The sequence below is a fragment of the Dreissena polymorpha genome, chromosome 10 (assembly GCF_020536995.1).
Source record: "Dreissena polymorpha isolate Duluth1 chromosome 10, UMN_Dpol_1.0, whole genome shotgun sequence".
NCBI classification, from domain to species: Eukaryota; Metazoa; Mollusca; class Bivalvia; order Myida; family Dreissenidae; genus Dreissena; species Dreissena polymorpha.
In genome coordinates, this window is record NC_068364.1 from 71,239,470 (window position 1) to 71,310,737 (window position 71,268).

The 71,268-nt window shown below is 36.7% G+C and overlaps 1 protein-coding gene and 1 long non-coding RNA gene across 2 annotated transcripts; both read left to right on the plus strand.

Annotated features, from left to right (window-relative positions):
- Positions 1-27,820: 27,820 nt before the first annotated feature.
- On the plus strand, positions 27,821-31,782 carry LOC127848799 (uncharacterized). Its single transcript, XR_008034778.1, has 4 exons — positions 27,821-27,971; positions 28,446-28,597; positions 30,157-30,244; positions 31,059-31,782. It is a non-coding gene; the product is annotated as an uncharacterized LOC127848799 (long non-coding RNA).
- Positions 31,783-43,241: 11,459 nt separating this feature from the next.
- Positions 43,242-60,743, plus strand: LOC127849220 (uncharacterized). The gene is made up of 11 exons (XM_052381939.1): positions 43,242-43,850; positions 45,720-45,867; positions 47,404-47,555; positions 48,194-48,759; positions 49,311-49,538; positions 50,271-50,376; positions 52,790-52,837; positions 55,177-55,304; positions 58,015-58,124; positions 58,584-58,726; positions 60,627-60,743. Exons 1-11 carry the CDS (start codon positions 43,242-43,244, stop codon positions 60,741-60,743), a joined length of 2,355 nt encoding a protein of 784 aa, XP_052237899.1.
- Positions 60,744-71,268: the final 10,525 nt, after the last annotated feature.

The following is a 71,268-nucleotide window of genomic DNA, read 5'->3' on the forward strand; positions in this document are numbered from 1 at the left end:
GATCGCTTGCGGTCTGCCCCGCAGCAGAGCATAGATTCCAAGCCATGTTTCAGTGATTCTGACGTTTTAGCCAATCCTGAAGGTGTTGATTTTATGAAGAGCTGGCTAGGAGAGAATGTTATACCTTTTACGGCTGAAATACATGCTCATAATTCAAATCTCACAAACACGCAAGTAGTTTTGTCAAGTAATTCATTTGAAGCATCTTCATTAAATGATAAACAAAAGATGGCTCATGACATTGTTGTTGATTATGTTAAAATTAGATTAAATTGGGAAAAAATAAACAAGCACCTCCCCCAAACCCCTTGCGTCTCATTCTAATGGGCAATCCAGGTACTGGAAAAAGCTGGACACTAAAATGCATTATAAGCAGTGTAATAAGCCTCTAACAATCTAACCCTGATTCAGATGCACAGGTAAGCACTTGGACAGACAGAATCAAACTTGCAGCTCCCACGGGAGCTGCATCAAGTCAGATGTACTTCAAGTCAGAGACTTTGCATCGACTTTTTTGTATACCTGTCCATCTAAATGAAAAAGATTTGCGTCTGGAAGAAACATTTGCCACATATTCCAGACTTATGCTCAATTTTGACCCCAAAAAATTCTTTCTCCTCATTGTTGATGAGTTTTCCATGCTGTCACGAGAGATGTTTGCCTTTGTAACTGAACGACTGATTCGGTGCAACATTGATCTCGACAATATTGGCATTGTTCTTATTGGGGACCCAGCACAGATTCTTCCGATTGCAGCTGAACCTCTCTGGAGCGCTCGTTCGTACACGCATGAAAACAAAAAATGCAGTTCCCTTTCTATTAATGGTTTGATAAGGTTTAGACAGGTCTTCAAATTTCCACCGTTACAAACAATACTAAACTATGACAAATGGCAATCCTTAACATCGCCTAAAGATCGTCTTTTATCAGATGATATAACTGCTTGTCGGAAAGATCTGATGCTGGGCCAATTTGATGCTGTGTTTTTGACTGAAGTCAAAAGAACAGATGTTGATCCCATTAGTCAATGTTTCACTGGAAAAGTGCTTGTCAATATGAGGTATGGTAAAAAATGCAGGGAAAAAGAAATGCTTTTCCTTAGAAAAAACTGTGCAACAGAACGTGATATGAAGATGGACGGGAAGTGGAACAGTGCACATATCATCCATGGGTATCATTTTCATTCAAAAAACCATGACAATAGGTCAACTGTTGAGTCTGAAAATGCAAAAGCTCTTCTCAGACATCACAAAATAACAGGCAATCCGATAATGCGAATAGACTCAATACATCGTCCAGCAGCGAAAGAAAAGAAGCTGAGAGCAATGTCTGCAAAAGAATTTGAAGGTGCCCCACCCAGCTGGCATGCATGCAGGGGAATGAGAGTCATGCTCTTACGTAACATTGCTCCAAGTATAGGTCTCTACAATGGATCATTACATACTTTGGTGGGACCAATATATAACAGGGACAGCATTGTTGCTTCTTTAACTAGTGCAGATTTGAAAACAGGAGAATTACAGGACTGCATTACTACAAAACCAATTGATACATGTGGAAAAGTACAGCAGATTCCCCCAAAGAGTGTTTTGCTTTCTGTTGATGATGTTCCTTATTGTAAGGATACTGTTGTTGAGTTTCCTTCAGGCGTACACATGACCTGTAAATTTCAGGGTCCTAGTAACCCACCAGAAATGCCTGATTTTATGGTAATAGAAGCTTCCAATTACTCGGGCCCAAATATTTTAAGAATACCAGGATGCGAAAATTATGTCCCAATTCCTCCTGTTGAAAGTTACAAACAAAAAGCTGGGAAGACAAAGTCAAACATACCCATGACTAGAATCGCCTTGCCACTCGAAGGAGGAGATGCAGCAACAAGTTTTAAAGGACAAGGAGCTAATTTCCCATTGGCTGAAGTTGATCTGGATGGCTGGTTTCATGTGCCTGGCATATTCCTGGTTGCCATTTCTAGGGTTAGAAGTCCCGCCCATCTTCATATACGTTCTTTTCCAAATTACATGGACCTAAAAGTACAAAGGCTTAAGGAAAATGTTCTTGATGCACAAGCATTTGAAGAAGCCGTAAAAGTTAAGTCTGAACGCATGTAACGACATAAAAACTGTGGTGACCCATTTTGGACTACTCATTATAATGATTTGGCAGACAGTATCATTGATCAAGCTTTTGCAAAAAGGCTAAGTATCAAAAAGGACAAAGAGGAACTGATTCGCATCGTGCAACTTATGTTTATAGACACCGATACAAATGTTATTATGAGAGTGCTTGAAAAGTTGATCGAAACCCAGGAATATCTGGTAGCTGAAGCAGCGACACACATAAGTCAAGAGGATTATGAGACCTTGACTAATTACCAAAAGAACAAATCTGTTAAACCAAAGGTTTTAAAAAGACAATTTGACGATAAGTTATCTCTCGCAGGCCCATCATGTGACATTAAAAAAAGGAAATTACCAACCCCAAAACAAAAATTGTCACCTCTTGATCCCATACCTAATGAAAATTTGCTGTCCCTAAAAACTCGACCTGATATTTCCAGACAAACATTTAAAGGTTTGCAAAACAGTGGAAATAATGTGTGCTTTTTGAATGCCCCAATTATAGCTCTTTGCCATACCAGAAGTTTTGATGCCTTCTTAAGGGAGCGTCAATACTTGCACCAGCAATGCTCTGGTTACCACCTTCAAAATGAAATTTGTCCTCTTTGTGCACTGAATGAGGTTGTAAATCGTGCCTATCGGCATCACAATTTACCCCTAAGGGATCTCCCTAAAATGCCAATTATAAAACTAACAGAGTCCCTGCTCCCTGGTTGGCGCCTAGGAATAGAACACGATGCGGATGAGTTCCTTGTTAAACTTTTTGACCGTCTTGATCAAACATACGATTGCCAAATCCACAAGGGAACTGTCAAAACTACAAAAACATGTCAAAGTTGCAGTTCCTCAAAAATCAAAGAACAATTCCGATCCCAAAGAATCTTAATCAATCTTGTAGATCTAGCAGAAGCACAAATACGTATACAACAGGGCATCAACAAATGGCTAATGGAACAGAAATTGCTTAATTGTGAACATTGTGGTGAAAAGTTACATGATGTCAAACGTGAATTGGTCAGACCGCCCAGTCTCCTGATAATAAATATTCATCGTAGTGCACAAAAGAGAATCTCTCTTGATAATAACATTTTTATTAACAACGAGACCTATGAGTTCAAAGCGTCTGTCAATCATAACCACCAACACTACACTACTGTTGGGTGTGTTGATAATAATCACTATATTTTTTACAGTGATGAGCGTGTTCAATTGTGCCACGGAAATTTAGAGGAAACAGAACAACAAAATTTTTCCATAAATACAGTGAGAACACCACTTGAAGAATGCGCCATTGTTTTAATCTATGAACGACAATTGCATTTATAACTTAAAATTACATCTGGGAAATAAAAGCCATGTCTCTAATGGAAAAAATTATATTCAGAAAACATGAGTACATGCATGTATGTAGGCACCTAACATACAACTGCTAGGCACAAATAATCAATTTTGTTTACATAAATCTGATATTACAGACAAAATCATGTTCACCATCATATCAGAGATTTACGTATTAAATGTAAAGAGAGCCTGCGACGCAATGGATGAATCATCTTCGTCAAATCTATTTAACAAATAAACAAAAAACAAAATATCTACAAACATGTCAAACAAATATAATCCCAATAAATAGGTTGTCGGAATAAACATAGGAAATTTGTATCAAAACATAAATAGACTACTTATAACCTGTATCTTGTCGGCCCACTCTGACCCATCAACAATAGCCACGAGAGGTGTCGCCGAGCAGGGCATAGATGACAGGTCCCTCGGCATGCGTCATCGGCTTCTTGTCTATTCGCCCTGCTCTGGCTGCATCTGTTGAAAGGCACATAAAATCGACAATTTTTACATAAATCTGAAATTACCATCGTCAAATCTATTTAACAAATAAACAAAAAACAAAATATCTACAAACATGTCAAGCATAAAAAATATAATCCCAATAAATAGGTTGTCGGAATAAACATAGGAAATTTGTATCAAAACATAAATAGACTACTAATAACCTGTATCTTGTCGGCCCACTCCGACCCATCAACAATAGCCACGAGAGGTGTCGCCGAGCAGGGCATAGATGACAGGTCCCGCGGCATGCGTCATCGGCTTATTTGTCTATTCGCCCTGCTCTGGCTGCATCTGTTGAAAGGCACATAAAATCAACAATTTGTACATAAATCTGATATTACCATCGTCAAATCTATTTAACAAATAAACAAAAAACAAAATATCTACAAACATGTCAAGCAATAACAATCCCAATAAATAGGTTGTCGGAATAAACATAGGAAATTTGTATCAAAACATAAATAGACTACTTATAACCTGTATCTTGTCGGCCCACTCTGACCCATCAACAATAGCCACGAGAGGTGTCGCCGAGCAGGGCATAGATGACAGGTCCCTCGGCATGCGTCATCGGCTTCTTGTCTATTCGCCCTGCTCTGGCTGCATCTGTTGAAAGGCACATAAAATCGACAATTTTTACATAAATCTGAAATTACCATCGTCAAATCTATTTAACAAATAAACAAAAAACAAAATATCTACAAACATGTCAAGCATAAAAAATATAATCCCAATAAATAGGTTGTCGGAATAAACATAGGAAATTTGTATCAAAACATAAATAGACTACTAATAACCTGTATCTTGTCGGCCCACTCCGACCCATCAACAATAGCCACGAGAGGTGTCGCCGAGCAGGGCATAGATGACAGGTCCCACGGCATGCGTCATCGGCTTATTTGTCTATTCGCCCTGCTCTGGCTGCATCTGTTGAAAGGCACATAAAATCAACAATTTTTACATAAATCTGATATTACCATCGTCAAATCTATTTAACAAATAAACAAAAAACAAAATATCTACAAACATGTCAAGCAATAACAATCCCAATAAATAGGTTGTCGGAATAAACATAGGAAATTTGTATCAAAACATAAATAGACTACTTATAACCTGTATCTTGTCGGCCCACTCTGACCCATCAACAATAGCCACGAGAGGTGTCGCCGAGCAGGGCATAGATGACAGGTCCCTCGGCATGCGTCATCGGCTTCTTGTCTATTCGCCCTGCTCTGGCTGCATCTGTTGAAAGGCACATAAAATCGACAATTTTTACATAAATCTGAAATTACCATCGTCAAATCTATTTAACAAATAAACAAAAAACAAAATATCTACAAACATGTCAAGCATAAAAAATATAATCCAAATAAATAGGTTGTCGGAATAAACATAGGAAATTTGTATCAAAACATAAATAGACTACTAATAACCTGTATCTTGTCGGCCCACTCCGACCCATCAACAATAGCCACGAGAGGTGTCGCCGAGCAGGGCATAGATGACAGGTCCCACGGCATGCGTCATCGGCTTATTTGTCTATTCGCCCTGCTCTGGCTGCATCTGTTGAAAGGCACATAAAATCAACAACTTTTACATAAATCTGATATTACCATCGTCAAATCTATTTAACAAATAAACAAAAACAAAATATCTACAAACATGTCAACAATAACAATCCCAATAAATAGGTTGTCGGAATAAACATAGGAAATTTGTATCAAAACATAAATAGACTACTTATAACCTGTATCTTGTCGGCCCACTCCGACCCATGAACTCAATCTTACTTTATACTGTATGCATTCACTCTCAATATATGCTGGAAAATGCTGGATAACGGAAAAGCATCTTCATGGGATTGAAGGGTGATGAGTTACATGAAAGTTTATGTTGTGTGTTATGTAAATATATACATGTTTCATTGGGTTTTTGTGCATGTAAATACTGTAAAATTAATGTTGTTTGTTATGTAAATATACATGATGTTTGATTAGGTTTGTGTTAGCATTGGATATTAATTATTAATATATTATTGCATGTAAAATTGTAAATACTGTTAGATGAATGTTGTTGTGTTTTGTAAATATAATGTTCTCTAGTAATTAGTTTTTATGCTCTCCGAAATAAAATTTTGGCGGAGCATATAGTTGCCAGTTTGTCCTTCCTTCTGTCACACTTTTGTTACATTTTCTCATAGCACCTTTAAAACTTAACCAATCTCTTTCTTATATTTCCAATATTTCTATGAAAGTTAATAACAAATAATTGTTTTCATCGTCAGTATATGTTAATCTAGCGAAACACGAATATATTTATTTATTTTTTATTATTAATACTTGTAAAACAAATCTTTATTATGTACAACTTCTTTATTAAATTCATGTATGTATGAATATAAAACTGTATTATGTGAATTTGGAATAAGACATCAAACTGCGAATGGACATCATTTTGGTGATTTTCACAATCAAAACTATTCATTTCATGATCTACATATATTTTGTAATACATTATCTATAATTTAAGCTTAATAAGAAATTTTTCATGACTTTTTCATTAACAGTGATTGAATTTGTATCATTTAAAGTGTATTTTGAAACCGTGTGCATGCGCGGCATAGACACAGTATCATTTCACGAGTTTTTTTTTGTTATTAATAAGAAATCCAGTTTTGAAGTATAATCAATTTGAATGATGCTATTATATATGCAAGTATATGTATTAAGTATAATTTGTAAAACTAAAAAAATGCAACAAATAAAACTGCATATTATGCACTTTTGATAATTTATTCCCAAATTGATGTCTTATTCCCAATTCACATAATACAGTGTTATATGATCTTTCCGCGATCAATATGATATTTAAATATTCTTATTTGTTCTCACATTGACTTAATGCTTTGTATAACTATTTTGTAAATGACAAAAAACTGTAAAGTTTACGTCAATAAAACAATCTGTGTGTCTGTCTTATTTGGCATGTAGGTACCTTGCATGGACCTCTACCTTATGATGAGGTTTGAGGTCAATGGGGTCAATGTCACTGAGGCTAATAATAGATTCTAATGTCTCACTTTTTTTACAGTTTGTCATAGCACCTTCAATACCTAACCGATCTCATTCATATTTGGCACGTATGTACCTTGCATGGACCTCTACCCTTTGATTAGGTTTGAAGTTACTGGGGTCAAGGTCACTGATGCTAATAATAGATTTTTCTGTCACTCATTTGTTACAGTTTCTTAACAGATCTCTTTCATATTTGGCATGAAGGTACATTGCATGGACCTCTACCTTATGATGAGGTTTGAGGTCATTTGGGTCAAGGTCATTGAGGCTAATAATAGATTCTTCTGTCACACTTTTGTAACAGTTTCTCATAGCACCTTCAATTCTTTACTGATCTCTTTCATATTTGGCATGTAGGTACCTTGCATGGACCTCTACCTTTTGATGAGGTCACTGGGGTCAAGGTCACCAAGGCTTATAATAGTTTTTTTAGGTGGTTATTAACACATAGATTGACAAAGCCCGTCATCGGGGAGCATCCATCAGTTTCACTGATATTCTTGTTTTTAAGGCTTTTGTCAGTTGATTTTCTTAATTTTAAGTAAAATAGCATTTGCAAGCAATATCAGAAATGGAATAATTCTTTTACCGTGAAATAAAATTGTATAACTGAGCAATTGTTAAATTGCTAATAACATTTACAGGGTGCAGCATCAACGGGGTTCAAAATAATGTTGTGGTTACGGTTCCCCAACGGGGCCTTTTATTTTGCTGCGACCCTACATCATTATATTCAAAATTAAAAGCCAAAATAAAAAAAATCGCGATAAAATTAAAACTGTACCGGAGGAACGTTTTTTAGCCACGTCAACGTTTTTAACGGAGTGCGATTTTTATGCACGCACCGTTAGCATCATCGGCGAGGTACTTTATGTATCAAATGCATAGAGCGTCTGTGTTGCAATGGAGAAATCATCTTCTTTGTCAATGTTATTTAATGTTTTACGTAAATAGTAGTGCTGTGCCTCCGAACACAAGTGACACTCGGATTTTTTGTAGTGCTGTGCCTCCGAACACACGTGACACTCGGATTTTTTTAAAGTGCTGTGCCTCCGAACACATGTGACACTCGGATTTTTTTTAAGTGCTGTGCGTCCGAACACATGTGACACTCGGAATTTTTTTAAAGTGCTGTGCCTCCGAACACAAGTGACACTCGGATTTTTAAACTACAAATGGGAGAAGAAGCCCGATAAGGTGATATAAGCCGAGCCTAGGAACATTGAATCGGATGGCGCCCGTTGATACCCCTGCCACTGAGCAGCTAATACGAGTTATGACTATAATTAAATGCGTCGATTCGATTACGATGCCAATCCTACTAAATTCGATTTAATTCTTTAATATATAGCCATAGATAGTAGAGTGCCCTGTACTCTGACTATTTGATACAGAAAGGTCAATGTTTTATCTTTACATGAAATAACGACGCGCGATTTGGTTAATTATTACTTTGGTCATCCAATCAATAAGCGCGTAACAGTCTCCTTTCGGACAAAGAGTAAAAATGGCTGAAAAAGTTGTGGCCGAAAAATTATAATTATCAGATGCGCCTATGAAGCTAAAATAAAAAGTGTGGCAGTATTTTGGGTTTCGGGATGGTAGCCCTCCCTATAAAATTACATATAAACTTTGCTTCACGGACCTGATTTACTCTATTTTTAGCTTACCTGTCACAAAGTTACATGGTGAGCTCACAGTACAGGCAATGTGTACTTTGACAAAAACGCGTGTCCGAGGTGTTCAATTGACCCAATGGGTGACATTTTTTTTGGGGGGGTGGGGGGGGCGGACACACTACTGATCGCAGTGTTCGGCGAACACCTGAAATTGCCGCGATTGCACGCTATCGTAAACAGGAACACCCGTGATCACCGCGATGCTGCGCAGCCACCGTAAACACCTGTCTGTGAGGGTCATTCACACGTTTTAAATGTACATGTACAAAATAAAATCATATACTTTATGTACATGTTGATATTATGTGCACATTTTTTATGTGTACTTAAACTCGGGCAGTACGTTAAGTCGGAAACTGAATCTAAGCGTTTAGATGATCAATACTATTAACTTTTATGGTGTTAATCAATGCAATTGCCCTTTTTGTTTTCACAAAATTGGGTTTCATTTTTCCCGATTTCCAGAAAATGACTTGTACATGTTGCATGAAATCTAAATATAGCGTGTTACAGCGTGTTTGATTTTTATTTTATTCAGATGAAATGTCAATTCCAAATAATTCGCGAGCTACCCCGGTACTTGAGAAGAAATTCACTACGAAACTTTAAATCGAAATTAAAAGATCCCAATGTTGTCTGCGCTACGAAGATTTTGTGTCAAAAATAAATACACCCACACCAATTTTGCGCGCTTTTTATGGTTCAGAACAAAGAAAATGAAAATATCATGGGCATATATACATGTATTTATTTGTGGCTACAATTTGTAACAGAACATGAACTCTTCACAACGCGCACACTAGGCGTCAGGTGATTTACGAATGTTGCAATACACCTATTCTGATTGGGCGCTTATTTCATCAAATCTTTAAATAGAAACATGCAGAAATTCATTTGAAAGTTTAGAGATATGGCGAATGTTGTGATTTTTGCGTTTCTATCACACTTTTATCTGTTAAAGCGAACACCGTAAAATGAACACCGCAACGAGTGGCGTTTGTCAAAGTACACGTTGCCTGTACTGTATGTGATTGTGTGTTGCCTGGCGTCCGTGCGTGCGTCTCTCAACAGTTTGTGTGAACAGTAGAGGTCACAGTTTTAATCCAGTCTTTATAAAATTTGGTCAAAATGTTTATCTTGATGAAATCTGGATTGTGATTGTTTAGGGTTGTCTGGTAAAAAACTAGGTCACTAGGTCAAAAACTAGGTAACTAGGTCAAATGATAGAACAACCTTGTATAAAAAATAGAGGTCACAGACAGACAAACAGACAGACAGACAGACAGACTTTTTTATTCAAGACTTGAACATTGTACATCGTCTAAACACATATATTTACAACTAATATGTCAACATGTTTTCATCAAATATGTATGAAATTAAGTCAGAATGTTATCTTGATGAAATCTGGGTTGGATTGTATTTGGGTCATTTGGGGTAAAAAACTAGGTCACTAGGTGAAATAATAGAAAAACGTTGTGTAGGCAATAGAGGTCACAGTTTTCATATATAATTCGATGAGAATGTTTATTTTGATGAAATCTGGGTTGGGATTGTATTTGGGTCATCTGGGGTCAAAAACTAGGTCACTAGGTCAAATGATAGAAAAACCTTGTGTAGACAATACAGGTCACAGTTTTCATCCAATCTTTATGAAATTTAACCGGAATGTTTATCTTGATGATATCTGGATTGGTGTTTTATTTAGTTCAAAAAGGGTTAAAAACTAGGTCAAATCAACAACGACGGGTAAGACACCCCCGAACTCAGAGTTTCGGTTCGAGGGTGGGGAGGTGCCGATGTGTCACTCCTTAATGTGGCTTCCTGTGAACGCTTTGTTCTCAGGGAACGGTCCAAAGCCCGTGTAAACACAGATGGGGGAGAACACAATTTATGTGAGTAGGAATATAAACATACTAATGAAACATTCCCAATCGATGTTTACATTTAGCATTTGTTATGCGTTATTTTGCCATTTACAGGCGACTTTTCACCCAAGAAAAACTACATCGCAGTCAGCGCACCAGGTAAAAGGCCTGGTAAATGGCCCAAATATCAGCCTCAGCGTAGTTTCTTTTCCTGTTCTTCTTAACTTTAATTTTATTTGATATTGAAATATATGTATTATATATAATATGTTTTTTACACATTTTATATAAATTCATAAATATTTAACAAAATCGTATAATCTCGCTTTAAAATTCTTGTTGTTAGTTTAAAAGTTATTTAGCAGTTTTAAAGTTGTTCTGTTGACTCAAGTTGATGGTGTTTCTCCAACTGATGAGTCCCGAAAACACGGTACGAGTCGACAAAACATTAACAGTAAGTAAAGTTTGTAACTTCTGGTCATAAGCATTATTTCAATATGACCTACTGTAAGAGAAAGACGTATTGGAACCTTTTTATGCCCTCAAAGGGTGGCATATAGCTTTTGAACTGTCTGTCTGTCTCTCTGTCAGTCTATCTGTCCGTCCGAAAACTTTAACATTGGTCAATATTTTTGCAAATTTGAAGATAGCAACTTGATATATGGCATGCATGTCTATCTCATGGACCTGCAAATTTTGACAGATGAAATGTCAAGGTCATTCTTCAAGGTCAAAGGTCAAATATATGGCTTCAAAGTGGTGCAGAAGGGGGCATTGTGTTTCTTACTAACACATCTTTTCTTATACCCTACTTAAAAGCAATTATTAATTAATGTAATTTTTGTGCTTGATCCAGAAGTTCACAAGTTTACTTTCTGTAATATTGGGCAGTCTGCAAAATTAACCCAAAGCCTGATTGCCAATGCGATGAAATCTCGGCTCTAGCGATAGAAAAATTGAATATATATTGCCTGAATTGCAATGAAAAAAATTCAGAGCAAATAAACCAATTACATGTTATAATCAATTACGCATTCCAGGTGTAAATTCTTACAGTGACAACGCTTAATTACTTCCCTTAGTTTTCTATCATTAGTCATCTCCCTTAGATATTATAGAGAGTGTAAAGTCTGGCTCGCCTATTTAAAAGTAATACTTTTGGTAAACTGAACTTGCATTCTACGCCGATAAATAAAATAATAGTGCGAGGGGTTTTATACATTAAGTAAAACGTTTAAATGTCTTTATTACAATAGCTTTGAAATAACGAAATAACCGTAACAGTGTTTATCATTCATATAATAAATAATGAAAATAATATTTCAAAGTATTGTAAAAATCTCTCAGTGTCAGATGTGATGGAATACAAGTTTGAAACCTGGGATACTGATAAGTATGCAATCTTACCCCCCAATTGCAATTGATATATAACGACTGTTGATATTACTTTCATAATAATGTCACTGTAAATTATTTTTTCTGGACATGAAACTCTTCTGGCTATGACATTTTCAAAGATTCATAACCACATTGGCTATGAAGACAAAAAACTTAGTTTTGCAGACTGATATTGGGACGAAACACACCAGACGTTCGGGTCCATAATTTTCAAAATCCTCAAATATGAAATAGTTAATACGCAAATTTACTTAAGGTTTTCAAAAATTTAGCAATTATAAATGTTTAATCATGAATTTGGTAAGTGTCTGGGGTGTCTTGGAGAGTACTTTTTTGTCAATAAGATAATAGAGCCAATGTTTGCACTATTGGTTTTATTTTCCCTAAGTATACACTGATGAAATGGAACACTTATCATAACTTATGGTTATAATAATAATATATTGTGTAGGTTGTTTTAAAAAAAGATATATACAGTCTAATAATCATAATAAGTCATAAGACATGTATTTCTTAAAAAAGAATGACATTATGTATGTTCGCTGTAAAAATATTTTACAGAAAAAATCGACTTAAGCTCAATGTCACCCGAGTTGTTAAATAGAGAATAATAGGTTAGTGTTGATTATAGATCAGGTTTATCATGCGAGGCTTAGAAAACAAAAAGCACGAGCCTTGGCGAGTGCTTTTTCGTTTTCGTGCCGAGCATAATAAACCTGATCTATAATCAACACTAACCTATTATTATATTTATCCCACTTTTTATTCAGTAAACTTTTTTTATTTAAACAAAATAAGTTTTCATGAGTGTTTGTCGTACTTTGATAATGACTGTAGTGTAACCAAGGTAAGTGTATTACTCCGCGTTCCAAAAATAACCGCTGATCAAATAATCATTTTTTTTAAATCAGAATATCGTTCTGTAACAAATTGTCGAGCGTTATTAATTACAATTTTAATCATATTGAATTTATGCTACCAATATGACATTAAGTTGTTATATACAAGGGACTACATTTGTTTACAACGTAGCCTAACACCACACACAATTCACTTTCGATATCAAACTATCGAGTCGATCACGAGGTGCACAATATTTGCTTCTTTGTTATAATATGTGGTTATTTCGTGACGAATTAACAAAGATTACTTGGATTTAAGCTAATTATAAACATTAACATTTTGAATGTTGAAAGTAGCACCAAAGAATTGTGAGGCAAAGTTGTTCGAACTAGAGAAAGACATTTGCTGGTGAAGTGACTGGGTGGGGCGAACATCAAGATCAACTTGTTCGACGGTAGACAGTGGTTGTCTAGGCTGCATTTCGGCCATAGTTTCGGTGCATGAAGGTGAACAAGAGGAATCTGTTGGATTGTAACATTTACTGGACTGAGCAAGAATGATCACTTTTGCTGCTGTTCAACAGATATGTTGGAATAATTGGTTATGGACTGGACATTTTTGTGCCCTGTTATGGCCATGGTTTCAGTGGGTGGAATGTTTGCATTTCGAAGTTTTTGGACCAGTAATTTGCGAACTGAGTGGTTCGTTATTCTCTTGTGCTTGAGAAAGCTGGCGTCTTTTGCCATGGCCTTCAGCATCTGACCTAGCTTGTTGGCACCCAATTGTTGACGCAAGAACCACTGGGATGCAGTGTCATTTGTGCGTATTGCCAGGTTGGAAAGATGCTTTGAAGAAAAATCAGATGGACACATATCCGAGTACAGCTTGTAAATTAACACAGGATTTCTTGGTCCAGACGATTGTTTTCTACGGTCAAAGGGGAGCAACTCGAACTGACTTAGAACTTCAAAGGGGAGCTACAACAACAGAACCTATTTGCATAGTGTTAAATTTATCTAATACTAGAGGTTTTAATAAAAATAAATGACAAAAAAAACACGTTTTTTTGCTACTTTTCTTTGTTTTAAGGTCATTAAGATTGACAAACTTTTGAGTGTTTTTATTATTGATGCACTTGGCAAATACAGGTGACGAGGTGCGTGGGAAAAAGTAGTCCCGGTTCGGCAGTTGATGACGTCATTTCGTGCCATTGATTATAGCCTTGCCGTTGATTATAGATGAAATTTAATCAACGGGGCTTTAATCAACCGATTTCGCTGTAAAAGTGGGATAAAGTGCATTTTGACGGTATTGCCCTTGACTTTTGCCCATTTTGTAACAATGCCCTATTTTGAGAGGCCATTCTGAATTAAGTTCATGTCAAAGGGAAAAGTTATGCCTTAATAAATGAATATTACGAAACTAAACATTGTTACACTGTCGCTAATTTTTATGACACTTGATTGTTTATGGCTTTAAAAAGCTAGTGGTCCGGCCAAAATAACAACATCTGTAATTAAGTGGCCTAGGCTTAAATATAAACAATCTCTGCAAGAAGTACTGTATATATAGTTGCAATCATCATTTGCACAGAAAAAAATCTCAAATGTATTTGAACTCCACACTCATTCCATCACGCGAAACCCTTAAGGTGTCGCAATACTGGTAAGAGAAAAAACAATAATCAAAAGATTTTTTTTATATGTTCATACACATGGGCATGTGAAATCACACCCGTAAACAATTATCATTAACTTAGGAAAGGAAACAACGAAACATAAAGTTTGGTATGATATACTTGTGAAATTAAAGAACATGGTGAAATTAAAGAGCATGTCAAGTTTTGAATATATCTGCTGAAAAGTAATGTTATAACCCACAAATGTTTTACTGTTACTGAACGTTTTTTAAGATAAGTGGTACAGAAAATACACGTCGAATATATTTTTAAAGATATTTCTTGTTATATTTGATCAAAAATGTAACCCGCCTCACACCAGATTCGCTGAATGTGTCAAGTTTCCCACGGGTACTACTTCCCCATACCCCCAAATGTTTTTTCGTACCCAATTTTATTTTCCTACCCAAATTTATTTTCCTACCCGATTTTTTTCCAACCCATTTTTTTTTGGTAACCAATTTTTTGTTCGTACCCAATTTTTTTTGGCATAATTTTTGTACCCAAAATTTTCGTACACATTTTTTTTCTTACCCATAATGTTCGTACCCACATACACAATTGTGGTGATGTAGATAAACTTAAATTTATGCTTTTATATCCATCCTTTTCAAAAGCATCGTCACACCAGTACTGTCAGTACTTTGATAAAATATCACACCAAAATAAAGCTTTTAATGCCCCCGGATCGAAAGATCGGGGGTCAATTGTTTTTGGCCTGTATGTCTGTCTGTCTGCCATTCATTCATTTATTCATTCATTAATTCATTGTTTATGTACCTAAACTTTAACCTTGGTTAAAGTTTGATAACTTTTGCATTATTGAAGATAGCAACTTCATATTTGGCATGCATATGTATCTCACGGAGCTGAACATTTTGAGTTGTGAAAAGTCAAGGTCAAAGTCATCCTTCAAGCTCAAAGGTCAACTATCATTTTATTTTTCTTTCCTAAAACTTTAGCCTTCGTTAAAGTTTGGTCATAACTTTTTTAATATTAAGGATAGCAACTTGATATTTGACATGCATGTGTATCTCATGGAGCTGCATGTTTTGAGTGGTGAAAGGTCAAGGTCATCCTTCAAGGTCAAAGCTCAAATTTATGGCTTCAAAGCGGCGCAATAGGGGGCATTGTGTTTCTGACAAACACATCTCTTGTTTTTTTTATATATTCAAAGCTGACATTGATATTGTGTTATATCTTATTGAACATATTGGGAACGAGTCAGTTATATGGTGTGGTGATTTTAATTTAGTGTTAAATGCAAATCTTGACTATTTTTTATTACAATTCAAATAATAATAATGTAAAAACAACCAACACGTTAATAAACTTTATCACTGATACAAAATTACTTGATCCGTACAGAGAAATATATGGGAAACGAAAGAAATTCTATTGGCGTAGAGCGAATCATTTACAACAGGCAATGCTTAATTTCTCTTGGTCACGTATTACTTCTAACCCCATATCGAGATTGTAAAATCGGCATTAGCTATCGTTCTGACCATTTGGTTATCAATTAAACTTTGAAAATATACCACATGGTTAAGGGCTTTGGAAATTTAGCAACTATCTCCTTTAGAGAAAGACTATATTACTTACATAAATAATAAAAACAGAACAATTACAATACAATATGCTCTACCAGTGTAAAAATTCGAAAATATTTCATTTGTCTGAAATGCTAATAGAGATTGTCAAATTAACGACCAGTCCCCTGTTCTTAGAAACTCTTTTGGTGGAAATTAGAGGCTCTTAAATTTAATATCGACCTTATAAAAAGAAATGCCAAATTAATTGAAAACATGAGTCTATACAAAAATGAAGTTATTGAGAATAATTTGAATTAGGATAATGAAATGTAATTGATCAATCTCCGAAATGAATAACAATAAATAAGAGACGAACAAAATAAAGGAATATAATTCGTTGATAAACTGAATGGATAGAAAATGGAGTAAAACCAACACATTTCTTATGCAATTAAGAAAAGTACAATTACACTAACAAAACAATACCTTTCTTAGAAACGCTTGATGGGAATGTTATATATGAGCAATCAAAATTTTTAAAAGAAGCAGAATTATTTTATAACAACTTAAACAAACACTTATTCACCTGAAATAAAATATATTGACACTGAAAGCATTTTAGAGAATGCTAATACTAATAAATCAGGCCCGGAAAAATCTTTATCATTGGGAGGTACATTTTGTACGCGACACCTTTTTGTCATTGTGAATTACAATGGCTTAAGTTTTATAAAAATGGTAGTGCACATTTAGGAGTTCTGTGACGAAAAAAATCGTTGGCCCTTAACGCTAAATTGTTACATTGACCTAAAGACATTAACTAAATAGCATAGGAAATGTACGCAACTCGTCGCCTGATTATGCATTAACGTGTGAAGTTCTTACAAAACCTAGTTAGGCATTTAAACGTTGCAGAGTATAAAACAACTAACACATTTTGCTTTTTTAACTTAAAAGTGTTACGTCGACCTGGCTGAATTGCAGCTGTATACGACACGCCGTTTTATAATGGTAAATACATATTTGAACTTACTTTAAATTGCATCCAGGCAGTTATGCAGCGGTAAAGAAATGCAGACGGACGCATCCAACCATAGGCGAAGGATATACCCTGCGCGAAGGATATATCCTGCGTGAAGGATATACCCTGCGTGAAGGATAAACCCTGCTTCCCTTATCTTGGAACAGTTGAAGCGATTTAAAATTTACTAGTTTGCACAAGCCGTGCTTCAACAGGGGGAACAGTTCTGTTGACAAGTTATATTGTATGATAATGGGCGACAAAACATCAACCAAATATAATCATAAAGACATACACAATACCAGTATCACAGTATTTTTGTGTAATGCATCTAAATTGTAACGCCAGTACCAACGCAATTTATTGCATCCATCTAAATGATAACACCGGTAGCACTACGTGTTTATTATATGCATCTAAGTTATCACACCTGTTGCAACATTTTTTATCACAGACATCAAAACGATCACAGCTTTTGCAACATAGTGTTATATAATGTATCCAAATTATATTTCCAGAACCAAATTATTTTATTAAATGCATCAAAATGATAACACCAAATAATAATAATTATTATTTTTTCATTGATGGTCTATTTGAATTTCATTGCGTGAGTAAATATAACTGAATGAGTCAATCAGGAAAAGTCAGCGACACGTAAATCTAGTGAGGGGTACACTGATCTAGTCTGCGACACGTATACCTATTCAGGGGTACACTGATGTAGTCTGCGACACGTAAACCTAGTGAGGGGTACACTGATGTAGTCTGCGACATATAAATCTAGTGAGGGGTACACTGATCGAGTTTGCGACATGCAGACCTAGTCAGGGGTACACTGATGTAGTCTGCGACGCGTAAACCTAATGAGAGATACACTGATGTAGTCTGCGACACTTAAACTACACTGATGTAGTTTTCGACACGTAAACTAAGTGAGGGTTGCACTTATGTAGTCTGCGACACATAAACATAGTGAGGGGTACACTGATGTAGTCTACAACACGTTAACCTAGTGAGGAGCACACTGATGTAGTCTGCGACACGTAAACCTAGTAAGGGGTACACTGATGAAGTCTGCGATACGTAAACCTTGTGAGGGGCACACTGATGTAGTCTGCGAAACATAAACCTAGTAAGGGGTACACTGATGTAGTCTGCGACACGTAATCCTAGTGAGGGTACACTGATGTAGTCTGCGACACGTAAACCTAGTAAGGGGTACACTGATGTAGTCTGCGACACGTAAACCTTGTGAGGAGTACACTATTTAGTCTGCGACACGTAAAACCAAGTGAGGGGTACACTGATGTAGTCTGCGACACGTTAATCTAGTCACGGGTACACTGATGTAGTCTGCGACACGTTAAACTGGTGTGGTGGTACACTGATGTAGTCTGCGACACGTAAACCTAGTAAGTGGTACACTGATGTAGTCTGCGATACGTAAACCTAGTGTGGGGTACACTGATGTAGTGTGCGACACGTACACCTTGTGAGGGGTACACTGATAAAGTCTGCGACACGTAAACCTAGTGATGGGTACACTGATGTAGTATGCGACGCGTTAACCTAGTGAGGGGTACACTGATGCAGTCTGCGACACGTAAACCTAGTGAGGGGTACATGGATGTAGTCTGCGACACGTAAACCTAGTCAGGAGTACGCTTATGTAGTCTGCGACACGTAAATCTTGTGAGGGGTACACTGTTGTAGTCTGCGACACGAAATCCTAGTAAGGGGTACACTGATGTAGTCTGCGACACGTAAACCTAGGGAGGGGTACACTGATGTAGTCAGCGACACGAAAACCTAGTCAGGAGTACGCTTACGTAGTCTGCGAAACGTAAACCTAGTGAGAGGTACACTGATGTAGTCTGCGACACGTAAACCAAGTCAGGGGTAAATTGATGTAGTCTGCGATACGTGAACCTAGTGAGGGGTACACTGATGTAGTCTGCGACACGTAAACCTATGGAGGGGTACACTGATGTAATCTGCGACACGTAAACCTAATCAGGGGTACACTGATGTAGTCTGCGACATGTAAACCTAGTCAGGGGTACAATGATGTAGTCTGCGACATGTAAACCTAGTTAGGGGTACACTGATATAGTCTGCGACACGAAAACCTAGGGAGGGTTACACTGATGTAGTCTTCGGCACGTAAACCTTATGAGGGGTACACTGATGTAGTCCGTTACACGTAAACATAGTGAGGAGTACACTGATGTAGTCTGCAACACGTAAACCTAGTAAGGGGTACAGTGATGTAGTTTTCAAAACGTAAACCTAGAGAGCGGTACACTGATGTAGTCTGCGACACGGAAATTAAAACAAAACAATTCGCGAAATCACTTGAATAAAGAAATAAACGAATACAGTTACGAGAGCTGTAAAGCTTGATGCCCGCGTCGCTAATGCTCTAATGTAGTCGCCGATGTCACGGGTCGCTGATGCTCTAATATAGTCGCCGAAGTCACGGGTTGCTGATGTTCTAATGTAGTCGCCGATGTCACTGGTCGCTGATGCTCTAATGTAGTCGCCGATGTCACGGGTCGCTGATGCTCTAATGTAGTCGCCGATGTCACGGGTCGCTGATGCTCTAATGTAGTCGCCGATGTCACGGGTCGTTGATGCTCTAATGTAGTCGCCGATGTCAGTGGAGTTGATGACGTGGACACCTAGCACGAAAAAGCAGACAATATTGATATGATGCTGTTTGTTTATGTGTGTTATAACGCGTAGCAATTAATATATCAAAATGTAACACATATAATTTGAGCAATTTATACAGTATTATGTACCAGACCTATGTAACTTGCAACACTTTAAACGTTTTTCACGTACATGTGTATGTGACAGTGACCTTTCAGCAAGCTACACAGTTAATGCATACAAAATGACTTCTTGAAAATCGGGAAAAATTGGCCAAATAAATAGAACTTCCGTCTACTATCACAATTTGCATATAAGTAGTGTATAAGTAGTGTACACCAACTTCAGGTGTCCACTGTGACCTTGACCTTGATGCGACTTTAAGTCGAAATAACTTTGTATATAACAGATACCAAAGTTACATAGACTATTGAAATATACAAGAATTATTATCAAAATTTAAAGTGTCTACCTTGACCTTGACCCGAAAAGAAAGGGACATGGTTGTCGCACACGACCAGTTGCCTTGAATGATTATAATTACTTCCAATATATACATAATCTTATCATGCATAACGAATTATGGAGATGACACGAACATATACTTTCACTATATGAATGTTACAAATATGCAAAAACTTCATAGTGCCCACTGTGACCTTGATCTTGAAGCGTACGAAATGGTTGATGCACACAACACGTCATATTTATATTGATTGTTTGTACTGTTTCATTCGAAATCCCTTAGGAATATTGAACAAACTTTCAGTGTACATTCTAAAAACAAAGGCAAATAACAACAAGAATCCACATGCAAACAAATAACAATTTGCAACTTACCTTTTGAACGCAGATCAGCGGTGACGTTTTTAACGTTACTCTCGAAGACGGGACGTGTAGCGTCGAGAATAAAAAACGTGTCGTTACCTGAAACAGCGGGTCATTATTAACACAAATTTCTAAACGGTAAAATAATAATAATTATTATTTTTTCATTGATGGTCTATTTGAATTTCATTGCGTGAGTAAATATAACTGAATAAGTCAATCAGGAAAAGTCAGCGACACGTAAATCTAGTGAGGGGTACACTGATCTAGTCTGCGACACGTATACCTATTCAAGGGTACACTGATGTAGTCTGCGACACGTAAACCAAGTCAGGGGTAAATTGATGTAGTCTGCGATACGTGAACCTAGTGAGGGGTACACTGATGTAGTCTGCGACACGTAAACCTATGGAGGGGTACACTGATGTAATCTGCGACACGTAAACCTAATCAGGGGTACACTGATGTAGTCTGCGACATGTAAACCTAGTCAGGGGTACAATGATGTAGTCTGCGACACGTAAACCTAGTTAGGGGTACACTGATATAGTCTGCGACACGTAAACCTAGGGAGGGTTACACTGATGTAGTCTTCGGCACGTAAACCTAATGAGGGGTACACTGATGTAGTCCGTTACACGTAAACATAGTGAGGAGTACACTGATGTAGTCTGCAACACGTAAACCTAGTGAGGGGTACAGTGATGTAGTTTGCAAAACGTAAACCTAGAGAGCGGTACACTGATGTAGTCTGCGACACGTAAACCTAGTGTAGGGTACACTGATGTAGTCTGCGATACGTAAACCTAGTGACGGAAACACTGATGTAGTCTTCAACACGGAAACCTAGTGAGAAGTACACTGATGTAGTCTGCGACACGTTAACCTAGTGAGAGGTAAACTGATGAAGTCTGCGACGCGTAAACCTGGTGAGGAGTACACTGATGTAGTCTGCGACACGTAAACCTAGTGAGAGGTACACTGATGTAGTCTGCGAAACGTAAACCTAGTGAGGGGTACACTAATGTAGTCTGCGACACGTTAACCTAGTCATGGGTACACTGATGTAGTATGCGACACGTAAACCTAGTAAGGGGTACAATTATGTAGTCTGTGACACGTAAACCAAGTGAGGGATACACTGATGTAGTCTGCGACACGTAAACATAGTGAGAGGTACATTGATGTAGTCTGCGAAACGTAAACCTAGTAAGGGGTACATTCATGTAGACTGCGACACGTAAGCCTAGTGAGGGGTACACTGATGTAGTCTTCAACACGTAAACCAAGTGAGGGGTACACTGATACAGTCTGCGACACGTAAACCTAGGGAGGGCTACACTGATATAGTCTGCGAAACGTAAACCTAGTGAGGGGTGCATTGATGTAGTTTGCGACACGTAAACCTAGTGAGGGGTACACTGATGTAGTCTGCGACATGTAAACCAAGTAAGGGGTACACTTATGTAGTCTGCGACTCGTAAACCTAGTCAGGGGTAAACTGATGTAGTCTGTGACACGTTAACTACACTGATGTAGTTTGCGACACAAAAATCTAGTGAGGGGTACACTGATGTAGTCTGCGACACGTAAACCTAGTGAGGGGTACACAGATGTAGTCTGCGACACGAAAATCTAGTGAGGGGTACACTGATGTAGTCTGCGACATGTAGACCTAGTGAGGGGTACGCTGATGTAGTATGCGATACGTAAACCTAGTGAAGGGTACACAGATGTAGTCTGCGACATGTAGACCTAGTGAGGGGTACGCTGATGTAGTCTGCGACACGTAAACCTAGTGTGGGTATACTGATGTAGTCTGCGAAACGTAAACCTAGTGAGGGGTATACTGATGAATTTTGCGGCAGGAAAATATAGGGAGGGGTACACTGATGTAGTCGCTTCTGTAAAAACTTTGCTTGCTCTAAATAATCTATTAACTAGGTGTTACGTTGATCCACCTATTAAATGCTTCCCACTAATTATTTTGGAAAACAATAACCTGAACAACAGTTGCATGAATATCAGTAACCTGAACAACATGGTTCCAAGGAAACAATAAAATGCAGTGTTGTCAGATGAAAGACTGAAAATTATTGGTCTACCTTTAAATTGTAAATACTCTTTCATCCGATTGTTTCACCGGGTTGTTGTTGTGCTTGTCTTGTCTTGTTCGTTTTTTTCGAGGGTGTGTGTGTGATTGCCTTATATGTTTAAGTGAGTGACTGAGAAAATAACACCTGACATAGTGTGTGAAAAGAAAAAGTGTGACTGTAGGAGTAAGCGAACAGCTATTGATTGAGAGGATCAAGCAGTGTGTGCGTTATGGGTGCATAAAAGATAATTTTTGGTTAAAAATAATGAGAGCACAAGAAAGTTGTCTATGGCAACGATGTCAATAGAGACTGAATTACCCAGCTTTTTGGCGTCCTTTGAAGTGTTATACACGCAGAAGTCGAGCTAGTCCGGTAACGAGCACATGTGTAATCCCGTTCTTCTTCAGAACGTCGTTCATTTGTGTGTGCGAAAAACCGCCATTGTCGTAGAATCCTGAGTACGAATCAACCTGCAAGTACAAGAGAACAGTGAAAACTTTATTCACCTTATAATTCGAAGTTCTTTCGAGAAAAAACTCATGTTTCACATGATCGCAGTCGAAGGCATCCACACTGTATGAAATTATCTTAAGTAAATGCTTAATTCAATACAGTAAAGCCATAGCCATATTGTTTACTATGTCTGAAAAAGTTGATAATATATTATGCTTATTACAAATGTACAATTGTGTCTGTTCATATCGGTAAGCGTCTGATATTACGTATACACTCGCTAAAATTAGAAGATATTTAAATCTTTTATCAATTAACAACATTGCAGAATTCGTTTATTTTCGACCATAGCTCACGAAGATCATCTTTGCCGCTAACAGAAGGCAATTCTGCGCCAAGTGTGCAATTATCATTTTCTGCGCATCAAAACAAGCGCACAGAACAAACGCTAATTGTTCATACTTCCGATGGCATATTTAATATACGCAAACCTGGCAGTGGTATCCTTTATGAACAATGACGTCACCCTGTTGTATGATCATGTTCACACTGATCTTCGCATCTGTCGTGTTGATGACGCAATGGTCCGGCCAAAGCGTCTGAGAGATATTGTACTTGACGACACATGTTGGGTCGTGTGACGTACACAATTCGCCTGAAATAGAAAGTGGTTATTCCAATTGTTAGTTTATTGAGACATATGACCGATCTCCGGGCTCTTGACCATAAACAAATCGTTAACATCTTTATAAAAAATCTGCAACAGAAAATCACAACGAACAACAAACATTTGAACGTTTCGACTGGCTATGAGCATAGCTCAAAAGAACACATGGAGAACGGGTCCGTTACACCTGCATGTCACGAATTATTGAGAACAAGGTCATTATCTACGATTAAAAAAATGTGATAAGCCTAAATAAACCACACATAATTTCCGTGAGACAGACGTTAGACACAACATGATGCTAAATAGCTCTAGAGTGCAACGCTCGTGAGGTCAATCCGGATTCCGTATATAAAAGCTGTAGGGAGCACCTTTGTCGTTGTAGGTCACATTGATGACGTCGTAATCTTTTTTGCCGCTATACTGGGACGCAAATGACACGTGATTCTAACAGTGCCAGTCCTGAGTGAACACCGTCAGTGCGATCAGCTTATCGTTATGAGACCGGATGTTGTTTATAACAGCTATGACTTCATTGCCATGGCCGACAGCAAGCGACCCACCAGATAGAAAACAATTCTGAAAAAGCATTTTATATATCAAAACAATATGAAACGATTTTTCTTATTTTCATTGTTTGGTCTATCGGCTAAATATGAGGTCCATGATTGTCTAAAGAGCAAATTTGATTACAAGAAACAATGACAGCGACCAGTTAGTGCCATGGCCTACAAAACTGCCCCTTATCAGACTGATTATTGCTGTAGCTTTCAATTAATTACTGTGATATGATGATGGTCTGATCAATATTGAATTCAACCGAGACGTTATGGTGACACACTTCTTTTTTGTTGGGTCAAGATTATAAAAAAAGGAAATATGTATCTTTCGGTATTTTGCCACTGTGTTCATTATTTCCTGGCAAACAAAGGCCAATATCTCTAGTGTTTTTACAGCGTTCTTGGACTTTTTATGGCTGTTGCACATCCACATGATGTGCTTGTTTGGTTAGGATCGGATGAAAAAAATAAGCTTGAATATTCCAAAGAGTCTAACTTCCGTGCTTTTCTCAAAGTGACAATATCTCTGGATATCATGTTTGGATTTAGTCCATTATCAAAGCAAGTTTAAGGTAAGAATGCGTAAACAATCAAGTATCTTTTTAGTCCGCCTTTTTGACGGACAGATCGGCGGCATATGGCGGTAGACGGACGACAAAGTAGAGGTATCCAATACCAATAGCTTACCAAGCACTTCGTGTTCAGGTGAGATACGAATAACGGTTTTGAGGTCTGATACACGCGGAACTGTAACAAGTAGGACTTCCCATATACGAAACAACCCACAATAAACAAATCCACATTTTTCTGAAATATTATTGGCATCACTTCGTTTGAGAAAATCGGTGTGATCAAGAACAACAATTTGGTAAAGAAATATAGCGAAACTTTTGGGTTATGTTTACCTGAACATCGATTTCAATTAGCGCCGTCTTTGCCTCATAAGAACGGACGAAACCGAAGACGCAAAAGAACACCACGACACTGAATGAATTTTAGTAAGCATTCAATGTACCATTGCATGCTTTAATGAATATTAATGTTGCTTCTACTATTACTGCTGCTACTGCTGCTGCTGCTGCTGCTCCTACTACTACTACTACTACTACTACTACTACTACTTCTACTACTACTATAAAAATCGTTTTTCATTCAATTGAGTATAATTTCGCACTCTAAATTACTTCGTACTTTGGAATAAATTAGGACGCAGTCTCTATTGAATTATTATATTAATTACTGGAAACCTGTACGCAACAAACCGTTTGTATAAACAGGTAAAGAACATTACAAATAATTGCAATATATATGTGAGATCAATATTGTTGAATATTGAATCTTCGGACTGACTATAATTCAAAAGGTTTTATGCTGCAAACGACTAATGGTTGAATCAACATGTATTCCACTTTTCTTTCCCAATAAATATTGAGACATATTGAGACAAATGGTGCTAAATACTTAAATATTTTGTTTTATTGTTGTTAACGTGAATATTGAAAATATATTTTATAGACATGATATTATTATTTTCTCACACGGGTAACTGTGCGTTCTCTGTGTATATTTTCGTATTTTTCCAATAAAAATACATTTATGTTATTATTATTATCATATCATTATTATTATTATTATAAGTAGTAGTAGTAGTAGAAGTAGTAGTAGTAGTAGTAGTAGTGGTGGTGGTGGTGGTGGTGGTGGTGGTGGTGGTGGTGGTGGTGGTGGTGGTGGTGGTGGTGGTGGTGGTGGTGGTGGTGGTGGTGGTAGTTGTAGTAGTAGTAGTAGTAGTAGAAGAAGAAGAAGCAGCAGCAGCAGTAGCAGCAGTAGCAGCAGTAGCAGCAGTAGTAGTAGCAGCAACATTAATATTCATTAAAGCATTCAATGGTACATTGAATGCTTACTAAAATTCATTTCAGTGTCGTGGTGTTCTTTTGCGTCTTCGGTTTCGTCCGTTCTTATGAGGCCAAGACGGCGCTAATTGAAATCGATGTTCAGGTAAACATAACCCAAAAATTTCGCTATATTTCTTTACCAAATTGTTGTTCTTGATCACACCGATTTTCTCAAACGAAGTGATGCCAATAATATTTCAGAAAAATGTGGATTTGTTTATTGTGGGTTGTTTCGTATATGGGAAGTCCTACTTGTTACAGTCCCGCGTGTATCAGACCTCAAAACCGTTATTCGTATCTCACCTGAACACGAAGTGCTTGGTAAGCTATTGGTATTGGATACCTCTACTTTGTCGTCCGTCTACCGCCATATGCCGCCGATCTGTCCGTCAAAAAGGCGGACTAAAAAGAGACTTGATAGTTTACGCATTCTTACCTTAAACTTGCTTTGATAATGGACTAAATCAAAACATGATATCCAGAGATATTGTCACTTTGAGAAAAGCACGGAAGTTAGACTCTTTGGAATATCCAAGCTTATTTTTTTCATCCGATCCTTACCAAACAAGCACATCATGTGGATGTGCAACAGCCATGAAAAGTCCAAGAACGCTGTTAAAACACTAGAGATATTGGCCTTTGTTTGCCAGGAAATAATGAACACAGTGGCAAAATACCGAAAGATACATATTTCCTTTTTTATAATCTTGACCCAACAAAAAAGAAGTGTGTCACCATAACGTCTCGGTTGAATTCAATATTGATCAGACCATCATCATATCACAGTAATTAATTGAAAGCTACAGCAGTAATCAGTCTGATAAGGGGCAGTTTTGTAGGCCATGGCACTAAGCTGTCGAAACTGGTCGCTTTCATTGTTTCTTGTAATCAAATTTGCTCTTTAGACAATCATTGACCTCATATTTAGCCGATAGACCAAACAATGAAAATAAGAAAAATCGTTTCATATTGTTTTGATATTTAAAATGCTTTTTCAGAATTGTTTTCTATCTGGTGGGTCGCTTGCTGTCGGCCATGGCAATGAAGTCATAGCCGTTATAAACAACATCCGGTCTCATAACGATAAGCTGATCGCACTGACGGTGTTCACTCAGGACTGGCACTGTTAGAATCACGTGTCATTTGCGCCCCAGTATAGCGGCAAAAAAGAGTACGACGTCATCAATCTGACCTACAACGACAAAGGTGCTCCCTACAGCTTTTATATACGGAATCCGGATTGACCTCACGAGCGTTGCACTCTAGAGCTATTTAGCATCATGTTGTGTCTAACGTCTGTCTCACGGAAATTATGTGTGGTTTATTTAGGCTTATCACATTTTTTTAATCGTAGATAATGACCTTGTTCTCAATAATTCGTGACATGCAGGTGTAACGGACCCGTTCTCAATGTGTTCATTTGAGCTATGCTCATAGCCAGTCGAAACGTTCAAATGTTTGTTGTTCGTTGTGATTTTCTGTTGCAGATTTTTTATAAAGATGTTATCGATTTGTTTATGGTCAAGAGCCCGGAGATCGGTCATATGTCTCAATAAACTAACAATTTGAATAACCACTTTCTATTTCAGGCGAATTGTGTACGTCACACGACTCAACATGTGTCGTCAAGTACAATATCTCTCAGACGCTTTGGCCGGACCATTGCGTCATCAACACGACAGATGCGAAGATCAGTGTAAACATGAACATACAACAGGGTGACGTCATTGTTCAGAAAGGATACCACTGCCAGGTTAGCGTATATTAAATATGCCATCGGAAGTATGAACAATTAGCGTTTGTTCTGTGCGCTTGTTTTGATGCGCAGAAAATGATAATTGCACACTTGGCGCAGAATTGCCTTCTGTTAGCGGCAAAGATGATCTTCGTGGGCTATGGTCGAAAATAAACGAATTCTGCAATGTTGTTAATTGATAAAAGATTTAAATATCTTCTAATTTTAGCGAGTGTATACGTAATATCAGACGCTTACCGATATGAACAGACACAATTGTACATTTGTAATAAGCATAATGTATTATCAACTTTTTCAGACATAGTAAACAATATGGCTATGGCTTTACTGTATTTAATTTAGCATTTACTTAAGATAATTTCATACAGTGTGGATGCCTTCGACTGCGATCATGTGAAACATGAGTTTTTTCTCGAAAGAACTTCGAATTATAAGGTGAATAAAGTTTTCACTGTTCTCTTGTACTTGCAGGTTGATTCGTACTCAGGATTCTACGACAATGGCGGTTTTTCGCACACACAAATGAACGACGTTCTGAAGAAGAACGGGATTACACATGTGCTCGTTACCGGACTAGTTCGACTTCTGCGTGTATAACACTTCAAAGGACGCCAAAAAGCTGGGTAATTCAGTCTCTATTGACATCGTTGCCATAGACAACTTTCTTGTGCGCTCATTATTTTTAACCAAACATTATCTTTTATGCACCCATAACGCACACACTGCTTGATCCTCTCAATCAATAGCTGTTCGCTTACTCCTACAGTCACACTTTTTCTTTTCACACACTGTGTCAGATGTTATTTTCTCAGTCACTCACTTAAACAAATAAGGCACTCACACACACACCCTCGAAAAAAACGAACAAAACAAGACAAGCACAACAAAAACCCGGTGAAACAATCGGATGAAAGAGTGTTTACAATTTAAAGGTAGACCAATAATTTTCAGTCTTTCATCTGACAACACTGCATTTTATTGTTTCCTTGGCATCATGTTGTTCAGGTTACTGATATTCATGCAACTGTTGTTCAGGTTATTGTTTTCCAAAATAATTTGTGGGAAGCATTTAATAGGTGGATCAACGTAACACCTAGTTATTAGATTATTTAGAGCAAGCACAGTTTTTACAGAAGCGACTACATCAGTGTACCCCTCCCTATATTTTCCTGTCACAGAATTCATCAGTGTACCCCTCTCTAGGTGTACGTGTTGCAGACTACATCAGTATACCCCTCACTAGGTTTACGTTTCTACATCAGTATACCCACACTAGTGTACTTCAGTATACATGTAGAGACAAGACTACATCCTAGGTTTTTCGCAGACTACATCAGTGACTAGAGCAACTAGATCAGTGTACCCCTACCCCTATATTTTACATGTCACAGAATTCATCACACTGTACCCCTCTCTAGGTTTACGTGTTGCAGACTACACGTGTCAGTATATCAGTGTACCCTCACTAGGTTTACGTTTCGCAGACTACATCAGTACGTGTACCCACACTAGGTTTACGTGTCGCAGACTACATCAGTGTACCTCCTTACTAGGGTTACTACATCAGTGTCGCAGACTACATCAGTGTAGGTTTACAGACCCTACACTAGGTTTACGTGTCGCAGACTACATCAGTGTACTCCTAGGTTTACGCAGACTTCATCACTAGGTTAACGTGTCGCAGACTACATCAGTGTACTTCTCACGCGTGTTGAAGACTACATCAGTGTACCCATCTGACTTAGTGTGTTACGTGTCGCCCTCTCCAGAATAAATCATTGTTACCCCTGACTAGGTTTACATGTCGCAGACTACAATCAGTGTACCCCTGATTAGGTTTACGTGTCGCAGATTACATCAGTGTACCCCTCCATAGGTTTACGTGTCGCAGACTACATCAGTGTACCCTCACTAGGTTCACGTATCGCAGACTACATCAATTTACCCCTGACTTGGTTTACGTGTCGCAGACTACATCAGTGTACCCTTGCATAGGTATACGTGTCGCAGACTAGATCAGTGTACCCCTCACTAGATTTACGTGTCGCTGACTTTTCATGATTGACTTATTCAGTTATATTTACTCACGCAATGAAATTCAAATAGACCATCAATGAAAAAATAATAATTATTATTATTTTACCGTTTAGAAATTTGTGTTAATAATGACCCGCTGTTTCAGGTAACGACACGTTTTTTTATTCTCGACGCTACACGTCCCGTCTTCGAGAGTAACGTTAAAAACGTCACCGCTGATCTGCGTTCAAAAGGTAAGTTGCAAATTGTTATTTGTTTGCATGTGGATTCTTGTGTTATTTTGCCTTTGTTTTTAGAATGTACACTGAAAGTTTGTTCAATATTCCTAAGGGATTTCGAATGAAACAGTACAAACAATCAATATAAATATGACGTGTTGTGTGCATCAACCATTTCGTACGCTTCAAGATCAAGGTCACAGTGGGCACTATGAAGTTTTTGCATATTTGTAACATTCATATAGTGAAAGTATATGTTCGTGTCATCTCCATAATTCGTTATGCATGATAAGATTATGTATATATTGGAAGTAATTATAATCATTCAAGGCAACTGGTCGTGTGCGACAACCATGTCCCTTTCTTTTCGGGTCAAGGTCAAGGTAGACACTTTAAATTTTGATAATAATTCTTGTATATTTCAATAGTCTATGTAACTTTGGTATCTGTTATATACAAAGTTATTTCGACTTAAAGTCGCATCAAGGTCAAGGTCACAGTGGACACCTGAAGTTGGTGTACACTACTTATACACTACTTATATGCAAATTGTGATAGTAGACGGAAGTTCTATTTATTTGGCCAATTTTTCCCGATTTTCAAGAAGTCATTTTGTATGCATTAACTGTGTAGCTTGCTGAAAGGTCACTGTCACATACACATGTACGTGAAAAACGTTTAAAGTGTTGCAAGTTACATAGGTCTGGTACATAATACTGTATAAATTGCTCAAATTATATGTGTTACATTTTGATATATTAATTGCTACGCGTTATAACACACATAAACAAACAGCATCATATCAATATTGTCTGCTTTTTCGTGCTAGGTGTCCACGTCATCAACTCCACTGACATCGGCGACTACATTAGAGCATCAACGACCCGTGACATCGGCGACTACATTAGAGCATCAGCGACCCGTGACATCGGCGACTACATTAGAGCATCAGCGACCCGTGACATCGGCGACTACATTAGAGCATCAGCGACCAGTGACATCGGCGACTACATTAGAACATCAGCAACCCGTGACTTCGGCGACTATATTAGAGCATCAGCGACCCGTGACATCGGCGACTACATTAGAGCATTAGCGACGCGGGCATCAAGCTTTACAGCTCTCGTAACTGTATTCGTTTATTTCTTTATTCAAGTGATTTCGCGAATTGTTTTGTTTTAATTTCATTCCGAATGAATATTGAAAAACAGTGATGTCCTTTAACAAACCATTATTTAGATGCATTAAATAGATAATATGTTGCAACTGATGGTATTATTTAAATGCATTTTATTAAAAATGAATTGTTATTTGGTGTTATCATTTAGATGCATTTAATAAAATAATTTGGTTCTGGAAATATAATTTGAATACATTATATAACACTATCTTGCAAAAGCTGTGATCGTTTTGATGTCTGTGATAAAAAATGTTGCAACAGGTGTGATAACTTAGATGCATATAATAAACACGTAGTGCTACCGGTGTTATCATTTAGATGGATGCAATAAATTGCGTTGGTACTGGCGTTACAATTTAGATGCATTACACAAAAATACTGTGATACTGGTATTGTGCATGTCTTTATGATTATATTTGGTTGATGTTTTGTCGCCCATTTATCTACAAAACAGCAAAGTAGCGTTCACTTTACATCATTTTGATGATGTTATTTTGTAAATACTTTTTCGCGTTCTTTTCGAACCTTTATTGGCAGCCGTTTTGATTGTTAGTTGTATACTTCCAAAATTATGTGTTTTAATGACTCTCATTAAACCGAAAGTAGGATTTGTAGACGTATACGTCTATTTCGACAAACGCAATTATTTTTAAGTTTTAAAGCGAAAAAAAAAACGGAATTCTACCTTGTAATCACCAGATATATTCTAAATGGCAAAGATAAAAATATGTTTCTTATTTATACTTAAATTTACTATGTCATGCAGTTAATTTTAAGGTGTGTGGCTTTAAGTCATTTACAAAGTTGAGCAAATATAATCATTTTTCTAAAAATAAATCATCCTCTGAAGCCCCCACTGAGATTCAAACTCAGACCTCTTTCCTCTGTGAAGGAAAGTATTCTATCTTGAAATACAAGGGCATGTAAGAGGAAATTTAGCTATTTTAAATCTATCAACAAATAGATTTGAACAATATTTATATGATACCGGTATTAAAATATGCAAATATCCCGTAAGTTTATTTTTAACATGACCTTCGAAACAGAACAGACATCTCTGAATCTGCAATACATTACATTCTTAAGTGTTAACAAGGTAAATGTTGACGACGAACAACAGACGACAGACAAAAGGCCATCACAAATTCCAGAGTTTAAAAGAATTTACGATACACAAGATACGTATTTCATACTTTACAAGAGCGAAGGAGTCATACAAAAACTAAATTTATTATTAACAACACGCTTACCTCAATTTTAACTTAAATCCAATGCTTTAAACAATAAAGTTACAATGATATGAACTTCCATTTTCTGTTCTTCCTTCCCTTTCTCAAAATATATTTAAAACCAAACTATTTTTTAATAAAAAAAATGTTGACCATTCTGACCTAAAACACAATATAGGAAATCGTACATCCAGCTTGTCGTCATTAAAGTCCAGAGTTTACATGAAATTATGTTCCACGAGATATGTATTTCATACTATACAGAAGCGAAGGAGTCATAAAAAAACTAAATTTAGAATTAACGACACGCTTACATGTACATCAATTTTAACTTTAATCCTTTGCTTTAAACAATTAAGTTACAAACATATGAACCTCCAATTCTTGACATATTTCTATTTCTCAAAATTTATTAAAAACCACACTATTTTTTTAAAAACTTGTGTATCAAATGCTAACCATTCTTACCTAAAACATGATTCAGGAAACCGAAATCTTGACGCAGCGAGTTATTTTATTCTTATGGAAGATTAAATTATGCATGACAAAAATACAATCGGAAATATCTTTTACAATCTTTTGATGCTTTAAAAAATATTTTACTGTTAAATAAAATAACATGTCTGACTTGTCGTCATTAAAATCCAGAGTTTGAATGAAATTACGTTACACGAGATACGCATTTCATACCATATAAGAGCAAAGGAGACATAAAGAACTTAATTTAGTATAAGCGACACGCTTACCTAAATTTAAACTTTAATCCAATTCTTAAAACAATAAAGTTGCAAGATACAGTAACATGCACGCACTTCCATTTTCTGTGGGTTTTTTTGTGTTCCATTTCTCAAAATTTATTTACAACCACACTTGAGAAGTTAATGATTTATAATCATCGAGGGGGGTATTCCAGACGTAAAACATTGCATCATTACATGGAAAACAGCTGCACAACTGTATGCGAAAAGGTAAAACAGTATATTCTATCGAGAACTAACTTGAATAGCAACGTCCGAAATGTGCAAACTCCGACATCTATTTCGATATTTATAAATTCAAGATATAACGTTAACTGAACTGTTGTACAGAAATCAAACTATAAAACTTGTGTTTTGATAGAAAAAAAGCAAAGCAAACCAAAAATACTTACCCTTTTAACGGCAAAACAATTAATTTATCCAATATTCAACACATGTATTTCCATTCAAATTATGCCCTTGAACTTTAACGGTTGATTGTCGTTTCGTGCCAATACAAGTTCGTGCCACTAATATTTGTGTTGTTTATTTTTCAAGGTAAGTTTCGTGAGAAATAAATGTGTTTGAAAACTTTCTCGCATGGTAATGGTATGTAAAATTCAACTCATCGGACAAATACAAGAACACAATGACACTTACCCAAGTTTTCTGAACAACCGTACACAGCGCAAAATGCGGGAGCCGCGTGATGTCTATTTCCATATCCACGGGTGTGTTTATGTCAAATGCTAGTGTTTTTCAATACATCGTATACTTATGTAAAAAACGGCGAAGTAGCGTTCACTTTAATCATTTTTGATGATGTTATTTTGTAAATACTTTCTCGCGTTCTTTTCGAACGTTCATTGGCAGCCATTTTGATTGTTGGTTGTATACTTCCGATATTATGTGTTTTAATGACTCTCAAAAATGTTTTTAGTGCAGAATTTGTAATTTTAAGTATCGATTTCTCGGTTTTATTTTTATATTTTGTTAACTTATTTGCGTTTAAATTTGATTGTTTGTTGTTTACTTGCGAACTATTTTTCATGTGTACGCTAGTGGATATGTAATCAGGTTACCATATCTACATCAATGAATTTTAACTGTTGTTTGTTTTTGTTTGTTTTGTTAATATTTTCTAAACGGGTTCAGCTTCGTATGTTAAACGCAATATGAATTTATTTATTTATTTGGGAATACAATCGCAATATGTATTAATTAAAATCAAATTTGAAGTGTCTATCGCGTGAATTGTCTCCTTGGGGTGAATTGTGTTTGGGTTGCTATTAACGCTATTAACGCTTCCGGCGAGAACTCATTTTATAGCGATTGCGCAATAAAAAACACCACTTTTTCGTAATTTTATCAAAAACTGGACTTTTCCCAGATATGACGAATACGCCATCGTGTAGATCGAGTAATTGTCCATATACATGTCAAATTTCAGCACAAGTGTTGGGCCAGTTTCCAAGAGACCCAAATCGCTGCTATACGCTGGAGCTTAATGAATTTTAGTCGCCATTATCATTCGTTCAATTGAACGTCATCAATGATGACGTCCAATACATCACTCATTCCATAAAGACAATTTCAATGATACAATCATCGGAAGTATACATCACATTTTTTCAAAAAGCGAATCGAACTCTCACTTTTACTTTTATTATCAGTGACCTGTGACCGATGTATATCTATTTCCGGTATTTTTGCGCATTTGTTGTTTTTTATCCTGGGACACTCACACCCGTTTTTGGAGACGAATCCAGCTAATGTTACATTTTAAACAAGAAATATCTTTTAAAATAGGTATACGGCGTTGATTGTGGTTGGAGTTTACGAAAGGTAAAGAGTTCAATGAATGAGATCAAAGATAGCGAATGTCTTTTTTCTGTACAGTTCTTAGCTGCATCACACGCAGTACTGGATGTTACGCGGCTTATTTTACATTATTACATATTGCTGGTCATAAACCTATAGATACAAAACAGAAAAACAAACGAATAATGGAAGTGAAATTAAAACGTGAGTCAACCGTCCACAAGCGAAGTATCCGTGCATATTTTAAATATGTATACGCGCGTTCTTCGAACAAACCTGTTTTAGTGGTTTGTCGGGCATTGCTATTTGATTCGAGTATTAACAGTATCGAGAATCATCGCGCCCATGCTTTACACAATAGTTAATATGGTGGAATAATTCTTGTTAATTTAATTAAAAATAATAGTTATCATGGTATTGTTGAAAACACATTAAGAATCTATTATTGACATACCATAATTATATCGCTGGATATCTTCATTTAATATCTTTCTGGTCTAAAGAAAATTCTAGTTCACCTAGTTCACGCTTTAGCGTCTTAGCGATGACCTGTATATAAACTCTGACATTCACACACACTAACCGCGAACTGACGAAGGTGTAGAATCTACGCACAAATTGTATTCATGAGAAGAGTTGAGTGTAAAACTGTTCTATCTATCATGCCTTTCCATACGAGATAAACTTGTTTCATGCTGAACACGCAGTAAAACAGTGTTAGAAAGACGCGGCCATGTTTCCAATGTTCTGGTGATATTCTCAAATCAGCCAATGCACGAAATGAAGTGTATTCATTCGTGGGTAGCCGCGGGCATTTTTATGAATGTAACCTAAAGGTCACCTAAGGTCAAAAGTGACGTTAAACAGCTACGCCGAAAAATGTAAAATATGTAGACTTAATTTTCACATGAAGTAAAGGAATTATGAAATATGTTATGTTTCCTGTGCTTGTAATTTTAGAGTTAGTATTCCACTAAGAACGCTATGTTTTCGATGATTATTTGCGTCGCGTTCTGAGAATACTGGGCTAAATGCATGTGCGTAAAGTGTCGTCCCAGATTAGCTTGTACAGTCCGCACAGGCTAATCAGGGACGACACTTTCCGCTTTAATTGTATTTTAAGTTTTAATGAAGTCCCTCCTTACCGAAAATCATGTTTAGGCGGAAAGTGTCGTCCCTGATAAGCCTGTGCGGACTGCACCGGCTAATCTGGGACTCACTTTACGCACATGTATTAAGCCCAGTTTTTTCAAAACATGGCTTATTTGCTTCCATCTTTTAAAACAAAAACATTTCATCGGAACTTGTTTTCCAACCGTCATTAAGGGACATAACCTTTTCGAACTATACATTCCACGGGCCATTTCATATCCAATAAAGGTCACACATAAGAATTTCAAATGTTGTATCATAATCTGAGATGTTTTCTATGATATAATAAAAAAAACAGTCAACAAAATTAGTCAAGAAAATATGTATTTATTGTTAACATATGCGCCGGAAATAAATATAAACAAATACGTCGTGAGGACACTGCAACAGAACTAGGTTAAATAAATGAAGCTTGTTTTTGTTTCAAGTAAGAAAGATGAAAATATTAACCAGAATATATTAATTGTTGTGAAAAAAAGTATAAACTTTAAAAATTACAACAATAACCCACACGATTTCACCTGTATACTAAGCCATTATTTCGCTTTTTCATTTTTATAGTTTAAAATATATCAATTTATTAAGCGTTTGTACCACTTCAAATCGGTATTTGGTAGATAAAAACACGAGCACTATATATCAAAATGTGAACTCGATTATGCAAAAGTTTCATGCGAAGTAATAGATTATGTTTGTTGTACCTACGGTCGCCAGTCGTACGCATCTTCACCGCGTATTTGTTGTACCGGTAACCAGTCTACAGATTTCTTCTGCATCGATAACTGTGAAGATTCCATAGTAACGGACCGTTCTTATTACCGGAGGCCATGATAAACAGCTGGTGCCACTCGTACGATTTTTAGCATAGGTGCAACGCACCTATGCTTAAGGTATATACGACATTTCGAAAACCCACATCGATCGGTTGACCATTATGAAGCCTTACCTGATCAAAAATCAGACGAAATATCTATTTAATTTAGTATATGGTAATTCTTACAATTTTTTTTTGGGAAACGTTTTTCTAACGTTTTCTTTCAAGAATATTGCTGACACCGTTTTGAGTGAATTTTTCTAAGACCGTTTTACGTGCAAAAAACCTTCTAAGAAACTAAAACAAATTTCGTTCGTAAAACAATTCTGTTCTTGTTGATAGTGACCTCACACCTAATTTCTATTTCCTTTGTTTACTGTTCTGTGAGAGGTCAAATGTTTACATAACTGAATTCATAAGGCCCTGGTTTAAGGATATGTAACATTTCATCGGTTAATTATAAACAGAAATTAAAACATATTCTCAGCAGGAAGTGGGGCATAAAGCACTTTTATTCTTTGAACATGTGTAAAAAATGGCGGAGTACGATGAATGTTTTCTGATTTATGACATGGATTCTGACCTTCCTTTCTATGGATTTGATGAAGTAGAGTTTGAAAGTAATAGAGATGTGTTAATTGAAGTTAAAATGATTTACTTTGAGCCAGAAATTAACGTTACGAGTAGAGCTAACAGTTTAAATGTGGCATCGGATTTAATGAATTCGCGCAAATTCTGGACGACTGCTCCAGCAGCTGGAGTTTCACTTCTTTATATTGTGTCTGTAAAATATTAAATGGAAAGCTGTACATGTATCAAGTCGGAAAAGAAAACGGATGGTTGCATAATGGTATGCGTGAAATAATGTAGTTCTACGTATTTATTTTCATAGTTATGTCATTTTGTAACCATTCACATTCGTCACTATTTGGAATTCCCGTTTCTAAAAATAGAACAATTTGGTAACAAGGGGGGCGACTCGTGATGTCAGCAATCGTTAAGGTTACAATATACTAAATAATCGAGTCATGAAGGGCTGGTACTCTCTAAACAAATCATCATATTTTCCTCGAAGGCGTTTTATACACTTTAGACTGTTGTTCTGGTTTTATCGTTTGGAGATATTAATAGGGTAAGCATAGGTGTTCACTACTAAATCCCTGAAATAGGATAAAGTTGGAGATTAAAGTAAAAATGGCACTGCAAAAGGTAACACTCCACTAGAAAACGGCCGAAAAAAGGCGCAAAAACAGTCGATTTTGATTAGAGTCGAATTCTTTTTTGGTTTGAACATGACATATCTTTTGTATTGCTTAAATCGATTCAGCTAAGAATGCCCGTCAAGAAAAGGTATGGTTATGGGGGTCTCAATATGCAAAATGTTGTGTTTATTTTCGCTCAAAGTTGTCGCTTTTACATCGAAACATATAAGGAAACTATTTAGTATATTTTGACCTAAACATTTACTTCAGCAGCAACTTCCCTGTATCTTGCAACTATGCTTTCAGCGCCATCGGCGCTCTCGTTAAAATATAGGCGTATAAACTGTTTTAAACGTTTACTATTATAAACTACTACTGCTGCTGCCGCTCCTATAGTACAACTATTAATTACTACTACTACTATTACTACTACTACTACTACTACTACTACTACTACTACTACTACTACTACTACTACTACTACTACTACTACTACCACCACTACTACTACTATTACTACTTCTACTACTACTACTACTACTACTACTACTACTACTACTACTACTACTACTACTACTACTACTACTACTACTACTACTTCTACTACTACTACTACTACTACTATTACTACTTCTACTTCTACTACTACTACTACTACTACTACTACCACTACTACTACTACTACTACTACTACTACTACTACTACTACTACTGCTGCTGCTGCTACTGCTGCTGCTGCTGCTGCTGCTGCTGCTTCTACTACTACTACTACTACTACTACTACTACTACTACTACTACTACTACTACTACTACTACTACTACTACTACTACTTCTACTACTACTACTACTACTACTACTACTACTACTACTACTACTACTACTTCTACTACTACTACTACTACTACTACTACTATTACTACTATTATACTTATTTTTATTATTATTATTTTATTATTATTATTATTATTATTATTATTATTATTATTATTATTATTATCATAACACGCGATTGCAACGTAAATACATGTCAGCATCCATCTAATAGTATTATTATTTCAGAATCGTAGATAATGTTGTGATACGTCTCTGATTATTTGTAGAATTATTATCAGTACTTTTTTTAGAATTTACTTTCGTTGTTATCATTATCATAAATATGCATTATATACATATTTTCAAAAAAATGCTTACGATAAATGTAAGAAGCAGAGAAAAAATAGGAATGAAACAGTTATACATATATTGACGGAGATAATGTAGCTGAATAATATACTGTATTCGTCATTTCTGCCACCACCGGCACCACAATAACAGTCACTAAAATCAAAATATGTGTTCCTGAATCATAAGAAGACTAACCCCTACATGACGTTACGTAACAAAAGATGATTATGCGTTTCGAGATTGCAGTAACCACGTTTTGGCCAGATGTGCACCCTTGCGGCGCCTCTAACCTTCACAGCCTGAAATGCTTATCAGTTCAGCTCTCTAGCAAACGCGTGCTTGCCCGTGGTAACTCGCAAGATTTACCTGGAGTCTGTACACTAAATTTTAACCGACATTTGTAGTACGATATGCGATTGGAATATACGCATTATACTGATTTTAGATCGGGAGCTCTATTAGCTGAAAGAAATTATTATCATTTGATAAGCTGTGAATATTTGAAAAGTGTTCTATTAGTATAAGCATTTCGGACGGAACGTTTGTCAATTAAATGAACTACTCATAATAATCCGGATTGAACATTTCTGAATTATCTTTAATAAACAAGTGAATGACACACTCATAGTCTGTAATAGTCTGTTTAAGATTAAGCGGCGAAGCGATTTTATTGAAAATTGGAGAAAACAGACGAAAAGGTTTGGATAAGTTGTTGGAAACTGACAGTGTTTGCTTTCCCTTTTCCTACCTCCCACCCAACCTACTATACCCCCACCATTCCACTACCGTAAACCTCGATGTTGACCATTAAAAACACAGTGTGCCCTAAGACAGTGAATATGTTTTATATACACCATGTATTTATGTTATGTCTGTACATTATGCACGTACGTTTTTTATGATTTTATGCGTTTATGGATTTGTGACTAAATGTATCGTCGAATAGATGTTTGTATCGTTATTATAGTGTTGTTTGTACTATTTTATGTTTGGCTATGTGTGTGGTTGGGTGTAAGCATGCATTTGTAGTTGAATGTATAGTCGGTTCTATGTTTGCTGCATGGTTTATTGCTTGGTTGCATGTTTGGTTGTATGGATGGTTGTTAGTGTGGTTTTATGTATGGCTGTTTGAATAATGGTATTGTTGTATCATGTTTTGCTGTTGTATAGTTATATTTTTGAATGTATGTATAATTTAATGTATGAGTCACATTGGTGGTCTTTAAGGTTGATTGTTTTAATGATTGTTTTATATGATTGCATGTGTGGGTATTTTGTTGTAATTGTGTATATGCAGTTGTTTGTATGATTATCTTAATTTTGAATGTATGAAAATATGAATGTTACATGTGTGGCTCTATGCATGATTGCAAGTAGGGTTTAATGTATGTTTGTGTGTAAGGTTGTGTGGTTCTAATACTATAGATTGTTGTATTAAGGATTTGTGTAGAGTTGTATGCAGAGTTGATTGCATGTTTGTATGTTCGATTATAGTTGGTTGTATGTTGGCTGTGTGTATAGTTGTATGTATGGTTATATGTATGGTTGTATGCATGGTTGTATGTATGGTTGCATGTATGGTTATATGTATGGCTGTGTGTATGGTTGTATGTATGGTTATATGTATGGTTGTATGCATGGTTGTATGTATGGTTATATGTATGGCTGTATGTATGGTTGTATGTATGGTTGGATATATGGTTGTATGTTTAGTTGTATGTATGGTTGTATGTATGGTTGTTTGGATGGTTGTTTGTATGGTTGTATATATGGTTGTATGTATGAATGTTTGTATGGTTGTATTTATGGTTGTGGGTATGGTTGTATGTATGGTTGTATTTATGGTTGTATGTATAGTTGAATGTATGGTTGTATTTATGTTTCTATGTATGTATGGTTGTATGCATAGTTGTTTGTATGGTTGTACATATGGTTGTGTGTATGGTTGTATGTATGGTTGTAAGTATGGTTGTGTATATGGTTGTATATACGGATGTATGTTTGGTTGTATGTATGGTTGTATGTATGTTTGTATGTATGGTTGTTTGTATGGTTGTATGTATGGTTGTATGTTTGGTTGTATGTTTGGTTGTATGTTTGGTTGTATGTTTGGTTGTATGTATGGTTTTATGTATGGTTGTATGTATGGTTGTTTGTATAGTTGTATATATGGTTGTATGTAAGGTTGTATATAATGTTGTATGTATGGTTGCATGTTTGGTTGTATGTATGGTTGTATGTAGGGTTGTATGTTAGGTTGTATATATTGTGGTATGGATGGACAATATAAAGGTTTTCATTGTATTTATGTATGATTCATTGTATTTATCGAAATGCATTGATCGATAGATGAACATGTGAGGATGCGAACGTAGCCCCGTCACACCGGACTGGCGTTCTTACGGCGACCTAAGATTGTGTTTCTGGAAATTTCTGATTGTCGTAGTAGGGACGCCAATGACTTTTTCGGTAAAATGCTGTTTTTCGCCTTCCCGTCACACCAGCGTCCTGGTTTATGGCGTTCTGCGCAGCGTCCTGGTTTATGGCGTTCTGCGCGTCCTCACAGCGTCTGTAATACTTCCCTAAAGACGCACTGGGGTCGCAGTAGGAGCGCCATAGCCGTAGTAGGTTCGAAAAAGACGCCGTAAGGAAGCAATGAAGTCGCAGTAATGACGCCATAGTCGTTCTGAAGACGCAATAAACGTACAAAGTACGTACTAAAGTCGCAATAAGGTCGCCGTACGGTCGCCTTGCAGTCAATTATCATTTTCTGTAGATTTGACCACACGACGTCCATGGCGACCTTACAGCTACCCTACCACGTCTCTACGACGACTATTGCGTCATTAACAGAACGCCGTAAAAACGCCGGACTTCGGCGACCACTTTGAACATGTTCAAAGTAGTCGCCGTGGGCTCGCGTCCTGAGCGATTTTCGGCGTCTTCACTGTGTCCTCTTGCGTCCTTACTGAGTCCCTCCCGCGTCTATGGACGAAGTAAGGACGCCAGTCCGGTGTGACGGGGTATTTTTTTAGGGCGTACAATTATTCGTGTAATCCCTTTTATTGAACGCATGGCGTGTCCATATCCTATGGATATTATAGGTTATTGTAAAAAAAAAGACAAGACCAGTGCCATACACAATACACGCAGTGTGGGTATATTGCCCCTTCTGTCATCTTCAGACAAGTTTATCTTTTTGCTTATATGTAATGCCTAACTACAAAAGAATTCTCTATCTGGTAAATATTTAACAGGTGTTTACAAAAAATATACTTAACTGTATTGGGGAAGTAACACTAAAACATGTAAGTTGCATGTCTTCACGATGTAATTCGTATTTCCAATGTTATCGTTTGTTAGGTAAAACTACAAAACGAACGCGAAGTCACACGCAGAGTGTAGTGGCGTGAAATCGTTTGATAACAATAAAATGGAGTGTTCTGTGTAGCCGTAGGCTCACTGATTCCACAAGCAAGAAACTTCAATGCCAGAAAACCTGAACCAGTTGAACTTGTAAAAATAAGTTTTCCAAAGCAAAGTACAGGCGCTATTCTACATCACTGTGCTAAATTGCTGTTTTGTTTGTTGAATTAGTATTGAGATTTTTTTAAGAACATGTATATCAAAATTGATGTAACCGTAAAGAGTAACCTTTTAATCGATTCATTAGAGGATTACAACACGGACATGCTTTTTGTTTCAGAAACTATGACAACCGACTACCTGGAAAGGGGTTTGCACGAGTTCGAACATGGAAATTTCAAAACAGCAAAAGAACATTTCACCCAAATAATAGACAAAGCTGACGACAGTGATGATATTTCTGAGACGTTAAAAAGACGCGCCGTATGTTGGCACGAGCTGGGTCATTACAATGACGCAATCGATGACGCAAACAGGATCATTAAATTGGACCCGAAGTCAACTTCCGGTTACGCGATATGCGGAAACGCTTTGACGAAACTCGGAAAATTCGAAGACGCCCTTAACGTGTTTAGACTCGGACTAAAAATAGACAGCAACGATCCCGATATTAAGAATGGGTTGAAAGGCATGCAAATGGACATTATGGAAGGCTTTGAGAAGAATAGCAAAGAAGGGACCTACGATGCCGTCAAGATGAGTTCCCAAGAGCCCTATCCCGGAGATTATGAACTCGAGATTTTAGAAAGGGAGATAATGTGCAAATGGGGACTAAACGAGTTTCCGGCCCTTGATCTGACAATTCCGGACACGCAGAAGGCGATGCGAGAATACCAGAATGCTATTCAGCTGAAGAAGGCTGGGAATGACAAACACGCGCTCGAGAAATTGCGGGTAAGGGTTGCTAAGATAATTATAGCCGTTCAATGTATTGTAATGATTTATGTCAAGCAAATTGGTTCAATGTAATCAATGAAAAGTCGTCTGTCAGAGATTTGAGTTCAATTACGTAAAAAGCATTTGTCAATGCCCTGTAAGAGGATATTTTGTTTAAATTGATTTTTTCTTCAGGGAATGTTTTATCGGGATTCTTGACGGAAAACATTACCATAGTAATTAGAGCACTGTGAGATTCAACACCTTTAAAAGATCAACTTACAAAAAATAAGATAATTTAACATCACAAGTTGACATGCGTGTTTGTTCATAACAGTGTTTTATTGGAATAAGAGTTTTCGTTTTATCACTACAGATTACACGCGATACGTAGAGCTTTTGTGATCACCTGGTATCCGTCGCGGGTCATGTCAATACTTTCGTTGTAAACAATGTAGGGGCCACATTTATTGCCTATTCGTCATGAAACTTGGTTACATTTGTCCCAATGTCATTTCGACCCGTACTCAAACTTGGTCTCGTGGTGTCAAAACAAGGTCATCGTTTCAAATTTAGGAAAAAACTTCAACTCCAAAAGTGGCATTGTTTGCCCAAATTCTCAAAATTTGATGAGAATGTTTCTTTAATTATATCTCGTCAGAGTTCAAAAATGGTTCCGGTCCGTTGAAAATTATTGCCGCCAGTGGGCGATGGAGTTTTCCCGATATGGCTATTGTGAAACCTTTTGAACACTCTGACAATTAAAGTTTTAGACAAGTCTTTGTTAAACTTGTTCAACATTTGCTCGAATAGTATATCTTTGAGATCGATAATGCAAGTGAATGGTAACGCTACATTGTGAAAACGTTCCTTGTAAAGGACATTTATCATTACCCTTACTTATAATATTTGTTCCTATTTGGTCCGTTAAAAAACCACGTCGATTCACGAAAAAAAATGACCGCAAGTTGCGGGATGAATTTCTTTATGTGTAAGAAATAATATATGTTTCCAATTAAACATGAAACTTGATGAGAACATTAGTTTTGATATCTCATCTGGGTTTAACCCATTTACGCCCAGCGTCTAGAAAAAAAGGCATTGACAAACAGCGTAGACCCAGATGAGACGCCGCATGATGCGGCGTCTCATCAGGGTCTGCGCTGTTTGCTTAAAGGAATTTCTGTAAGAAATATTCTAAAAATATAAATAAATATACGTGACATTCCTAATTTTGGAAATAAATTGATCCAATTTAGAAGGATGGGAGAGTCCACTAGGCACAAATGGGTCAAAAATGGTTCCAAAAACTTCTCAAAAGCTGCTCAGTCAATTCGTTTGCGTCGCAGATGAGCTACTTAGGACATATGGCTCTCTTGTATTAATACTATTCCCTTGTGAGATTCCGCTCAACCTTTATTTAAATCAGTTATTTTCGTAAAGAACATATATTGAATTCTATTTTATCATTTTAACTTTCAAGAAATGTGATTACATTTTGATTGGAATTAACTTTTTTATTCATCAATTTATGTATTGAATGTTATCTTTTAATAAAAGGCAAATGCTTTATCAGACAGCTTCGCATACACACATTTGCACAAAGTTAATTCCTTTGTTTCGTAATACAAGTTATCACCCTGTCTCTAACACTAGCTGGTTTATTAAGCTTCAACTTAATTAAGGTCGCAGGGGCGTGGTGGATATGGTGTCTGCCTAACAACCACGAGGTTCGATCTACACAGTGGGGGCGTTCTTTAGATCTCTCAAAGGGCATCAAGAACTAGTTGTACCCAGGAAACCGACTCGAGGGCATTTCAATAAGCCTTCAACTGTCAATTCAATCGAGCTCATATAAATAGAATTAAACTTAAAACTTAACCCCAGATGGCGTTGCGCTACGACCCGGCTGACTTCACGCTGCGGGGTGAGATCGCGTCGCTACTGCACGAGATGGGCGAGCACCGAGAGGCGTTCCAGCACGTGCAGTGCATACCAGGAGACTTCCGTTTACCAAAGTACTGGAAAATAGGAGGTACATATATTTATTTTGGGCACATGTTGCTTAACAGTGTAAACCTTCGCGCGGCCATTTGTCCGTTTCCAAGTATAGACTACGAATACCTCTCCACCATTTCAAACCACGTCATGATGATCCATTTTTATGTGATTGTTTATAAAAAAATGTTTCCATTAACTAATAGCTTGTATTTGTGGTGTTATTTTTTCAGTTTAAGTGTCTGATCACCTCACCAGCAAAATGATGTTACATATCCACTTATAATAACGCATATCCAGATATATCCATGAAAATAATAGCTTTTATGAATTGACACGCTCTTTTCAGTGTCACATCGATTTATTCTGTGTTTACAACTTATTTGCACATTCCAAACATATAAATAATATCGTTTTAGAGTACCTCTCCACCATTACAAACCACGTCATGAATATTCATTTGTTATGTGATTGTTTATGAAATATGGTTTCAATTAAGTAATAACTTATATTTTGTGGTATTATTTTTCAGTTTTAGTGGTTGATCACCTCACCAGCAAAATGATGTTACATATCCACTTATAATGATGCATATCAAATTATATCCAAGAAAATTGTAGCTTTTAAGAATTGAACGCTCTTTTCATTGCCGTAGCGATTTATTCTGTGTTTACCACTTATTCGCACATTCCAAACATAACAAGAATATCGTTGACGAATGCTTAAAACCCAATGATTTAGAAGGCGATATTTTTTGCGTCAGAACGATAAACGTTATCTGTTTTTATGCATATGTTTAAAAAAAAATTTTTACTGATCGTGTGACCCCCCAAAATCAAGGCTATCATTAAACAAATGTTAGTTTTCCGGTTTTAAACATCGGGGTCCATTTTTTGTAGATAAACATCATAACTTCGATATGAAAATACAGTACGAACATAATAATAATAAACATCGTATTGCCAAACGTGTACCAGTTGGAACTTCAGAACAATGTGTCGACATCATCCACACAAAAAATGCTTAATCATTAGTTAAATGTGTCTTAGTCTTTAAATTAAACTGCGTAAGCATGGAATAATAAATATTAGAGAAATACAAGAAGAAGAACTAAAATAAAGAATGTGTTGTGGTCCAAGTCTTTGCCTTATAACGTTATCAAATATCTTTATATAATATAAGTGATGCGTTCTGGTAACACTGGGGTTGGTGAATTCGTGTAAAGTGTCATCCTAGGCCAGCCTGTGGAGTCCGAACAGGCTTATCAGGGACGACACTTTCCGGCCACGCTGGACCTTCTCTGAGTCCGAACAGGCTTATCAGGGACGACACTTTCCGGCCACGCTGGACCTTCTCTGAGTCCGAACAGGCTTATCAGGGACGACACTTTCCGGCCACGCTGGACCTCCTCTTAAAAGAGACCTCCTATAAACAAACAGATCTATAACGGCGGATATTGTCGTCCCTGATTAGCCTACGCGGACTGCTCAGGCTAATCTAGGACGACAATTTACGCACGTGCAGTAAGCCCCGTTTTCCCAGAGCAAGTTACACATTGAACAACTGAATACAGGCAAGATCCTCTCGGCGCTCGAGCTGCCCGTCCATGCGGAGGCCTGGCTGCGTTCCGGAAGTAAGGCGGACAAGACGGACGTCGAGATGCCGCTTCTCTTCCAGAACATCCGGGTCAAGCGTCTGTATGGGCCGCTCACTGAGGGTACAAAGGTAGCGATCTGGAATTTATCACAACAATCGGCAGCTTTAATAATTTGGCAGTATTCGTTGTGCGTTTTTTTATGTTTTTAATTAAACTAACTGTTTTAGCCCATTACCACTTAGAAATGTATTTTCACGCATTTGTAGTCCCATAGAAAGTTATGTTTAATATAAGCCTTTCTTACTTGATTCAAGTTGTTAAGACTTCATTTCGAAACGTTAGATACTGACTAGCAGCAAACAGCATAAAAAAGAACAGACTGCGAGTTACTCGAAGGCTGTTCTGGTTTTATGCTGTTTGCACATAGCCATTTTTACTTTGCTTTTAAGTGGGAAAGGTTAAGACACGACGATTTTATTCTTGAGATTTTGACGTTGTTTATTTCAACAGTTTTTGAAATGGACATCTTCAGCGATGCTGTGTTTGAGGTTGCCTTTTCTCCATTCCCATTTATGTTCTTTTTACGGATTGATGTTTGAACTGTTTATAGTTCTATTGTTTTCATTTTGCATTCTTTTTTATTAAGCCAGTTTAGTGTTTAATAACCATGTATTTTGTTGCATAATAAAGGTTACATAATTTTTTTTTCTAAAGTGATTTGTTTCGAAATGCCAGTGTTTTAAACGTGTGTTTCGTTGCTCGTCAGGTGAATGTAGTGTTCACGCAGTACGGACGCTCCATACAGGCGGCGGAAGACATTAAACATGGAGACGCTTGCTTTCGGGACAAAGCAGCCGTGCTCGCTCAGACGCTTGATACAATACACGTGCCTGCGTGCAATCACTGCGCCAAATGTCTGATGCGAGCAGAGGATTACTTCGGCAAAGATGTTCTTGCGCGCGACGCGGAACTTCGAAAAATAGTCCACAGGCACTGGCCGGTCAGACCGACTATCGAATGCAAAGGATGCGGCACGCAAACCATCTACTGCAGCACAGAATGCCGCGATGAGAGCTGGAGCATGTATCACCAAGTGCTGTGTACTTCAGTTAACCCCGCAGTCGAGCAGCTCCATGCAGTGGCAGCCCAGTACAAGACCTTGGCGCGCGACAACCGCTGCTGGAAGGGCCTCTGGAACGCGTCGTACAGTCCGTTCGTGCTGGCCAAGATATGGGCTAGCGTCATCTGCCTCGCACACAATCTGGCCACACAGGAGGGCCGACAGATGCCCACGGCGGCCGACTGGACCATGGCGAAATCACCGTTTAGAAAGTAGGTGACTTTAAGGTCACTTGTAACCCTTTCCCCCTCAGACTCAAAGTGAAAATGGTTTTGTTCTATAAAACCAGAACAGCGTGCGATTGACTCTCGGTCTTTTCAGGTTTTAGGCTGTTTGGTGCTCATCAGTACCTCTAGGGTGTGAAATAAAATCTTTAAAACTTGAATCTTGTGAGACAGGGCAACATTTCAACATGTTTTTTCTTATGGACCTCAAAATGCGTATCTGAGTGGTGAGGTTTAATACAGTGTATGTACAGTGGCAGGTATTAATAGTTCATTTCACATAAAGACTAAATTTTAACTGAGTTTGAAACGATCCCTTTATGCAATTAAGACAATATTTTGCTTCCGATGTTATTTTTCCGATCGATAGTGTCTAAAATAACGTATTACCCAAAAAAAGTAGCCTTTTACTTCCGCCTCCTATATTTTCACTCACGGTTTGCAGTAAATAATGATTTGTGAATCGTTGCACTTTTACTTACCACTACAAATGTAAATGCATTTGTGCCGTAATAACATTGACTGTATCTTTCTTGTAGATTCATCGCATACGGTTCCACTAGCGTGATTGGGGTCATACCGAAAATGGTGCAGATCATGCAGGAAGTGTTTGACAACGCGCATCTTCCTGCGCACTTCCGTTACAAAATAACCAATAAGGAGTTTGATGGGCGGTACTACCAAGCCTCGTGCAATGTACAGGCTTTCTCTGACCCCGCGCCTCCATTTAGCATATTCATGCGAAATATGGCACGTGATGGGAAACGGTAATTGCTCTATTCTTACTTAAGAAATAATACATTTAATGTATTACACATGGAGATAAACAATATAAAAAATTGGGCTGCAATTTTAATATAGCATATTTTTTCGATCTTGTGTATCACTTCATTTTCATTCATTGGCAGTGCATGTGATTTTGGATACTTGGCGTTTTTCTGCTCGGCGGTACGTGTTTATTGGGGTTTTAACTGGTTGCATATATATACTTTTACACGTCTTTCTTATAATAGTAAATGCATAATGACAATACGTGTACAGTTATTAAATTATTTCCAGGGTTAGGGTTTCACCAGCTTATTAGTTCCGAAACACACTGACCACAATTTAATGAATTGCAATTACGGTACATAACTTGAAAGATGTATTCGAACCTTGTTAGATCATTTAGGGACCCTTGTACATGAGAGTCCGTTTACACTCATGCGAATATTTTTCTTCTGGTGACAAAGTATTGACGGACACATCAAGAGAACAACTGTTTTTCAAAGACTAGTACTCTATGTAAGTTTACATCCATCAATCATTGGTCCATTCGCGAAACAAAGATTTATTTAAAACTGTGTTGCGGAAGTATACCATGTATACCAGTTCATTATTGATACACAGATTGGTCTTTTTTGAGAGTTGAAGTGGTCCAATGAACGCCCAAAGATCATAGAGAAGTACGAGCGATAGGAAAACAAAGTAAGCAAGTGATCATCCTTTGTTGTTTTCAGAGACGTTGTGATGCCTTACACCCGGGCGGAACCGGAAGATGCCCTGTTCGCCGGCATGTTCCCGCTGCACGCCTGCCTCAATCACTCGTGTGATAACAACGTCGAGGTAGTGTGTTCTGTTACCTTGTGATTGTGCTGTTTTTGTCATTTAAAGCCGTGATTGTGTTTTGTGTGTCATTGAAAGCCGTGGATGTGCTGTTTTTATGTGTAATTGAAAGCATTGGTTGTGCTCTTTTGTGTGTAACTGAAAACCGTGGTTGTGTTGTTTTTTGTGTAATTAAAAGCCGAGGTTGCGCTGTTTTTGTCATTGATCGCCGCGATTTTGCTGTATTGTGTGTAATTCAAAGCCGTTGTTGTACTGTTTTTTTGTGTAATTCAAAGCCGTGTTTTTCCTGATTATGTATGTAATTGAAAGCTGTGTTTGTGCTGTTTTGTGTGTAATTGTAGCCGTGGTTGTGCTGTTTTTGTCATTGAAAGCAGTGATCGTGCTGTTTTGTCATTGAAAGCCGTGATTATGTTGTTTTATTTTTTAATTCAAAGCCGTTGATGTGCTGTTTTTTTTGTAATTGCAAGCCGTGTTTTTCCTTATTGTGTGTGTAATTGAAAGCCTTGGTTGTGCTGTTTTGTGTGTAATTGAATCCGTGGTGTGCTGTTTTCTTTCATTGAAAGCCGTGCTTGTGCTGTGTTTGTCATTGAAAGCCGTGGTTTTGCTGTTTTTGTGTCTAATTGATAGCCTTGGTTGTGTTAGTTTTTGTCATTTAAAGTCGTGATTGTGCTGTTTTTGTGTGTAATTGAAAGCCGTGGTCGTGGTTTTTTTCATTTAAAGCCGTGGTTGTGCTGTTGTTGTCATTGAAAGCCATGATTGTGCTCTTTTTGTAATCGAATGCCGTTGTTATGCTCTTTTTCCGTTGAAAGTCATGATTGTGCTGTTTTGTGTCATCGAATGTCGTTATTGTTATATCCTTGAGATCTATTCCTAAAACATATCTTATTGTTTAATGACGTCGGTGATTTAGTTTATATATATACAGAGTCCAAGCGATCGAGCAGTCTTAGTGTGAGTCTTTTACTTTGGCCTCGAGAGAGGAAAATTGGAGGACTGATGCAGCTGTTATTTCGCGCATACCGGTAATACGGAATTGAGATATGGCGGACGGCAATAGAAGGCTAGATTTACAATCGTTTCGGGTGGACTGCAGCGACCACATAGCAACGGGAGAGGCTTTGAGTGATTGGTTAGATGACTTTGAGAGGCAACTTCGATACTTTAGGATTACAGAAGATGATGACAAAATGGACGCTTTACTAATCTACGGCGGGCCAGAGGAAAAATAATAAGTAGAAGTTTAAAGGATCCGGAGAACAGTACAAAATATGAGAAGCTGACAAGTAAGTTATCGGATTATTTTTCGCCTAAAAAGAACAAACATTACTCTAGATATTTATTCTTTAAGATGCGTCCCAATAGCGGGGAAAGCACAATTGAATATGCTGCTAGGCTACGTGAAGAGGCGCTTTCATGCAATTTTGTGGACATAGATGATCGTATACTTGAACATCTCGTACAAACTACTAGCAATTCTGAGTTTGTTAGGAAAGTTCTATATAAAAAGTGGACTCTCCAAGAAGCACTTAGCGCTGCACAAATCAGTGAGATTACAAGTATTCAGTTAAAGGAGATGAATAACAAAGCACTGGAAATAGAATGCACAGAAAGAAGACAGAGTACAGCACTTAAATTGAAACATCTAGTAGGAGCGATTATACGGATAGAAATAGCAAATCTAATCATCAGATTTGTCAAGATAGGCATACAACTGGCAGAAGACAGATGCCCAACAGACGCAAAAATGACTACACAGATAGTGAAACTTCAAGCAGTTCAGAATAATAATTTATTCATGCAGTCAAGAGTCGGACCGAACTGCTTTTGCAAAGACAGAAAATAGCAAAGAGAAATTACACACAGTGTGGATATTGTGGACGAAATCAAGTGCATGCAAGAAAGGAGCATTGTATAGCTTATGGGAAAAGATGCTATTATTGCAACAAGTGGCACCACATTGCCAAAGTATGTAAATCTGCTGAAAACGATTATAACGAGAATACAGTACCAGGCAAGAGCAACACGCAAAGAAGAGGAACAAGACAAAGAAGAATTAATGACTTTTCATCTTCTGATGAATCGGATTATCAGCTTATCCAGATCTAGTTTAACAAGAAGCGTTCAACATATCAGCAAATGTTATGACTTGATCGGAAATGGCTTTACGGTTGATGCCTTTCAAGGAACAGGAGTCAATTCATAACCATCATAAACATTGATTATAGGTTTTATCAATTGTTATTTGATAATTTAGTTATTTTGTTTAATTTGCACAATTTCATTCTTTTTCAAATGTTAGGAGAAATGTTATATCCTTGAGATCTATTCATAGAACATATCTTATTGTTTAATGACGTCGGTGCCATTCATGACGTTGTCGTCACGGTGATTCAGTTTATATATATATACAGAGTCCAAGAGAGTGAGCATTATAAGTATTGAAATAGCGAGCAGTCTTAGTGTGAGTCTTTTACAGTTATTGTGCTCTTTTTGTCATTGAACGCATTGATTTGGCTGTTTTGTGTCATCGAATGCCGTTTGTGTGCTTCTTTTGTCATTGAAAGCCGTGATTTTGCTGTTGTGTGTCATCGAATGCCATGATTGTACTCTTCTTGTCGTTGAAATCCATGATTATGCTGTTTTGTTTTGTTGAAAGCCATGTGCTGTTTTGTTTCGTTGAAAGCCATGATATTGCTATTTTTGTTTCGTTGAAAGCCATACTTTGCTGTTTTGTTTTATATAACTTTTATTGAAAGCCATGATTCTGCTATTTTGTTTCGTTGAAATCCATGATTGTGCTGATTTGTTTTGTTGAAAGCCATGTGCTGTTGTTTTTCGTTAAAAGCCATGATAGTGCTGTTTTGTTTCGTTGAATGCCATGTTTGCGCTGTTTTTTTTTTCGTTGAAAGCCATGATTGTGCTGTTTTATTTCGTTGAAAGCCATGTATGTGCTGTTTTGTTTCGATGAAAGCCATGATTGTGCTGTTTTATTTCGTTGAAAGCCATGATTGTGCAGTTTTATTTCGTTGAAAGCCATGATTGTGCTGTTTTATTTCGTTGAAAGCCATGATTGTGTCGTTTTGTTTCGCTGAAAGCCATGATTGTGCCGTTTTATTTCGTTGAAAGCCATGATTGTATTGTTTTGTTTCACTGAAAGCCATGATTGTGCTGTTTTATTTCGTTGAAAGCCATGATTGTGCTGTTTTATTTCGTTGAAAGCCATGATTGTGCTGTTTTATTTCGTTGAAAGCCATGATTGTGCTGTTTTATTTCGTTGAAAGCCATGATTGTGCTGTTTTGTATCGTGTAAAACATGATTTTGCTGTTATTTTGTTCGATTTAAGCCATGATTGTGCTGTTTTGTTCCGTTTAAAGCCATAATTGTGCTGCTTTGTGTCATCGAATGCCGTGAATGTGCTGTTTTGTTTTGTTGAAAGCCATGATTGTGCTGTTTTTTTTTAACTTTCGTTGCAAGCCGTGATTTTGCTGTTTTGTGTCATCGAATGCCATGATTGTGATGTTTCGTATCGTTGAAAGCCATGATTGTGTCGTTTTGTTTCGCTGAAATCCATGATTGTACTGTTTTGTATTAGTGAAATCCATGCTTGGGCGGTTTTGTTTCACTGAAACCCATGATTGTGTCGTTTTGTTTCGTGTAAATCCGTGATTGTGCTGTTTTGTTTTATTGAAATTCATGTGCTGTTGTGTTTTCGTTGAAAGCCATGATAGTGCTGTTTTGTTTCGTTGAATGCCATGTTTGTGCTGTTTTGTTTCGTTGAAAGCCATGATAGTGCTGTTTTGTTTCGTTGAATGCCATGTTTGTGCTGTTTTGTTTCGTTGAAAGCCATGATAGTGCTGTTTTGTTTCGTTGAAAGCCATGATTGTACTGTTTTTATCATTGAAATCCATGACTGTGTTGTTTATTTCGTTGAACGCCATGATTGGGCTGTTTTGTTTCGTTGAAAGCCATGATTGTGCTGTTTTGCATCATTGAAAGGATCTCCGAAGGATCTTATTGTCGTTATGTTAAGTTTAAAGCACATGTATAGTCCCAAAATATAACAAAATCAATGTGAACTTCTAAGAAATTAAGTTATTTGGAAAATTAATAAACGAGTTCGTGATGGCCGTTGTATTTAATTATAAAATTTTACGTTTGGAAACAACATAATGTTATTACAAATAAGTTAAGATGTCAATTTCTCATATAGCAGAAGCTGTTAGTATAGGTTACAATATACTAAATAATTGTTTAATGTAGGGCTGTATTCTCTAAAAAATATCATAGTTGACAGGAAGGCATGTTTTACACTTTTTACTATTATTCGGATGTTATCTTTCGGAGATAATGGTAGGGCATGAATAGGTGTTCACTACTGAATCCCTGAAATATGATAAACTTGAAGACTATAGTAAACCATTGCACTGAAAAAGGTTACATTCCACTAAGAAACGGCCGAACAAAAAAGTTGCAAAAACAGTCGATTTTGATTTGTGTCAAGTTCTTTCTTGCATTGTACATGACATATCTTTTTTATTGCATAAATCGATTCCGCTTAGAATGGCCTTTAAGAAAAGGCATGGTTATGGGGGTCTCTATGCGCAAAATTTTGCATTTATTTTCGCTTAAAGATGTCGCTTTTACATTGAATTATATAGGGAAACTATTTAGTATATTGTGACCTATAAACAATACGAGGGAAACCGACACGGTATATACCGGTTAATCTAAATATACTACCGGTAGTATACTAGAATGTAACCTGTATCTTTACGACTTTTTCATTCGTCATCGAAAAGGTGCTGGATGGACATCCGGGTGTGTCGGTGAAAGCGAGGCGGCAAATCAAGAAAGGCGAGGAGCTGTGCACGACTTACATAAATACCCGGATGCCTCGGAAAGAGCGCCGGGCGTGGCTCTATAGGGGGTGAGTGCGATATGGTCTGTGAATATACTTATAAACGAAATAGGTTGAATGAAAGATGTTAACACTCATAGCGAAAAAAAATCACACGCGGATAAAACGTTGATGAGTTAAAAGAAAATATTACAAAGCCTTTAAACACTCAAAATCAACTAATATTTCGTACAATATTAAAAAAAATAAAGTAATTACTTAAAACATTCAAAGTTTCTTATCGAAATATCCAAAATTTCAATCTATAAATCTATGTTACCGTACCACATCTAGCGTTGAAGGTTTGGCTATTGCTATTAGGAACACTGATATTTTATGAGTTAACTTTATTTCACGAAATATTTTGCGAAATATTCCCTGATTAAGAGTATTTATTTTACTTTGAGGTCTGAGGAATAATTAACTCGAAATAAGAGTTTTTTAAAACGTTAAATACTTAACTACTTTTCATATTTTAGTAAAAAACAATTTGATGTACCGGTATTTAACCCTTTACCACTTAGATACATATTTTTACGCATTTGTAGTCCCTTTTAAAGTTCAATTTAATTATAGGCCTTTCTTACTAGATTCAAGTTTTTAAGGGTGCATTTCAACCCTTAGATACTGAGCAGCAGCAAACAGCATAAAACCAGAACAGACTGCGAGTTACTCGCAGGCTGTTCTGGTTTTATGCTGGTTGTAAATGCCATTTTCACTTTGCTTCTTATGATTAAAAGGGTTGAGACATGTATACTTTAATATGGAGATGGGACTTGTATTGAATTTTCATGGTTCGTAAAGGTGTGTTAACTAAAAACATAGATAAAATCTTGTAGAATGATGATTGTGATTTTGGCAAGATGATGATGATGATGATGATGATGATGATGATGACGATGATGATGATGATGATGATGATTATGATGATGATGATGATAAGATTAATAATGATCATTATGTTGGTGATAACTATGACGACGATGATGATATAAGTACGAGGACAATGATTTATGATTACGATTAATGATGATGAGCTATGATGGTGATGCTGATGACGATTTCGTTTTGAAGGCAATTAGTATGAATTCTAAACATAGTTTCGAACAATTTAACCGCAAACGAGTGTTCTGTTGTTGCTAAATATAGTCAGTTGCGCTAAGATCTCGGGTTTAAATTCCTATGCATTAGATCTCTTAATAATTGTTCATGAGCCTTTGATAGTTAAGGTAACACTGCTTAATGTACTCATTGTAAAGATATCATTATAAATATTTCAATACCATATTCCTGCTTTATTTATTCATTATACAGATACCATTATAATTCGCTAAATACGGTACTACTCCTAAATCTACACATTGTAAAGATATCATTATATAGAGGATATTTGTTGGATCCGGTGGATTATCGATTTTAATTCACGAGTGATCATAGAAAATAATATTTTCACAAGTGGCGCAGCCACGAGTGAAAATATATATTTTCTATGATCACGAGTGAATTAAAATCGATAATCCACCGAATCCAACAAATTTTCTTTTTATTTAATGCATTTTTCACAGTTTATATACATTGTTCAAGAGTTTAACTAACGAATTTTGCTGGGATTATGACGTCATTTCGTCAAAAAAATGACGTCATTTCACAGTAAACCATGAAAATTATCAATAATTCTCACTGATAATTTTCACTGTTTGAAACAGTGAAATTATCAGTTTTAATTCACTAATATTTCTATATAAACCACCGGAAAGCATTAAATAAAAATCGTTACATAACGTATTACTCCTTAATTTAATCATTATAAAGATACCAGTATAAGTTAGAACGCGATGGTTTTTAGTTAGTCGCGTTAGCGGCTTACTAAATTCACAGAGCATATTTTGAAAATCAGTATGTGCTTAGAAGCCTTAGCTACGATAAGAACCGCAATTCACTATGCTAGGAGCGATTACCGCTGCCTGTCTGCGCTGCAGACGACAAATGTTTCTGCTCTACATCTGCAGTGAGTGTATATACCAGCTTGAAAGACGACATTGGCCAGTCTAGTGTTTATCATTGAAATCTGTATATATTGGCTGCTTTCAGGGAAAACGGGGCTTAAAGCCACACACCTTGAAATGAAGTACATGTGAATCAATACATATACCGGTAGATGCAATGTGGACTTGTGCAAATTTGTCATAAAATCTATATCCTAGTAAGCAAGTAATTTATCATTTTTGTTTGAATTTTAAAACCGAAAGTAGGATTTCTATACGTATGCATACATTTCGACCAACGCGAGTATTTTTAAGTTTAAGCGCAAAAAGACGGATTTCTACCTTGTAACCACCAGAAATATTCTAATTTAGATAGATAAAATTTAAAATATAGCCTAGGTAACAAGTAATTTATTATTTTTCAAACGGTACCGCATTTAAAACCGAAAGTAGAATTTATAGACGTATACGCCCATTTCGACAAACGCGATTATTTTAAGTTTTAAAGCACAAAAGAGACGGATTTCCATCTTGTAACCACAAGATATATTCAAATTGGCATATATTAAATATGTTTTTTTACTTATACTTAAATTTACTATGCCATGTATTGCACTTTAAGGTGTGTGGCTTCAATGCGTGTCAAATAAGATTAGCCTTTGTACACTGATTAGCCTGTGCAATGCGGACAAGCTAATCAAGGACGACAACAGCGAACAACTTCAGTGCCTTCAGCGCTTTGATTCCACTTGCAGGTACAACTTCTGGTGTCAGTGTCCGCGATGCAAGTACGAGGGAGACGGGCCGGATAAGTGCACTGAGTGCGGAAAGGTCGCCAAGGACGATGGGAGGGACAAATATCCAGGTAACCATCGTTACGTGATCTAAAACCTGTATAATGTGACAGACAGTATAACCAACTGTATATACCAGGATTCAACTGTATATTTCATTGCAGAAGGACAGACAAAGTCTGGACAAAAAATACACGTGCCGGAATAACATATACGAAAGTAATTAATATATAATGTAATTGGCCATTTCTCTTAAGTAGAATCACTTACTGCTTTTGCAATATTTTCAAGGTACAGAGAAGGTCACACGGAGTTATATATCGATAATGTATGCTTTGAAAAAGTACTTACACTATATGTTATGGTTAGATTGTATTATTCTATGTTTTTTCGTATTGTGCTGTTTCGTACAGTTATGGCAATTGGTCACTTGCCTTCAATAAAGCACCTACTAGTTTTTTATAATGAGAATGCAATACTGCCCAAGCGGCTGGAGTTTCACTTCTTTATATTGATTGTTCTAATTTTAGGGTGCGGAAAATGTCACTTGGCCTGGTACTGCTCCACCGGGTGTCAGAAAGCGGCCTGGAAGAAGGGACATAAACGCATCTGCAGTACGCCTCATTCCAACATTCAGTCGTTCCGTGAAACCAACTATATCCTCCACGATATTGTTTAACGTAGAACGCTTATAGGAATGGTTTCGTTGTTTATTGCTGTTAGAAATAATATCGATAACACTCGATTGTCGCAAAATCAACATTATGTATGCTATGCTATTTTGAGGCACAGAATAATTATTTTGATATCCATTACGCATTGGAAGCGAAATAATCATATCAGGGTATGTCTGCATTGATTCGATTTTCGTATAATATCGATGATAATTTTGTAAATATTGCGCTCTCCAAATCGTTTAATATGAAAATTAAAATATGGAATTTCTTCACACAACTAAAATTGTGAAATATCTCCTTTAATATAATGTTAAATTAAAAAATGCATTTGCTAGAAAGTCGAATCTTCTATTTATCTAAGTGTGGTATTGATAGGTGATGCATTCTAAGACTGCAACATGCGTTGTTTAAATATCAATGTGATATACAGAAGTCGCTCTTTTTGTAATTCTAAAAGTATTTCCTGATGCCAATGTGAGATATATGTATAATAACCCTTTCCCACTCAGAAGCAAAGTAAAAATGGCTTTGTGCAAACAGCATACGACCAGAACAGCCTGCAAGTAACTGGCAGACTGTTCAGGTTTTATGCTGTTTGCTGCTCATCAGTATATAAGGGTTGGAAATGAAGCCTTAAAAATGTGAATCTAGTAAGAAAGGTCGTTTATAAAAATTAACTTTCTAAGGGACTACAAACACGTCAAAATATGCATCTAAGTGGTAAAGGGATAAACTGAGCCGCGCCCTAGGGTTACTGAATGTAATGTTGTTCATTAAGTATTGCGATTTTCAGCTTTTAAGGAGCTTTTCTAAACGACTATCTAGTCAAGGCGGAAAGTGCTGTGCCTGCCTGCACATGCTAATCTGGGACGCTATATGCCAACATACATAGCCCATTTTCATCAGAGCGTGGCTGATATATAGTGTAATGTTTCCTACGATTGGATCGTTCCAAACATATTCCAACGATATATCAAAGAAACCTTCTGTAAATGATGATGAACACAACGCGACGCACATGTTTCTGCGCAAGGCGTTATAGAGTGTTTGCACGTGCCATAGGTTTCGAAACGCTCATAGGGTTTGAGACACACTTTGTATGGGTGTTAGTCTTAATATATGTGCTATCATATTTACTGTTGGCATCTACCAGTATATGGCACTGTACAGTTCAGTGCCCCAGCTAGGCCTAAATTGAAGGACCACGCCCTGCACCCCCGAACCTCCGCCCTGCCCATCATAGGGCCCCCCTGACCTTTAACAAAATCATATTTTTTTTTACATAATTATGATAATTAATAAATATCTTATTACACTGTAATTAATTTATTCCTCATTGAAGACATTATATTTGAATTGTTTAATAATACTAGGAATAATATATTCTTACAATTATTTATAACATATAAATAAACATGCAACAGGAAGCATTCCAGAAACGTCAGCGCGCTCGAAAGTGCCCTTTTGACAAAATACTGCGTGTCGAAATTGCCCTTTTGACAAAAAGCTTCCCCCTCCCCTGCCATTTTCAAATCCTAGCTGGAGCACTGCACTTTTTTAACCACTTAGTTGCTTGCTTCCTTGGTTTTCCGTTCTTGTCATCGTGCGGGGAACCAAAATCGTACTCAAATATAAATATGTCCGTTACATTATTTAGTAGTGCAGCAAAACCAAGTATTGTTATTTAGTACATAATTTGTTGGGTTGCTAATTTCACAATTGTTGTCTCACAAATTAAATAAAAACGATTGAGATTGGCTTCTTTCAGAAGTTGCCATAATAACGCTGTCGATTTGTTACGAATAAATATTTGTCACGAAAAGGATTTGTTGCGATGACAACAACGGAACGCGCTACGTTAAACACTTGTGTCAATCAGTTCCTTTTCTTTTGTAGAGAAATGCTGAGACAAAACAGCTGGATCTGCTGCCCCTCTGCGACCCCGAATGCTCACCAAACACCGCCCTACCTCCCTCCTATAGTGAATGGTGTGATTACCCCACCCACCAATAATAGTATATGTATTATGAAGTGTTGCCTTTGCCCCAGACAATTAATAGTTTCACTGTCGTCGTCTGGTGTTTGTAACACGCCATACGCCATCATTGGAACTGTAATACACGACAACCTCTCGAAAAACGTAGTCACAATAAAAAAATCGACAATAATATATAGGTAATGTTATAGTGTCCCTGGCCGAATAGGTGAAATACTAGTAATATAAATATAAATATATAATAAAACGTAGGTCGAGAAGTCATGCAATACTCGCTGCTATTTAAGAACAAATTATTGGCTATTTATTGTACACGATTTATCCTTTTTGTCGACCTCTATGTGACAGAAGAGTACATTTTCTTTGCTAGAAACAAAACATTCATTTTAGAAAATTATCCTAGTGATAAGTTGTGAATCGTACGGTATTGTCGAACCTCTGTAATGTTGATGTGAATCATACGGTATTGTCGAACCTCTGTAATGTTGATGTGAATCATACGGTATTGTCGAACCTCTGTTATGGTGATGTGAACCTCTGTAATGTTGATGTGAATCATACGGAATTGTCGAACCTCTGTAATGTTGATGTGAATCATACGGAATTGTCGAACCTCTGTAATGTTGGTGTGAATCATACGGTATTGTCGAACCTCTGTAATGTTGATGTTTTATTCTACAAAGATAGTTAGGATTTAAAAAGATGTGTTGCTTGAACACAAAAATTCGCAACTTGGGAAAAGGACATAGGTGATTGCGCTGTAATTTTACGAGTTGAAATTGAGTTTTTGTAAAATCAAACTCGTTGTAGAAGACGCGGTAAATTCATACTATAATTAAAAATGAAGGACTCAGTACAGCACACACGCGTGTGTGGGTTTGTGGGGTCTTGGCAAAATAAATTTGCATACAAAAAGAACCTATATTTGTGACAATTAACCCATTTATGCCTAACGTCTAGAAAAAAAGGCTTTGGCAAACAGCGGAGACCCAGATGAGTCGCCGCATGATTCGGCGTCTCATCAGGGTCTGCGCTGTTTGCTTAAAGGAATGTCTGTAAGAAATAGTCTAATTATAAAAATAAATATACTAGACATCCCTTATTTTGGAAATAAATTGATCCAATTTAGAAGGATGGGAGAGTCCACTAGACATAAATGGGTTAACCAGCTTACTTCCTCACAGGTCCTCTACACCCGTCTACCTAAACCTCACCTTAAACAACACGTTTTCCACATCCAAGTCTGAATTGATTTGAGACGCGTTCTGACAAAACGGGGCCTAATGCATGTGCGTAAATGGTCATTCCAGATTAGCCTGTGCAGTCTGCAGAGGCTAATCAGGGACGACACTTTCCGCTTTTGTGGTATTTTTCGTTTAAAGGAAGGCCCTTCTTACCAAAAATCGTGTTTAGGCGGAATGTGTCGTCCCTAATTAGCCTGTGCGGACTGCACACGGTAATCTGGGACAACACTTAACGCACATGCATTATGCTCAGTTTTCTCAGAAGGCGACTCATTTTTAGTGTGTTCTTTTAATTTAGTGTTTCTTTGTCACTATTTATTTGACATCGAATGCATTTTCTGGTAAAATGTTATATATTAACCTGATCTCCAATATACCTCACCTTCTTTACATCACAGGTAGTTTTGTGTACCTTATTTGATTCTTTATTTATTTGTTGTTGTTGATTAGTTTTTTGTTTACTTTGTACATACCTTTTGGTGTGTTATTTCTGACCTCGTTGCAAGTTTGTGTTTTGTCGTTCTTTCAAGAAAATCAAGGAATAACTACCACGCGCACTAAGGCGTGCGTAGATAGATGCGTTGTGTTTGAATTATGCTTATCCTTTTGGAAACAGCCAACATCCGCTGCTACAGCAACCGCACCATAGCAACAGTCTGTTCAAACAACTTTGAGTCATTAACACATTTAAGCACTGGAACTTGTCATAAAGACACATTTCTTTTACCACTGCTTCATTTGTTTGCGTTGGCAATGGAATACCGGTTGAATCCCCACTATTTTAATGTCACGTTTGAAGTGTGTTTTCATAGTTGATATTTCCTGCAAAGTGATCTTAATTTCATTAGAATAAACTGGATTGAAAACAAAAGATAAAAGTGTTGCGTTTTTTTTGCGTTCCGTTTCTATGGATCAAGAACAGAGCTTCCGTTCTTGATCTGCCCAATACAGTAACGTGGTCATAACTCCGGACTAACTCATAGATTTTTTCTCGTAAAACCTCACACAGCATCGTCGCAACAGGTTCATGGTAATTTTCGCAACAATATAGTGTTAGTGTCGCAATCATTACATAGCCAATGTCGCTACAAATAAATAATAAATAGACGTACAGTACATAGGCATTGTAATAAGCACGAAAATAGTCAGTGTCAGCGAACAACAAGTACATAGCCAGTGTCGCAACAAGTACATATGGAGTGGCACGAACTGTCAACGAACTATAATATATCCATTACTTTAATCTCTTTCAACTGCAACAGCTGAAATAACAAGCTTTCGTAGATAAAGAAAAATATCTATGTACTTTAACGCATGGGAGCTAACTTCTAAAAAACAGTGTATAAGTATTATAGTTATTTCCCTTGAATAAAGACTGCATTTACAGAAGTAGTAATCAAAGCGCTGAAGGCACCGAAGATGTTCGCTATTGCATAATTTAACACGTAATTCATTTTTCAAAATCAATCGGAAGTTTGAAATGAACACACGCCATTCAACTTTATAAAGTGTGTGTCATAGCGCACGAGTCGAGTTGTGTGTGCACTTTTTATCATCCTTATTATTTCATAGAAATAACTTAGACAAAATAAAAACAACATGCTTTTTTGGACGTTCTGAAAGCATAGAAAGTATGATGAAAATGGTAATGAGAACTTAATATAAAGAAAATTTGCAGTCACCATCATATTAAAGGAATATTTTTATAATATCAAATAACTATTTCACCAAGAATATAAATTCATAATGAAAGTTCCGTGTACAAAACTTTTGATTTTTTACACCATATACAAATTCAAAATATACAATAATCTTCGTATCTTGTATATGGAGGAATAAAAGTATTATAAACATTGCTGTTTATGCTTTACTTGTTACCCGAGCAGTTCACACGGTGTCAACAACGCTGACATAAACATAGGTATAGAGCACTAATGCGCTTTTAGGCATAGCTCTTTTACTCGGTTTTCATTTTAGTGACTTTTACATAACGCCAACAGACACGCATGAATATTTTCGAATATTTAATAAGCTGATTCGAGATACAACCTCTGAATTTTTGCTACATCACTGCGTATGTGCTCAATTCAAAGGATGTAGCACTGTTCAATGTAAGGAATTCCGGACTACTCTCTGTATGCTCAAACGACACAAATTGTGGCCCTGTTACAATTACGCGTTACAATCCATCTCGCAGAATTTCACTTTCGCCTCCAAGATGAGAAAACAATCATTAGCGAAATAGTATAATGTCACGATAAGAGAAAATCGTTTAATTATCATACCACAATGTTTGCCGTACTTGGTCAGCACGTCTGGAAATCATTCCTTAATGTGTGGATAGGCTGCCATTATAAACCAGTTTGCTATTTTGAATTCAATTTTGTATCAAAAAGAATTGTTCTTAAATGTGGCATTTTCAATTCGCAATGAAATTTGTAATGACCCTCGTCATGCGAAAATGGGTCTTATTCCATATGCGCCCATCATATAAATAGCCCACTCAGCTATATCTCCAGCCCACTCAGCTATATCTCATTCTGGTAAGGAGAAACATAACATATTGAGTGATTTTATAGCGAACAGCATCGTCTATGGCCTGACTGCGCAAAAGCACATGTTGGGCTTAACAAACGCTTGCCGAAACGCATTGTGGGAGCAGTGGTCTAATGGTAGGACGCTGGCGTAGGGATCGAGAGGTCCCGGGTTCGATGAACTCATATCCAACTGTCTATGTATTGAGAACTGTGAATATAAACAAGCTAAACCTTATACTAACCTTCTACTATTGCGTTGCTAGCACCCGTAAATACAAAAGATCGCCGCTATCTGTTGAGAACCAAAGAACGTTTTCCAGAAATACCCGCTGTAGTAGCATAAACGAGGTTACGAAACAGGTCATTCGTATTATTATTATAAATTGTTTGTTATATTCGGGTTTAGGGATTATGAAACATTTTTTTGTTTTTGTCTATCGTATCGCTGAAGTTATTGTTGAACTTATGTTCAACGTTTTATAAATTGAGAATATAAATAAGCGTTAACTTTTTCCCGAATCTATTAATAGCCTCAATTTACGACCTGTACTACGTCATAGAGGTGTATGTGAGAGCGTAACCTATTGCGTTGTTATCGCCCGTGGACTTTCCTTTGTTTATCGACAGCCGCATCTATTAATAGCCTCATATCATAATTGGACTGAGCAAAAATACTACGTCATGAATACGCTGCAGAAAGCGGACTATTTTATTTATTCATAAACAATCTCCTCCGCGACACGTACAATACGATCATTGTTTATTGATTCTTTTCTATAGTAGTAGTAGTAGTAGTAGTAGTAGTAGTAGTAGTAGTAGTAGTAGTAGTACTAGTAGTAGTAGTAGTAGTAGTAGTAGTAGTAGTGGTAGTAGTAGTAGTAGTAGTAGTAGTAGTTGTGGTAGTAGTAGTAGTAGTAGTAGTAGTAGGTAGTGGTGGTAGTAGTAGTAGTAGTAGTAGTGGTAGTAGTAGTAGTAGTAGTAGTAGTAGTAGTAGTAGTAGTAGTAGTAGTAGTAGTAGTAGTAGTAGTAGTAGTAGTAGTAGTAGTAGTAGAAGTGGTAGTAGTAGTAGTAGTAGTAGTAGTAGTAGTAGGTAGTGGTGGTAGTAGTAGTAGTAGTAGTGGTGGTAGTAGTAGTAGTAGTAGTAGTAGTAGTAGTAGTAGTAGTAGTAGTAGTAGTAGTAGTAGTAGTAGTAGTAGTAGTAGTAGTAGTAGTAGTAGTAGTAGAAGTAGTAGTAGTAGAAGTAGTAGTGGTAATGGTAGTGGTAGTGGTAGTGGTAGTAGTAGTAGTAGATAGATAGATAGATTTATTTCGGCATAGGAAGCATATACACAGTTCACAACATAACATAGAATAAAATAATAAGCAATTATTAAAAACTATATCATGTACAATAAACTATGACATGCTCACCAAACCAAGGATAACACAAAAAAGAGCAAGCCCTTATTTCCATTGTGGTCCTTATTATTGGTGGCATGACAAAAAGAGGCAGACCTTAAACATAACTATGTTGACCTTAAACATAACTATGTTCATAGTAAAATAATTATTTAATGAAATAAAAAATATATATCACCGTTCAAAAGAGATCAAACTAATTATCACAGTAGTGCTCAGAAAATATGACAGGAGCTGGAAACTAAGATCAATTGATAATGTTATCAATTACTGCAACACATAGATTTTTTGACAGTTGTAATTTGATGATATGAGGTATCATGAATTATCTAAATTAAATATATTGCTAAAATGTATGTTATGAAGTATGAACTAATAATTATTAAAAATAAAAACCTAAGATGAAGCAAAGACCTATTATATCTATAGGTCTTTGGATGAAGTTAATATCTGCTTATTAAAAGTGAAAAGATACACATATATAAAAAATTAAATATTATTCATTAAATTACTTTTAATGACAACCTTAAAGCCTTCTAACCTGTTGACCTCTGTGAGTGACTCAGGTAAAGAGTTCCAGCGTTTAATGCTGTTAAAAGAAAAGGATTTGGAACCATGACATTTGACCTTGGGTAAACAATACCCACCCTTTTTACTAAGCCTAGTGCTGTAATTATGCATAGAATCTTGGGAAACAAAGTGTTCACTCAAGTAATCTGGAAAAAGGCCATTTCTTATTTTGAAGACATGACATAACATTATTTGATTTACTCTCATGTGAACTGGTAACCAGTTGAGGGACTTAAAGTGAGATTGGTCAATATGAACTCTAGAATCAAGGTCAAGAACAAACCTAATTAACTTATTTTGACAGGTTTGTAACTTATTTCTTAAAGACTGAGTTATACTATTATACCAAACAGAACAAGCATAATCATAATGACACTGAATCAGTGACATTACATTAGTAGTAGTAGTAGTAGTAGTAGTAGTAGTAGTAGCAGTAGCAGTAGAAGTAGTAGTAGTAGTAGTAGACTAGTAGTAGTAGTAGATATAACAAATATTTGAATTATAAAATGCTACAACTATTTTGAGCTGCATAAAACATTTCCTTGGCGTGAAGATATGTTGTACGATCTGAAACCATTATTCTTCCGGTAACATAAATTAGAGTTTTTACTTTTCACGATTGACATATTTTTAAACGTTGTCATTCATTCACATCACCATTTATTGAGACATTGTTAAAACACTTTCCACATGTGGGATAAAAAAAAACAATAAAAAAAGTTATATACCAACGTTTATATCGTAATTGTTGTTGGAATAAAGCATACATAAAATAATGAATACGGTTCACACTGAAGCAAATCTTAGTATGCGTTGTGATTATAAAGCATGGGCATTATAACTTGACATGTGCGCGTAGGGTACGGATTTGTCCAGATTTCATCTCAAAACTTCGCTTAAAATGAGCCCACATATCCAAAACACACGCCGATTAATATATTTGAAATAAGTTTAATCCCTATGAAAGCGATACCTTCTTGAATTTTGTGAGACTCAGAATCCGATAGACGAAATAAAGAAACAATTTATATACCCATCCCCCAGAGTGGGGGGCATTCAACAGAAAGAAAACTAACAACCAAAATACTTAAGCAATGTATTAATTTAGTGAGATTGTATTTACAACTTTGTACATTTCATTTTATCTATTTGCTTTTGATATAAAAAGTATCATATTGTAATGAACACCACGCTATAAACTCCTAGTTGGCATTGAATTCAAAGCAAAATTATGCCTAATGAATATGTGAACTACTGTATGATGCAATGTAAACAGTATTCACTTTCATGGTACTAGTGTAAGTCTAATACATTTAACTAACACTTTTATTGTTTATCGGAACCCAGGGAAAAAAATGTGTCATAATGATTCAGCTCACATAGGTCAAATGTTCATTCATGTTTGTTACGAGCTTTAAATGAACAACAATTACATTATTTAATAGAGAGTAGTTTGTTTATAGTTATATATATCTTCTCATTCAAAAACAATAACTTAATATAAAGTTGTTTTTTCATTCAAAATAAAAGCATTATTGCTTATATTTGCCTTGTTGAACCTGCATGTTGACACTACAGCATATTAACGTCTATTCCTCCTATTTTTCTTCTTCCGGTATCAGACCCCTGACTAGTCTCTTCCATTATCAATAACAGAAAACAATTAAACAAACGGGGCGAATAGCTTCAACCCATAAACAATAACTAGGCGAGTATAATCGATCAAAGCACGTAGTTCGTAATGACGTCTGGAATTCTGAATTCTGTTTCAGTCAACTCTGCAAGGAGGATGCGGGGCATTTTCTCGCGTTATCTCCTTGCTTTGTTTCCAAACAAAACAACGTGTCACCGTAAATCACGTATCGCGTGACGGGTTACGAGTCTTGAACGAGATTTGACGAGCGGTAATGTCCGCCAATGTTTATGCGGCTCGCTTGACCGTTAATTGAAATGCCTCTGGGGAATAAATTAATGCACATTATGTGCGAAATGATGATAGCATAGGTTAAACAGTCGGATGCCTTTCCGACTTGATTACTTGCATCGAATTGCGTAATATTTGACCCCAAAATAAAGCGATAATTATGATGATGAAAAGAAGACACAAATTGATAATATCATTAGGGACTGCTTGCTCTAAAATGCAAGAACAGAAATATAATGATAATCATTAAAGCTAGTAAAACTAACACACTCTGCAGTTGAACATTTATTGAAATCGTATCAGTATATTTGTTTCTATATTTGACAGTGAACTTTGTTTTTGTGTTATGAAAGGTAAATTAGAAAATATTAAGTGAGTCATGGACGGGAAGCCAAAATGTTTTTTTGCACAAATTCCTGAAATTCACACTAGGGGAACTCACTGTAATTTAAAAAAGGATTTGTATACAAAATATTATAAAATTTTCACGTAAAAGCTAAGCAAGTGTACAACTATTCATACTTTTAATAAATTACCCTATTAATTTTTTTACAACGGATTAAAGCTGAAAACTGCACATTTGCCGATTGTCCGAGGTCAGTTCGGACATTAAAGATAGGCCTAATTCGATCAATAGCTCGTTGACGTAATCATGTATTTATCCACTTTTATTTTCTCGATGGTAAACTACCCATTATGCACAGCTTGTACGGATTAATCGAGTTAACCCTCGAACAAAAGGCTACAAACAACCATATTTGATTAGTGCTGCAATCGGTTGCGCAAGAATACACAACGACAGTCTAGACTGACATAAGAGGGTCGCAGCCTTCTGCAAGAGTTGAAATTCCCGTCATAATAATCTCAGCAGTTAAATAATTGACCATTGAGTGTATTAAAGCGGATTTGCTGTTGTGCAGTGCATACGAAAGCTACAACGTAGTTGTCTGAGTGTGTTTGCTAAAGGAGATAAACGTTCATGTAATGCTTATTTATTCCGCGATGACATTAATACTAGGTTAGCAGGGGAAAACATGTCCCTTGTGTACAGCGTGTTCGGCCACTATTGTTAGATCCATTTAGTTTATGTGTTTGCATGCATGCAAAACATTGACTTATATCGTTTTTTTTTATGAAAATAAGTTACTCATTTGTGATCTGAACCGTATGATTAATATTCATGAACCGGAAAACATCAGCAGTCTAACAAAATTACTTGTTCAACATGTTCGGAACTTAAAAGGCATATCAAAGTCGAACATGGGATTACTTTTTCACCAATAAGACAATATTTATAATGTATTTATTGCTAGGTTAATTAAATTATACGGCTTTTTAAAGAATATCACTTATATATTTTGTACACAACAACCCTGTTATTACAATAGCATTGTTGGAATGACAATAGTAAATTCATGACAAGCTTCTACGAGCCTTAAGATAATTTAACAGGGCTGCTATATATGTCACTCTGGGTTCTAACATAACGCAGTTTAGCCGCCAGGCAACGTCATGCATCGCGAGATACACGAGCACACCCATGCCGGATAGTTTATTCATCGACAAATTAGTCATAAATGTATACATTTCTATTTGCATGTAGCCGTATGGCTATTTGATCTACTGGCATATAATTCAAGTTTACAAGTAACGTGAACATAACACCGAGGTCATCCGGTGCATTGCGAATGCGCTAACACTATCAAACATCGATCGAAACTTGCCAGACGACATTGTTCAATTATCAACAAAGTCTGCGCAATGTTGCGCAATTCAATTTCTATTACACCAATGTCAGCGTGTTTGTGCAACTTTTATAAATAAATAACTTTTCAATGCACCGATAAGACTGGTTAAATGCCGGTGGCGCTGGAAGGTGATAACCTATTGTGCCCAATCAGGTAACAACCCCCTAAATACCCGCCAAGGTCGTTCGGTGCGATTTGAAATGACCTTGCTGGTGCAAGATATGTTGGTGCCGGGTCAGTATCGCTGATTCGAACCTGGCGAATGCATCTTGCCAGAAATGTTTCCCCCAAATTGTTCAATAGTTTATAGTCCTTGCGCGTCTCACGCCGCACGGAGAAATGTGGCTCGTCGGAGGTTCTATTTAGAGGCTAAAATGAAAGAAAAAAGCATGTGAAGATAAGTTTATTGATTATTTATTTGTTTATTTAAAGGGGCCTTTTCACAGATTTTGGCATTTTTTAACTTATTCATTAAATGCTTTATATCGATAAATGTAAACATTGGATCGTAAAAGCTCCAGTAAAAAATCAAGAATAAAATTAAAAAAAGGAAAAGAACATTGCCCGGACCAGGTTTCGAACCAGTGACCCCTGGAGTCCTGCCAGAGTCCTGAAGTAAAAACGCTCTAGCCTACTGAGCTATTCCGCCGAGTGCATATACTTGAAGTATTTTATACCTTATATAAGCAATCTTCGTAGTTTCACAAAATTTAACGACAAAAACAGAACTCTCCAAATTATTCAATCGTTTCGCGTTGCAACGCTTTATAATTTTTAGGTTTTAAAATCGTCAAAAGATGCATATAATGGCTATATTAGACCATGGTAAATGTTCAGTATTACTGTTTCCTCACAAATATCATAACTAAAACGAAAATTTGCGAATCTGAAACAACTTTTTTCAATTTTGTCAATTTACCAAAGCGTGAAAAGATCCCTTTAATTGTTTCAAAGATCCATCGTTTTAACACCCTTTTTTACACATATTATATTTTGTCACATCTATAAAACAATATTCTTCGGATGAATCAATGCGGATATTGCGAAATTATGTTTCACACCCCATTATGATATTTGGCATATAATTCGTCGATTTATATTTAAACCACGGCCAAATTTGT

Excerpts from the sequence above, each read along its gene's own strand:
- LOC127849220 (XM_052381939.1), top strand. The coding sequence starts at position 43,242 with ATGACAACCGACTACCTGGAAAGGGGTTTGCACGAGTTCGAACATGGA. Across the intron at positions 43,851-45,719 it reads ACGCGCTCGAGAAATTGCGG|ATGGCGTTGCGCTACGACCC; the intron begins GTAAGGGTTGCT and ends ACTTAACCCCAG. Across the intron at positions 58,727-60,626 it reads ACTATATCCTCCACGATATT|AGAAATGCTGAGACAAAACA; the intron begins GTTTAACGTAGA and ends TTTCTTTTGTAG.